This window comes from Lupinus angustifolius, unplaced genomic scaffold (genome assembly GCF_001865875.1).
Source record: "Lupinus angustifolius cultivar Tanjil unplaced genomic scaffold, LupAngTanjil_v1.0 Scaffold_49_3, whole genome shotgun sequence".
In the NCBI taxonomy this organism is placed as follows: Eukaryota; Viridiplantae; Streptophyta; class Magnoliopsida; order Fabales; family Fabaceae; genus Lupinus; species Lupinus angustifolius.
In genome coordinates, this window is record NW_017722174.1 from 1 (window position 1) to 69007 (window position 69007).

Consider the following 69007-nt stretch of genomic DNA (forward strand, 5'->3'; position numbering starts at 1 on the left):
TAGCAAAATTCGATTTCATTCATTGCAATTTAAATGTGAATAAATTCACAATAACTCAATTTGATTCTAAGAAAGTTGCAAGTGATGATTAATATATGAGTTAAGATTTGGAACAAAGAAAAAATAATTGAGATCGTTTTGTTTATTTTTCTCACTTAACTCTTTAAATATGTTCACCTACATTTTTAACTATGCAAATACACCGGTAACATGTGCACTCTTTTATTCTATAATTTAATCTTATGTTTGTCATTTGTTGTCTTATAATTGATAATAATTTTAATTGATTAAAGACTTAAATGTTGTGATTATATTTCAGTTAAAACTTAAAATAAGTTTGATAAAAATTGTGTAATGATAGGTCAACATTAATGTCATATTTATGCGCATAATCTGATTTCATTGATTCTTCTTAACTCCTCTGTCCTCATTCTTATCAGTTGCATCTCAAATTGCCGAAAGTCTCTCATCTCATTCATTCTTCTTAAACATAAGGTACAATTTGATTTCATTCATTGCAATTTAAATGTGAATAAATGGATAATAACTCAATTTGATTCTCAAAAATTTATTAGTGAGGATTAATGCATCATTTAAAATTTGTAACAAAAAAATAATAATTAAGATCATTTTGTATTGAACAATAGGAATATGACTTTACATTTGTATTGACGTGTGTTTGTTTTGTAGATTTGTTCTTATTTTATAGACCAGATCTCATTTTCATTAAAAAAATTTGTTTATTTTTCATAGATTTATTTATTTTGTTTTATACCATAAAAAATTAACAAACTAATATATAGCAAACCCTCTTTGGGATTCCAAAATACATGAAATATTTAAATATAGACAATTGAGTATACTTGATTTATTTTGTTTTGTTTCTTACCTTTGTTATTAACATTGCATATATAACAATATTAGTTTATATATTTTGATACTTTGTAACAATAATTATGAAACTCATGATTTTTATGATCAAATATTTATTTATATCATATGAGTTCATATTACTATGATAATAATGGTTTGTACTCAATTATATATTATCATGCCTTACTATATATTTGATCATTATGTTGCATAATTTGTCAATTTATGGACGATTAATATATTATCATGTCTTACTATGCGACAAAAGTTATGAAGATATTGTGTCGTTGCATTAGAAAACATATCCAATGTAATTAATTCACAATTTTGTGTTCCTATATATTTCGCTTTATTTTATCAAATTATTACACAATATTACTAATATACATTTAATAATATTTATACTCATGTGCTTCTAAATATTCGTCAAAATCAATGTCTCATGAAAATGTTTGAGTAATATGTGATTGTTTAACCATATGAATGCAGGGGTAAAATGAATGTTCTTAACCATGTGAATACACAGATAACATGTGTTTCTTAATCATTAGAATGTACATTTAACATGTATGTTATCAATCACACGAATGCACGAGTAACATGTGTGCTCTTAACCATATGAATGCACAAGTAACATATTTTTTCTTAACCATATATGAATGAATGCACGAATAACATGTGTGTTCTTAACTATTAGAATGCACGACTAACATGTGTGTTATCAACCATTAGAATACACGGGTAATATGTATTATCAACCAAACGAATACATGAATAACATATGTATTATTAAACATACGGATACACGGATAACATGTTTATTCTTAACCACGTGCCAAAAAATTATTGCCCCGTGCAAATGCCTGAGTATCTTACTAGTTATATAGAAAATCAATGTAATGTACGTTTTTACAATTCAATATCTACCTAATTAATAAGAGAAATAATAATTTATTGTAGAGATATAAAGATCAAAGTAAAAAGTATTATATATATTTAATACAAAAGAAAATATCAATTACTTCTATACAATAATCTAAAAAAAAGACACTTAAATAGTACCATATTAGTCAAAAAGTAAATGTATTAAACCCACTTCAGGTTAAATATTAGGATTTTAGCCTTTTTATTTTAAGGATAAATACTTTTTAGTAATTAGTGTTAGCCATTTTTTAAGGATAAATATTAGGATTTTTTATTACTCTACTTCTAAAATACAATCCTTAGTTTTCAAGATTTGGAAAGTCACCTTTTCTTCAAATTTAAACTTACATTTTTAGAGAAAGAGGTCAGAAGATTACATACTGTTAAATATTGGCTTAAAAGAAAAAGAGAATGATGTGGCAAAAGAAGTGGTTATGGTGAAACCTTCTTGTGGCCAAGTAAAATGAATGGCTATAGTGGAACCTTTTTTGTAGCCAATGAGAAGAAGAGGTTGTGGTGAAGCATCTTTGTTTTTGGCCATAGGATCCTCAAGGCTTTGGCTATAAATAGGAATGCTCCAAGCCATTGTAAGACACACCAATATTCTAGCCTTAGTGCATATTCTCTCTTCTTCTCTTGTTCTAATATTGTGAGGAATATTTTAGTGTTTAAGATATACTTGAGTGAGAGTGATACTGGGTGTACTTGGGTTTTGGGAAGTGAGTGAAACACTTGAGTGAACTTGTAATTCTCTTTTATCATAGTGATAATATCATTGTTGCTCTTCAACCGTGGACGTAGGCAAATTGCTGAACCACGTTAATTTCTCGGTGTCATTTTTTCTATTATATTTTCTCCATGTGTCTTCCGCTACAACAATCTGGTATCAGAGCTCGTAGAGCTCTTGCATGCTAAGCCGTACGATCTAAAAGAAAATTCTTAGTATGCTCTGTGTTTGCAGCATTGTCTGATCTTACACACCAGAAAAGAATTGTTCTTGTTACTAGAAAGGTATAATAGTGTGAAAGTGCATGTCTAGGAAAGTTCTGTCTTTGGAAAGACCTGGTATTTAAGTATGTCTATTAAGACCCACCTCTCTTTCCTGGGAGCTTTCCTGGTGAACATTCACGGACTACGATATTGTTCCGGTATACAGTTATCATGGCGAGTACTAAATTTAATTTGGAGAAATTTAATGGAGAAAATGATTTCAACCTATGGCGATTGAAGATGAAAGCTCTACTAGTTCATCAAGGCTTGGGAAAAGCCTTGGAAGGTAGAAACAAGTTACCACAGAGTCTGATCGAGGACGAGAAGGATGAAAACATGGAAAAAGTACATAGTGCAATTTTGTTGTGCTTGGGAGATGAAGTTCTACGAGAAGTGTCAGATGAAACTACAGCTGCTTCATTATGGTTGAAGCTGGAAAGCCTGTACATGACGAAGTCACTCACTAACAAGCTGTATTTGAAGAAAAGAATATATACTCTTCAAATGCAGGAAGGAAAACCCATAAAAGATCATCTGGATGAATTTAACAAAATTATTCTTGATCTAAAGAATATTGATGTTAAAATTGAAGATGAAGACCAAGCAATTCTTCTACTATGTTCCCTTCCAAGTTCTTATGAGCACTTCATCGACACCATGATGTATGGTCGAGAAGATCTGACCTTAGACGAAGTAAAGGCGGCGTTGCACTCAAAAGAACTGAAGAAAAGAGTATCAGATTCGAGATCTGAAGGCTCAGGTGATAATCTTTTTTCCAGAGGAAGAACAGAGAGGTGAAATCAATTTGGTGAAAGAGGGAAATCTAGGTCCAAGTCTAAAGCGAAACCTAGAAAGTATAAATGTTTTCATTGTCATAAGGAAGGTCATATAAGAAAGAATTGTCCAGAGCGCAAAGGCAAGGAAAAGATTTATGAATATGGAGATGCAGCTGTAGCAAATGACTATGATAGTGCAGATGCACTAATAGTCTCAGAGCACGATTCAAAAGATGAATGGGTACTTGATTCTGGATGCTCATATCACATGTGTCCCATTAAGGATTGGTTTTCAACTTACCAACCCTTAGATGGGGGCAAGGTCCTTTTGGGAAATAATGCTCCCTGCAAGGTCATTGGCATCAACACAATTAGAATCAAGATGTTCGATGGAATCGTAAGGACGTTGACAGATGTAAGGCATGTTCCAGAATTGAAGAAAAAACTGATTTCCTTGGGAAAACTAGATTCAAAATGTTATAGCTACAAAGGTGAAGGTGGAGCTATAAGAATATCTAAAGGTGTTGTGATTGTAATGAAAGGAAAGAAAGAGAAAAGTCTATATGTAACGCCCCGAAAAATACTTCTAAAAAACATTGCGGAAAAATGGGTAAATTTTTTCTTAATTGGTGATATAAAATTGTTTCCTTTTAAAAATCTTTCCTTTTCTGGGACATCACTTTAAGTAACTCGAATGTGGAAAATCAACTTATCGTTATCGAATGATAACTTAACCTGATTCACAATTTCCTGAATAATACGATGTATATAATCGGTTAAGTCATAGTCAGTTCATACAGACTAGATCAGCAAAGGCGGAAACTACATCGCCACTAACATATACAAAATCAAAAGAAACACAGCCCCATCAAAACAAAAGGGGACATCAGACATCGACTGGTCCACATGCTGACTCAAAAGATTCCAGGAATGTTGGACCCCTCACTCGGGTCCACCTCCTCTTCCGAGTCAGACACGAGGTCGATCACCTCCACCGAGCTATCTACATTGACGAGCTCAACGACCTCGTCTTCCTCTTCCTCCACTTCATTATGCCATAACCCAGCGGCATAATTCGGAGGGGATGACATTCTCAACACCGGAGCCTTCCTGCAGGGACCTTTTCCAAGACCACTGCTTCTCTTGGCTCTACTGAATGACGGAGCACCCAAACCATCTGGCCACGTCCTATAACCGTGGGAGGGAACAACACCATCACTCCTGACTGGCGGGTATCGAAGTCCAATCTCTAGAGGCATCAGCCTCTTTGGCGGCAAGGTGAAGGAAGTGTCAATGTAGGTGTCGGGTTGAGGGATCATCATCGATGACCCGTTGCACACCATGTGCAACGACAGACCGCAGGGGTATGTGTATGTATATATGTGCGCGTCACTAGTCCATTGTCCCATTGGAGACATCGTGAAGTGATAACCTCGAATGTGAGTGTTGCTGTTGGTCATCTGCATAGCGAATATATACAAAACAAGAACAATACAGCAGAGAGAGTAAGACATCTAATAAACATAAATTCATTGACGGCGTGGACTAACTCAGAATATCATACTCAGACATAAAATATATTTTAACATATAGTTCATAATTTATCATTGACATCATGAAGAAATACATAACTTACCATTTATTCCAACATTACCAATATATCAAGTAATATAATCAACATTCTACTCATAACCATATCGCATGCATAAACATAGGAATACACAATGCTTGTAACTCACATGTGGGAATTCACTTCCACAATGATAATGTATGCATGATATGTCATGATTATCCACCTTACACCAATATCCATTCAACGCCCTAATCGGAAATAATCAAGAGTACAGGTCTCATACCAAGCCTCTTTGTACGCACCCGAAAAAACATATCCTCGCAAGGAATTAAAAATAGATCGATCGGTTCCCTCAGGAACAGTCCTACCCGGACCTAGGTCGTACAAACGCTTTCTGGGCATCCCTCTCATCGATCTCGAATGCAATCAAGGGGTTGTCAGAGATTGCCTAGTTTGGCCTGAGAGAACTGTCCGATCCAACAGGGTACCTCCCCAGGAATACAAGGGACTCGTCTCACCCAGACTCTCCCTCAAGACCTGGTTGGCGAATCACCGTCCAATCAGTGTCATCCCTACTTACATCATGGTGCTCTAAGTCGTCCCGTTTATTTCCTCTCCACTACTTCATGGTCACAATGCAATGCATTCTTAGTCAAAGTCAAATGTAAATGTAGTAATCAAACAAATGATCGGCCCATCCTTAAGCCATCTCCCGACAAGGAATGCTTCTCGTGGGACCCAATAGTATGTCAACCGTACATGTTCAAAGTACATCTTATTCACTACAACTCATCACCGAATAATCCTGGACGGTCACATGACCAGGTCTCTTACGGTCGGTCGATAGTTGTTCCATGATATCATGTATCCTTACTAGGGTATCCCCCTAGTTCATGACCTCAAGTCGGATACTTGCCCAACAAGGCATAAACATAAACAATGCTTTCACACTTTTGTGGAGTCATGCTTCTCATCTAAGCCATGATCTCATTCCACAACTTTTATATCACAACACACCCTATCCGGGTTCATCGCATTGTTCACAACATCATCTTATTTCAATCTTTCTACACTGTCCCTCGCCAAAGCAGGGACTAGTCGCCCAAGCGACAATTTATTTTTAAATCTTAACTTAACTGAAGTCTTCCTCACCCAGGCGAAGGTACTGTCGCCCATGCGAGGTCTCTACTTGCTCAAGCGAGACATCTCTCGCCCAAGCGAGAGAGTTCCAGGGGCTCATTAAAATCATGGGCGTTCTCGCCCAAGCGAGGCCCTTACTCGCCCAGGCGAGGCTTGCTCGGCCAAGCAAGATTCTGTCGCCCAGGCGAGGGAATCCCAGAACCAAAACTTCCCCTCGCCCAGTCCTCGCCCAAGCGAGACTATGATCGCTCGGGTGAGAGTTTCTCGCCCAAGCAACAGGACTTGGACAGAATACCAAATTGTGCCCTTTTGGACAACCGAAACACATTTAAACATGGTTTTTCAAACATCTGCACACAGAAAAGTTCGCAACAACATTCATATACAATATTCAACACATTTCATCAAACAATCATATATATTCCAAGCATTCAAACATAAAAATCTTGGGTTTCTTAAAATCCAAGTTAACCCCAAAACCTTTGAGATGGTTTAGAGGATCCGGGTGTCATATTCGGACACCACTATGTCACAATGTGTTCTCTCTCACCTTATTGAAGCGTGCTTTACGAAATCACTATGGTTAGGTTGGGTTGCAAGGTTCAAATGCCGGAAATCTTCGTAACTACCATAATAAAACTCGTTAGGTTGCCGATATTTCAAAACTCATTACTATTAAATTACTTAAAACTCTTTCATCCGTCCATTTTCCAACTTGTCCAAAGCCATGGTTAAAGGCTTAAACAAGTAAAAATTCATATATTAAAACAATGTAATAACTTCTTGAAAGCAACTTGTTCATAGTTTCAAAACACATTTTTCATGAGTTCAAGAACACTCATTTTCGGTTTTGCTTCCAAAATGAGTTAGAAAGTGTTTTAGAAAATTTCAACGGTTGAATATGTTCTTGACATACTCATGAACAACATACTTCAAAACATCCATTGTTTGAATGTGAAGAGATTGAAGATTGAAAGAAGAAGAAAATGAAGAAGAAAAGATGATGAGAGTAACTTACTCTCAAATCTTCAGATTGCCAACTTTTTGCAAAGTGTTAATGCATGATGATAAATGGGTATTTATAGAGTTGTGGGGTGGGAGAAATCTGATTTCTAAACCCATTTCCCAAGGCAATCTAGCAAATCCAAGAAGGTGAGTTAATCATGGGTTAAGTGAGTGATTTAGGGGTAGTAAATCAAGGAGTGAAATCTATAAGATTTAATAGGTAGATTTTGTGAAGTGACTCATGTGACGCGATGACTTCGGCGAAACGTGCGCGATTAAAACCATGCTCGAGTATTATCGGCCAATATTGGAGTAGCCAAAAATGATCGCCCGATTTTACTTTATGGTTGGAACTTCGAATTTCGGCATTCCGAGTGAAAATATTTTAGAAAATAGTTATGAACCAACTCAGGGTCTATCTTGAATCGAAATGTGATTATGAAGCCAAAGGCGTGATCGGAATTCGATTCCGGGTTACGGAACTCAAAAACCACTTTTTGAGCCGTACCGGGTGAGATTCGGTTCCGACAGCGATCCGAAACTGACTGTCTCCGAAAATCATGAAAGTTTACCACCAAATTGGAAATAGTATTAAAAGACTAAAACTCAACTAGAGTTTCGTCTAATTCTTTACCGAAAATTCCCAGAAATTCATTTTCGAAAATATAATTAATAAAAATATTACTAAAATCTTATAATTCAAAATCGTAAAATTTGCGGTGTTACACTATATATGTTACAAGGAAACACAATCACGGGTGTTGCTGCTGTATCCTCAACATCTGATTCTAATGTCACCAAATTATGGCATCTAAGAATGGGTCATGTCAATGAAAGAGGTCTAGCCGAGATGACCAAACAAGGATTACTATGTGGTCAACAAGTCGGGAAGGTAGACTTCTGTGAACATTGCATTTTCGGAAAACAATGTCGAATAAAATTCAACAATGCAGTTCATCGAACAAAAGGCACGTAGGATTATGTACATTCTGCCTTGTGGGGTCCTTCCCAAGTACCTTCTCATGGTGGTAGCAAATATATGCTAACTTTCATTGATGATTATTCAAGGAAGGTTTGGATCTTCATTTTGAAACACAAAAGTGAAGCATTTGTCAAGTTCAAACAGTGGAAAACCTTGATCGAAAAGGAAACTGGGAGGAAGATCAAGCGAATGAGAACTGACAATGGCCTAGAGTTTTGTAACAGAGAATTTGGAAACTTTTGCAAGGATCATGGTATTGTCAGACATTATACTATGAGGCACACTCCTCAACAAAATGGACTTGCAGAACGGATGAACAAAACCTTACTTGAAAGGACAAGGTGTATGTTGTCAAATGCTGGATTGCCAAAACAATTCTGGGCGGAAGCTGTCAATACAGCTTGTTACTTGATCAACAGATGTCCATCAACGGCTATTGACTTTAAAACTCCAGAAGAGATGTGGTCGGGTGTTCCTGCAAATTATGATAATTTGAGGATATTTGGTTGCTCTGCATATGCTCATAACAAAGAAGGAAAACTTGATGCAAGAGCATTGAAATGCATTTTTCTTGGATATCCTGATGGTGCAAAAGGATATAAGTTGTGGTGGCTAGAGAAAATAAAATGTATTTTTAGTAGGGATGTTACTTTTAATGAAGCTGAAATGCTAAAGCCTCATAAAGAGTCTTCAAGTGAACACAAAGACCCTAGTATCTCGGAGAAGGTGGAGTTTGAGGTGGAGCCAACAAAGGAAAATACATTTGATCAAGAAGAAGAAGTCCATGATGCATCTACTAGTAGTGATGTATCCCAATTGCAACATTATCAGTTGGCTAGGGATAGGCAAAGGAGACATATAAAACCTCCTGAGAAATATGGTTATGCTGATCTGGTGTCTTATGCTCTAAATGTTGCTGATGATATCAGCAATTGTGAGCCACAATCATATGAAGAATCTATCAACAATAAAGAAGCTTCCAAATGGATTTATGCCATGAGGGAGGAAATTGAGTCTCTTCATAAGAATCATACTTGGGTTCTTGTGAAACGACCAAAGTCTCAAAAGGTTGTTGGATGCAAATGGGTCTTCAAGAAGAAGGAAGGAATTCCTGGAGTTGAAGATGCAAGATTCAAAGCGCGATTAGTGGCCAAAGGTTTTACACAAAGAGAAGGAATTGATTTCAATGAAGTTTTCTCCCATGTGGTAAAACATAGCTCTATTCGCATCCTACTTGCCATTGTAGCTCAATTTGATATGGAACTTGAGCAACTAGATGTCAAAACAGCATTCTTGCATGGTGAGTTGGAGGAACAAATCTATATGAAACAACCTGAAGGATTTGAAGTTCAAGGGAAGGAAGATCATGTTTGCTTACTGAAGAAATCCTTATATGGCTTAAAACAATCTCATAGACATTGGTATCGGCGGTTTGACACCTTCATGCTCGAAAATGGCTATTGTAGAAGTGAGCATGATAGTTGTGTCTACTACAAGAAGCTGGCAAATAAGTCATTTATCTATCTCCTTCTTTATGTTGATGACATGTTGATCGCATGTAAGAACATGTCAGAAATAAAAAGCTTAAAAGCTCAATTGAGCTCAGAGTTTGAAATGAAGGACTTAGGAGCTGGAAGGAAAATTCTAGGAATGGAGATTCAGAGAGATAGAAAAGAAGGGACGCTCTTTCTATCACAAACGAGAAAGTGTTGGAACGATTTGGCAGGCAAAATGCTAAACTAGTCACTACTCCATTGGCGTCTCATTTCAAACTTTCAATGGCCTTGTGTCCACAAACTGAGGGCAAAAATGAGGAGATGTCAAGTGTACCTTATACTAGTGCAGTCTGCAGTCTTATGTATGTCATGGTATGCACTAGACCAGATATTGCACAAGCAGTAAGTGTGGTAAGTAGGTATATGGCAAGTCCTAGTAAAGTTCACTGGAAGGATGTGAAGTGGATTATGCGCTACCTAAAGAGTACCCCAGATATTGGCTTATTGTATGGAAAAGTCAAAGATGTTGGAAATAAGGTCATCAGATATGTTGACTCAGATTATGCTGGAGATCTGGATAAGCGAAGATCACTCACTAGATATGTCTTTACACTGTGTGGTTGTACTATTAGTTGGAAAGCAACACTACAATCAATTGTTGCTTTGTCTACAACTGAAGTGGAGTACATCGCAGTAACAGAAGTTGTAAAGGATGCCATTTGGGAGAAAGGTCTAATTGAAGAGTTGGGTATACAACTAGAAGAAACAACCATCTACTGTGATAGTCAAAGTGCTATACATCTCACAAAAAATCCAATGTATCATGAAAGAACAAAACATATTGATGTTCGGATGCACTTTATCAGAGATATCATTGAGAAAGGAATTGTTAAAGTGGAGAAAATACCCAGTGCAAATAATCCTGCTGACATGATGACGAAACCAGTTCCAACAACGAAGTTCAGGCATTGTCTGGACTTGATTGATGTCCAGAATCTCTAGTGGGCATGAAGAAGAGCAACATGAAAATAGTTATGATAGTCTTTTAGCCAAGGTGGAGATTTATTAAATATTGGCTTAAAAGAAAAAGAGAATGATGTGGCAAAAGAAGTGGCTATGATGAAACATTCTTGTGGCCAAGTAAAATGAGTGGCTATAGTGTAACCTCTTTTGTAGCCAATGAGAAGAAGAGGTTGTGGTGAAGCATCTTTGTTTTTGGCCATAGGATCCTCAAGGCTTTGGCTATAAATAGGAATGCTCCAAGCCATTGTAAGACACACCAATATTCTAGCCTTAGTGCATATTCTCTCTTCTTCTCTTGTTCTAATATTGTGAGGAATATTTTAGTGTTTAAGATATACTTGAGTGAGAGTGATATTGAGTGTACTTGAGTTTTGAGAAGTGAGTGAAACACTTGAGTGAACTTGTAATTCTCTTTTATCATAGTGATAATATCATTGTTACTCTTCAACCGTGGACATAGGCAAATTGCTGAACCACGTTAATTTCTCGGTGTCATTTTCTCTATTATATTTTCTCAATGTGTCTTCCGCTACAACACATACGAATTTGAAAGAAGACAGAAAGAAAAAATATAGAAAATATTGACACACTTCTCACAATCTTTGAAGACGATACAAAATGTCATGAAGTGGTTCAATCTAGACTATAGTGTACAATACTTTATTACAAAGTTTGTCAATTAGATTGACTAATTTTGTTTTGTCTAGCCTTTTTGAGCATGTCTTTAGATTTTGTTGAATGCCTAACCCATTTACTATGGAATATACCAATTAACAATTCATGCCAACTTCCCACCATAGAACACCACCATCTTCTCCACATTCTCACCTTTTAATTCGAGGGATACAATAGTATTTAGAATTCGAGTATTTGTTAACAAAAACAATAAAAAAATTGTACTATTCAGAAACTAAATCATGTGATTCTTGATCTATTACCTTCAATATTTTTTTAACACAAAATTACTTTTATCATTGTACTATTTAAAAAATAAATAAGGATATTGTACTATTTAGTTGGCAGGCACCACTTGACATTTTCCTATTATTAATATTATTTATCATTGACCTGAACTTCTACTGCCACTCTACCACTATGTTTTTATTTCCATTATTTCGGCTGAACTCAATTATGTGTATTCACTACGTTGTGGTCAAAAACACCTAAAGTCAAAGGTTGAAAAACGTGTCTTACTTTCCGGGAAACAAAGGGAATTGACTCATTATTTATGTGTATATAATGAAGGAGGTACAAGCTGTTATTTTATGTGGAGATTGCGGTGGTGCCATTCCTGGTGGTGGGAATTTGAAGTGACTAAAATGTGGTGAAAATTCTTATGTATAATGGTAGATTCACTTTGTATAAAACCTCTCGAAATAACAAAAAAAAAAAAAAAAAAAGTTGATATAGTAGAAGTGTAAAGTATCACTATGATGGTATGTTTATTTTAGGGTGTACACCCTGATTTTTTATTTAAAAAATGTATATTAGTTTTAGAAAAAAAAAACTATGTATGACAATATATGAGTACTATATATTTTTATTTCATCATTCATTATACATATTTAATCATTATTAACTCTTCAAAAAAGTAATCCAAATAAGTAGTAGACAATATAGTAACTATGTATAATATTTACATTAATAGTGTGTAAGTGGTACACTCTTATTTATAACTCTACAAGCCTAAACTTGTTTATTGTAAATTACATGATATGCTTTGTGAAAAACAAATTGTAATTATTATGTTGAATTATTTTATAATATTATGAATATGCAATTTAAGAAATTTCATGACATTTTCTCTAAGAGAAATACTCATCTACTTTTTTGAACGTATTGTTTGAGTCTAGCCAATTTCTTTTGTAGTTTTGATATGAGAAAACTAATTGAATTTGCAAACTTTTATGCATATGATTTTTGTTTAATTCTTTTGGTGATGTTTGATAATCAACTTGAGACTTACATCATTGATATGCATAACAATATTGAATTTGCTTCTTTGAAATGAATCAATAATCTTTAAGATAAGTTTGTTGAAATTGGGAGACACATTTTTACCAATTAGTTTAACTTCTTTTGAAGTTAACAATTCAACCACAAAAGAGTTTTTTCAACTATGAGAATTGTGAAAAATATATTGTGTAATTGAATGGAAGATGCATTGATGAATGTCTATCTACTATCTTATATTTAGCGAGAAATGTTCAACAACATTGACAACAAATTGGTCAATCAACCATTGCAAGATGTAAAATATGAAATATGTAATTTATTTGATTATATATATATTTAAATTTTTAACTTGACATTAATATTTTCGTTCTTTTATAATTGATAATATTTATTATTTTAATTTTATCATATGTTGCATATCCTACCTTTGGATTCTAGATCTGTTAGTGACTAAATCCCTACATAGATCAAAATGTTATAAGTTCGATTCGATAGGGAGAATCACAAATTCCAAAAGAGACACTTAATTGTATTACAAATTTTACAAAAAAAAAAACAGAGAGTCATTTGAAAATATGGAAGGCCTATTTGAATTTTGAGAATAGAATACATCTTAATATAAGGAAATAAGTTATCTCTTTCAACTATTAAAATTATGATATGTGTCATTTTTAGTCATATTCTATAAAAATATTTTTAAAACTAAAGGTACACATGTCAAAACCTATGGTATATTACACTTAAACCTTTTCTAAAATAATTATATTTGTAATATTAAAACTATGCTTACACTAGGACACGGTGTTAAATTTTGTACATAAATTAATGATGCGATGCATATATTAAGAGTGTGTTTGGTAAGTAGTTTATAAGTTAATCAATTAATTTTTATTTTATAAGAAACAAACTAAATGAGTTTATACTTTATAGGCTCGTATTTGATAAGTTATTTGGGTTACATATATCATATAGTTTATAAGTTAATCTTATAAAAAAACGGTTGGATAAGCTAATTTATCAACTTTGATTCATGATTCATAACTTAGGCAGGCTTATAAACTTCTAGGTAATTTACAAGTTTTCAATTAACTTACCAATTAGTTGTATGGAACTGTAAAAACTAAAAAGCAAAGCAAGATCTTATTTAGATCTGCCTACAACCCAGCCAAATTCTTTTTATTAAAAACTGACAAACAATATAAACTTAAATAGTAAGCACTATAGGTTATATGAAATGCACATATGTATGTCCAACCATGGTTAAGTGTAGTGGAAAATATATCCACACATGAATAATAATACCTATAAAATAAGATTTTGAATTTTTAAGAGGGCCATGCTTAATTAGATATCACTTTAACATTAGCATTAAGAGAAAAAGATATATCCACACATGAATAATACCTATAAAATAAGCTTTTGAATTTTTAAGAGGGCATGCTTAATTAGATATCACTTTAACATTAGCATTAAGAGAAAAAATGTATGTACTAACAGTATATGAGGTTTATACATATTTAATGATAATTGATTCTTAAAAAAAGTAATTCAAATAAGTAATATAATAATTGTGTATAAATCTTTATATTTATAATGCATAGATATCTATTATCTATATAACAAAAAAGCTCATTATTAACACATGTCACAATCTCCTTAACTTAAGCTCCTTGTCATGTCATCATTGACACATGTCACCATTTTCTTAACTTCCCCCTTCAAAATGACCACATATTCTTATAATGAACTCTCACACACTATATCATTCTTCTACTATCTTAATATAAATATACGTGAGAATAGATTGTCCAAAGAATAGTCTATTCTCATCAACTTAATCTTTCATCTCTCTACTCTATTTCATTTCAATTTACTTCTTAGCTTTCTTCTCTATTCTTATTTCAATTTACTTCTTAATCTTCTCTTCTTTTGAAACTCACAAATTACTTCTCCTATATTTTTGTCATTTTTATTAGACAGGTCTAATCTTTTCCATCATCAAACGAGGTATGATTTTCATCAAATTAATCTTTCATTTCTCTACTCTTATTTCATTTCAATTTACTTCTTAATTTTCTTCTCTATTCTTATTTCAATTTACTTCTTAATCTTCTCTTCTTTTGAAACTCACAAACTACTTCTCCTACATTTTTTTTATTTTGATTAGACAGATCTAATCTCTTCATCATCAAACGAGGTATAATTTTATAGTCATTTCACTTTTATTTTACTTCATCATTCATGAATTATCTACCGAGATGTTTATTGATAGATATAATTTTATTACATATTTTACCAATCAAAGAGATAAAAGCCTTAAAAAAAAGAAAAAAAAACTCATAATTTTGAACATATTTTGATTCTTACAACTATCATTCGGGTTTATCCACACTTCCTAAAGTTCTAGATCCGATCCAAAACATGTTTCAGTGTTGAGTCCATTTTCATCATCAGCGATCCTGATAAGTCATTTTGTCATTTTTGTTATGACTTTCTTCTATATTATTTGGAAGTTTCAAATTGTATAATTTTCATGTTATGTATATTCAATTTCATATTATGTATAATTGATTATGATAATTAATTGATTTGATTTATATTTTGATTAAATTATTTATGATTCGTTGATTTTAAGCAATGTTCATTATGGATATAAACTTGCATAACTGTAAATAATAAATTTGTGAAAACTTAATAATAAGGCTACAAATATATGGTTGAAACTGTCTCTCTCTTTTCAATTAGTCATATAATAAGTTATGATATTACAATTAACAAGGTAATATGTTGATATTTTAACTCCCTTAAAAAATATCTGACAATGAACTTATTTCAAAATAATGATTTTAATACTAATTATTAAAAAAAGATCTTCAAATGTTTGCAATTAATATTATCTAATTATTTTTAAAACTGAAATAGTAGTAATTCAATCTTATTAAAACATTCTCAATTACTATCATATAATTATTTTTAAATTTTAAAACGCTAAATATGATATATAGTAATTGCACATTTAAATAATAAATCTTAAAACGTTCTCAATTAATATTATTTAATCATTTTTTAATACTTAAATAAGAGGAATCCATTGTTACTAATAATATAATGAGTTATGGTATTACAATTATTAAGGAAAAATATATTGATATTCTATCTCGCTTAAAAAATAATAGACAGTGAATTTAGTTCAAAATAATCATTTGTAATACTAATTATTTAAATAGATCTTAAAACGTTTTCAATTAATATTATTTAATTATTTAATTATTTTTAAAACTTGAATGGTAGGAATTCAATCTTATTAAAACATTCTAAATTAAGATCATCTAATCATTTTTTAATTTTAAAATGCCAAATAGGTATGTCGTAATTATACATTTAGATAGTAGATCTAAAAATGTGCTCAATTAATATCATTTAATTCTTTTTTAAAACTTAAATTAGATGAATTTATTGTTACTATTAATAAAATGAGCTATGATATTAATATTAATAAGGAAATTTGTTCATAGAATGAATCTATTATTACTATTAATAGAATAAGTTATGATATTAAAATTAAATAATAAAATGATATTCTATTTCGTTTAAAAAAATTGACAATGAATTTATTTCAAAATAATCATTTTTAATACTAATTATTTAAAAAGAACTTAAAACCTTTTCAATTAATACTATTTTATTATTTTTAAAACTGAAATAGTAGGAATTCAATCTTATTAAAACATTCTCAATTAATATCATCTAATTATTTTTTAAATTTTAAAACGTTAAATAGGCTATGTCGTAATTGCACATTTAGATAGTAGATCTTAAAACGTTCTCAATTAATATCATTTTTTAAAACATAAGTAGGAGAAATCTATTGTTACTATTAGTAGAATGAGTTATGATATTACAATTAATAAGTAAATTTGTGGATATTATTTCAAAAAGATCTTAAAATATTTTCAATTAATATTATTTAATTATTTTTAAAACTGAAATAGTAGGAATTCAATCTTATCAAAACATTATCGATTAATATTATCTAATCATTTTTTAAATTTTAAAACACTTAATAGGATATGTAATAATTACACATTTAAATAATAGACAATGAATTTATTTCAAAATAATCATTTTAATACTAATTATTTAAATATATTTTAAAACGTTCTCAAATAATATTTTTAATTATTTTTATAACTTAACTAGTAGGAATTCAATCTTATTAAAATATTCTCACTAAATATCATCTAATCATTTTTTAAATTTGAAAATGTTACAAGGAATAGTAGGAATTACACATTTAAATGGTAGATGTTAAAACTTTCTCAATTAATAGCATTTAATCATTTTTAAAACTTAAATAGTAGGAATCCATTATTATTATTAATAGAATGAGATATGATATTACAATTAATAAAGAATTTTTTTGGTATTCTATTTCACTTGAAAAATAATAGTTTAATAATAATTATTTTAATACATCTTAAAGTTTTCTCAATTAATATTAATTAATTATTCAATTTTATTAAAATATTCTCAATTAATATCATATGTCTTTTTTTAAAATTTAAAATGCTAAATATAACGCATTTAATTAGTTGATCTTAAAACATTCTCAAATAATATCATTTTTTAAAACTTAAGTAGTAGGAATTCCTTGTTATTATTAGTAGAATGAGATATGATATCACAATTAATAATGAATTATGTTGATATTCTACGTTGCTGCTTGAAAAATGATAAATAATAAATTTATTTCTAAAAAATCATTTGTAATATTGATAATTATTTAAATAGATCTTAAAATGTTCTCGATTAAAATCATTTAATTATTTTTAAAACTTAAATAGTAGGAATTGAATCCTATTACTAATAAATGAGCTATGATGTTACAATTTATAAAGAAATATGTTGATATTCTGTCTAACTTAAAAATAAAATTATTGAATAGAGCTAATAATAATAATATTATATCCATTATATGATTATTTTCTATTATTATTGCAACTATGTATATTAATACTTTTTTATATTTTTATTTATGAATTTGTTCATATCACAAAGAAAAGAGAGAATTGCCTAAATGAGTAATATTTTTTAGAATTAATTTTATTGTGATAATAAAAGAGTTACATTTGTCTAAAATTTATTTATGGCTTAAAAATAATATATTTGATTATGATAATGAATGGATTTATTTTATATTTATTTCTTGATTTATTTTCGATTACTTTATTTCACGTCATACTCAGTATGGATATAAATTGGAGACAATGCTTATCATGTATACATTTTTTTGATAATGAATTGTGTTTAATTTCTTTCAAAGCAGGTTGAAAAGTTCACTAAAATATAACATAATAGAGGTTGATAATGAATTGTGTTTAAACTTATATATTTTTATTTTCTCATTTTGGTATGTTTCAAAATGTTATCTTTTATTTTGTCTGAGAAATATAATTAACGTCGTTCATTGAAGTTAGTACTTTTATTGATAAAATGTAATCATTTTATAAAATTGGACTTGCATCAGTAATATGGGTGAAACATGTGATTTTAATAATGCGAATGTACAAGTAACATGTGTGTTTTAACTATACAAATGTGCAATTAATATATGTATTCTTAGCAATGTGAATGTACGACTAACATATGTGTTTGAACCATTAAAATATGAGTCACATGTTTGTTCTTAACAATATAAATGCACAAATAACATGTATGTTCTTAATCATGTGAATGCACATGTAATATGTATATTCTTAACCATGCGACAAAAGTTATGGTCCGTGCAAATGCACAGGTAACGTATATATGATTAGTTAGTCTTAAAATAATCTATATGGATTACTCATAAAAGATAAGAATTAGATATGTCTATGCCGTCTAAAGAATAGGTTGACTGGTTTTTAATATTATTATAAGTTACGCATTCATCTTCTAACAAATGATAATATGTTAATTTAGTATTCTATTTTTTTTAATGTTTGACAATTCTAACTTTCATTATAATAACTATATTTTCATTAAAATATACAATTTTTTTGTCGAATATTCTTTTTCTATTCGAATATGGATTTCAAGCTAATATTATCTTCTCTACTTTCCTTCAACCCTTTATCTTTATCTCCTTCAACCTAACATCCTATGGTTTATAAAACTTTCTCATTCCAATTATAACAATTTTGAAATCTTCTAAGGAGTTATTTCCTATTGATTTTTTTATTCCCAATTTTTGTTGGTGTAAAATTTCCTTATTATTTGAACTTCCACCAAAAATTTCCTTTGGTTGCATCTTAGTATATTTCTATTATGTGAAAGTTAGAAAAAAATTGAAGGCATATAGAATACTAAAATAAATTTTAATTATATCAATAAAACACACAAATGCAAAATTTTAATCATTGACTTTTTTGCTAAAATAATTTTTCTCTTATTTATCATTCTTTATTAAAAAAATAAAGCTCCTATCACTTTACATAATCTCGTTGTACACAACAAAAACAAATATTTATTCCTTTAATTTTATGAATACAATAGTAATTAATTCGTGAATATTTTGTTTTATATTCAATAGTTGTAATGTAACAGCAGCATCAAAATACAAAGAAAGTGGTTTGAGGTGTTGCAAAGACAAAAACAAAAATCAAAGTGAAAGATGTCAGAGAAAAAAGTGATAGAAGAAGAAGAAGAAAGGAAACAAAATCAAATAAGCTTGGAAGATCTAAGCAAAAACCTAAAAGAAGGAGAAAGGATTGTGGGTCCAACAAGAAGACCTGATGGAACACTCAGAAAACCATTTCGGATCAGAGCTGGTCACGTTCCTCAAGATGAAATCGCCATTTATCAATCCAAAGGGGCTCTTGTTAGTACCCTTTTTCTTGTTCTTCATTTTTACTATATGATTTCACCTTTCATAGTTGTTATTGATGCACCCTTTTTAGTTCATTAACTCTTAACCCCTTTTACTTTATCAAGTTTTGATTTTTAGCAGTGGTGCATTATAATGGCTTTATTTTCTAGATTTGAGGGAGTGAGTGGGGGTCACACTGTGTATATTGCTAGGTTTTTCTTTGAAAATGGTTGAGGGTGTTGCATAATGTTGCATGGTGATACTGCATTTTGGGATTTTTTTGTCATAGTTATATATTCTTCAAGTGGGTGTATGTTGTCTAAAGCATAGGGAATTGTTAACTGGCATAGCTTTTTGAGGCACAATTTTTTGTTTTCCTCCGGATTTTTTTTGCAATTTGTTTGTCAATGGCACATTTTGATAAATAGCTCAATTAAGCACTTGATTAGCTTTTTTGAAATGAGCTAAAAAGAACTTGTTTTTATAAGCTTTCTCGAACAAGCTAAAAGTCTTATTCATAAGTTTTCTCGCAGGCCGAAGTAAGCTCTATATATTCTTCCAAACGTCCCTAAATATATACAAAGAATGGTTTAATGAAAGCTAGTTTTACAATTTTCTTTACTTTTGAAGTTGACAAATAAATAACCCGGTTTAGCCTAACTATGCTACATTGTTTTCTTGTGTGTTTTTGTTCCACACATTTTTATTTCTCCATGTTGGATTATGCAGTGGAAAAAGGAGATGGCCTCACAGGTTGGACCTCCGGGTTATGGCGGTGATGGCCCAGCATTGGATGCAAAGCCTAAGACTAAATCGGTTAAAAGAAATGAAAGAAAGAAGGAAAAGCGGATTCAGGTTTGTTATGTTCTGTCATGTCTAGTTTGAGTGGCTTCTTCGGCTAGCTAAGTTTTTGAATTGCTTCTTGCTTCACTTTCAATTCTCCTCAAGGTGAAACTCATGATAGGCTACGATGTAACTGAGAACCTAGACTCTTTCCTGAGTTAATCTGAGTTACATTTTAGCATGAATTTATTGTAATGAATGTTATAGCATGAAGTGCAAAGATGATTGGTCTCCTTAATGTTTTAATTATTAGTTTTTACACTCCTCTTTCCACTGTTCTATCTACGAGTCACCTTTATGAAATCATTTTATTACATTTTCACTTTTGTAACTTGATTTATGATATAACATAATATCGTCGTTCTACCCATGTAGCCGACCCCATCTAGTGAGACTAAGGCTTGGTTGTCGTAACTTTTGTAACATGACAATATAAGAAAATAACCTAATGCTGGCACTTAAGCTTTACTATCTGGTACGCTTTAGTTATTATTCAATGTATATGTAAATTCTATTCTATTATCATGAGAATTATAAATATGTAGCCAAAATCGTTTAAATTCAAGCTTCTCTTTCCTTTTATTTTGTTCCTGCAGGCTGCTCTTGAAAAAGATAAGGACTTAGAACCAACTGCAGCTGAAGATAGTGCAAAACAAGTAGTGTCAATCATCAATTCAGGTCACACATCAGAATCTGTCAAGTCATTGACCACCCAGATTAGTGAGATAGCTGTTTCTGGAAATTCTTCCATTGTTACTCCTACTTCAGACTCTGTGGATGGTTCTTCACAAATTGACCCCATTCAAGATATAGATAAAAGAATTCGAGCTCTAAAGAAGAAGGTACACCAACTAAGCTTTATGACTTTCTGTATTAGGGGACATTAGCATGATGCCTTTCTCCAACATGCATTAAGTAAAGTTTAAAATACAACCATCACTTCTGAGTTAATATAGTAACGTTACTTTCAGTATCAGACTAGTAGTCCAAATCTATAAACAAAGGATTAGTTTTAGTAAATATGATAAGTCATTTGTTCTGGGATGTCCTAGAGAAGGATGTCAAATCGCGATTCAAAATGTGAATCACTAGGCTAATTCTTGAATCATAAATCATATTGGCGTAAGATTCATGAACATAATGAAAAATAGCTTGAAATACATATAGAAATGATGTATTACTTATATATGCTTGTAAAAGATAAAAAAACATAAATCATAAATCTCAAGAGACTTATTGCGAAAATAACGCGGAAGCATAAAATGAATACAGTGAATATTCATTGATTGATCAAAGAATTACAAGTCATGTGCTTATATACACAATACAAAGATAACTTGTGATATAAGTAACAATTTAACAAACCCTTAACAAACAAACTAAGATATTAATCACATGTGTAAAATGTTCAAAATGTATCATGGTAGCTTTTGATCTCCAATAGCCCCCATCAAGCTGGAGGATAAGTGTTAATGACTCCAGCTTGATAATTTGATTTGATAACAGTGTGATTGATCAGAATCTTGATCATTATGTGATTGGATTTTCTCAACCACTTGATTATTTTCCTGGTCAGAAATCTTGACCATATTCCCATGGTTTTTCCATGGTTTTACAATGTTGGAGGATTCTGAGTATGCAAAAGAACCCAAGAAAATGCATCTCTTGTTCTTGGGACAAGATTGATATTGAGATGATTAGAGTGTGTATGTTGTTGATCTTGTTGTTGATCTTATTGTTGTTGTTGTTTGATTTATTGATCTTGATGTTGATCTTGTTGTTGTTGTTGATGTTGTTGTTGTTGATAATGATCTTGTTGTTGATCTTGATGGTATTTGTGATTCTTTGCTTGACTTCTCTTTGGACTGATATTGCTGCATCGTTTTCTTTCTATCTTTCTTTCTTTTGAAAACAATTTGTTGTGAATGGCCTCCTTGGCTTTGAATTTGATGATGGTTCCTTCTATTGGATTTGCTGTGAATGGCAGTGAAGGTGGTGGAGAAAGAAAGAATGATGATAATTTCTGTTGAACCTTGGAAGGTAAGAATAATCGTAGAAAATATGCACTGATGGTGACCACAACCTTCATAACTAATTATCCTAACTAAACTAATTAACCAACTAACCAATGCACAACTATTTTAACATTCCCCCGCAAACTGGAATATATTAAGCATTCCAAGCTTGAAATAATTGTGTTGAACACAATGATATACTTTATTACCTCCTCTTGCTGGTGAGCGAATCTTCGTCTCCCAGTCTTGAAATCTGAATGTGAAGCAATCTGACACCTAACCACCATAGGGCAGAAGCAACTTTATCGAAAGCTTAACCATATATTTCGATAGAAGCTTAACCAACCAAACCAACCATAATGGATGAAAGAGAGAAAATGGATCTGAATTTCGATCCTAATATACTGCTTCAATGATGTAAAATACACACCAAAGTATTGTGTGTTTAATGAGAGAGGTGTAAAGAAAATAGGGTAGCAAAGAAAAAAATATAATATGAGGTAAATGATAAAAAATATGAAAAAAACGTATATGCACCAAAGCCAAGACTTTCCTGACAAATCAAAACCATTAGCCGGGTCAAAGGACTCGATGAACAACGGGTGCACGAAGCAAATGCTAAGATTTTCACTTTTGGATCATATATGCATGGCCCCGGAACAGATATAGACACTTTACGTAAACATGATTCTAGAGATGAAGACTTCTTTATTAAGCTGCAATGGATGCTATCCAAGATGCTAGAAGTAATAAAAGAGTTGCACTTTATTTCATGATGAAGTTCTTGAATGAGTCTTGATAGTCCTCTTCCTTATTAATTCTTGATGATATAAACTTGATTGAGCATTCTTCAATATATGATGAGAATTTTTCCTCGAATGGATCAAGGAAGAAGAAAACATAAAGGAAGAAAGAATGAAGGAGTTCTTTGTTTGAGGGTTCTGAATATGATGATGAATTTCCCTTGATCAAACTCCAACTTCTTCTCACTTTGATGATTGATGAATGATGATGATTCTATCTTAAATCTTGGAACGGTAAAAGCATAAGCGAAAGTGATCAAAACAATAATTATTGCTTTGATACCATATGTGAAAATAACGCGGAAGCATAAAATGAATATAGTGAATCTTCATTGATTGATTAAAGAATTACAAGTCATGTGCTTATATACACAATACAAAGATAACTTGTGATACAAGTAACAATTTAACAAACCCTTAACAAACAAACTAATATATTAATCACATGTGTAAAATGTTCAAAATGTATCATGGTAGCTTTTGATCTCCAATAAGACTTGCAATACTCCCAAGTAATGACTTTCTTTAGTTTCTTTTTGGGAGTCACGGTTAAGATGGAGTATGCTGATGGAAATCAGAAGGTGGGTAGGAGAGGAAAAGGAATAAATAAGCATTTTAGTTGTGATATAGTAATACTGTAATTCTCAGTAACCAAGAATAAAGGTTAACTTTTTTACTTTTAAAACTGAGATAGACAAAAGGTCATCTGCTGCACCGACTCTACCAATTAAAATAAAGTAACAGTACTGTAATAGATAGAATGGACAAAAGTCACCACTTACAACAAAAAGCGCCAAACGATGACATGTGAATTTTGAAAACGTAAAAGAGAGACCCTTCGGTCTCACACGCGTTACTCGACTTTGAATTTACGTCCTCACATTGAGAACATGTGGAAAATGCAGAAGTGCAATTTATCCGGTGATTCACGATTCGCTCACCGAGTTTCACAATTCTGCCGATTTGTGATGCGATCCTGGCAACTAAGCGATTCACCTGACCGAGTCATGTCGTGTTTGTGGTGACTCAAATTAAATCGTGAATCATACTATTTCAACAACGTTGGTCCTGACACCTTAAAAAATCCTCTTTTATGTGTTCTCTGTACAAAAATTTAGGAACTTACTGCAACATATAATTTGATGTAAGCATGAAGTTTAAGGCATCAATTGAATTCTTTTGATTCTGAGTAGGTTATTGAAGTGGTTATTTAAATAGTACGATTCACAATCCAAATCACAGGAATCGATATGAGTCATCATGGAAACAATACATTTCGGTGGAGCGAATCGGTTAGTCACTAGATCCAACCATGGATTGCCAGAATTGTGCAAGTCAGTGGTGACTTATGAATCACTGCCTTGTTGGACAGAAGTGATTCATGGCCACTGCATTTTCACGGTTTTGCATTCGGGTTATGCAGATCCCAATTTGGGTCACGCAGGTGAAAATAGAGAGCCCTTCTTTTAAAAAATAATTATATTTTGTCAGTGGACTTGGTCAATCTCAGCTTTAAATATGAAAAGAAAAATCTTGGTTACTGAGACTCAACATTATTTGCATTTAAGTGGGCTTAGACACCCAATAAGTGCCATTGCCCTTTTAATCGGCAAGTTACAAAATGTAAGACTCACACAAACCTTCTATATTTCTTATTTTCTCTCTTTTCCACCTTCCAATTTCCATCACCATACTATGTTTGTTTAACCATGTCCTGTTGATGGCTACACAATTATGAACATGATTTATGAATTTATGGTTTTTTATTTATGTATTGAACATTTATACATAATACCTTATTTGATTGATATGATATAAGCTATTTTCATGATGCTTATGAATCTTATGATACCTGCAAAACAATTCATGATTTACTATTAAAAAATCAGCCTAACTGTTCACAATTTGAATTGTGATTGGACAACCTTGGTCTCTACACCTTGTATAGTTGTATTTGCTATGGGATACAGGGATAGGATTTTGTTTATAGCTTCTCTCTGGTATTCTGCTCACTATTGTTTGACTGGAATTTATTACTATGATATGCAACAAGATTGAACAACTTTTTTCTCTCTTGGGGATGAAAAAAGAGCTTTGTTGGGTTGTTTAAGATTATGTGGCTTGATATTTTCTCTTTGGAATACTTCTTATCTATCCTTTTTTCTTCTAATTTTCTTTTATCCATTAAAAAAAAATATTTGAGTAATGTTTGGCCGTGAACTTTCAGATCTTACGCTAGCCTTAATGCAATGGTTTTACCACTTCCATCTAAGTAGCATTCTGTTTAGACCGTAGGGGTGGAACCATGCTATTATCTCCTCACATGTATAATTTATAAGTTGTGATCAATATACCTATAGGATTGTTTATATTTTATGTTGCTGGTGACTCAACCGAAAAAATTGTCGAAGGTAGATGGTTGGAGGACTGATTGTTGTATATACTTTTCCTAATGAGTTCTTTGAATCTGTTCTTTTGGTACATTGGATATGTTCCTATCACTGGTTAATTTGAGAGAAGCATGTAGGTTTATGTGGCTACTGGCTCGTCAACTGAGTTTTGTAGACTTCGGAATTATAGCTCTGATCTACTTGGAGAATCCTTTTATTTCTCAGAAGGTGTTCTGAAGTGACTTTTATTGACCCCCTTTTCTTATTGTTGGTTGACATGTTTTATTATGGGAAAGTTAGAAAGAAGATTGTGTCTTAGTAAACACTTCTCAAGGGTTCAAATAGTGATTTCACTTTTTCCTAGATTAACATTTTCATTGGTTGATGCAGATTAGACTTAAAGAAGAGGCGCAACAGAAAACTGCAGCGAAAGATTTGAAGGCAGAACAGTTAGACAAGCTAACAAAACTGGAAGATTGGCGCAAGGAGTTAAAGCTATTGGAGGATAAAAGGGCAGAAACAGCAGCGGCATCATGAAGAAAGTATTAGAAGTAGCATGACAAAATGTGTAATTTATATCAATGTTTGAGATGTGGATGCTTTTATGGGAAACAGGTTAATCTATCAGGTTTTCCTTTAATAGGCTTGGTTTGCATGGTTCTTGCCAGATAAAATTAATCTTTATATTAGTTCTAAAACACATACTACTGTGTATTGGATGTGTATTTTGTACCCTGAGATTTATTTGAACATCTCAAACAGATTTATTAGAGCATTTCAAAGAGGGTTGCATGCAGTTTTTCAGAGCTGTGTTATTGAAGAATTGCATGGTTGTAGAGCTAAAAAGTAGGTTGAGGTGTATGCAACAGGTGTATAGCCAATCAATCATAGCATAGATAGAGTTTATTTGGACCCCCCACAAGTTGAATTATATGCCCCAAATTTGAGATGAAAATAAATATTAATGAAATATAAAAATGTAGGGCCTCAGAAATCTGAACTTGATCAATTTGATATTTTAATGATTTGGAGTTCTATGACAGTTAAGAACAAGGGATTCCTGTGACATATGCTTCATGAATAATTGAAGTTGAAATCTCAGAGTTGTAAAATGTTTCTGCACATATACGATGTTCTTACCTTTTTTTGGGTGATTATTATTTCCAAACACAATATAGAATATCATAACCATGAATACACTCAAGAAAAGTAATAACACAGAACTGCTCACAATAAAAGAAAATTCAACATTTGAAATTTTGCTATTTTCTTTTCTACACAATTCTCTTCTACACTAACTCATTTGGGTGGTTTACTCCCTCCAAAAGCAGAGAAACCACCACTTCCGTGGCTGCTAAATGCCCCAAATTCACCACCACCTGAAGAAAGTGCACAAAACAACCACATATATCAATATCTAAATCATTTAAGTCACAACTCTACTATATTTTTATTGTAGGAGCTAGTTCAACTTTTTTTTCCGAACACATTCATTTCTAATTATATATTGTTTACTATGTTAACACTATCAAAATAGCTACCAATAATTTTTTTCTTCCTAATTCAGTTTTGAGATTGTAATTTTGATATGAAAATTCAGTGCTATTCCATAAGACGTGAAAATAATACATTACATAATACACATTTATCTCAATTTCTCAGTTTTTTATTTATTTGGTGTACAATGCATGAAGAAGCATTGTACACCAAATTGATATGATGTCCACGTTTTTGTTTTCATAAAGCATTTCACATTGGTCTAAATTGCAAGCTGTTTGTCATGACAGATGGACTTGCATGATAATGATCTCCTTTCTCATGTCTTAAACCATATTTTGTACCAATAAAAATATGATATGTCAATTAAAAACTTTAAATATCATTTATTTTTTCTGTTTTTATCCTTGTCATATTGCATTAAGTTGTGTATGTATTTCTTCAGATCGGGAAGAAAAAAACACCCAAAACCAAAATCAACCACCCTCTAAGGTCGGAGACGTGAAAATAGTACGTAGCTCCTGCACCATGGCGCCCTCTGATCCCCACAACTTGATAACTCAAGCTGAAAATTTGTGTGTTCATTCATCTCTTCTCTCTTTTCTCTCATTCACACTAATCCCTTTATCTCATTCACACTAATCCCTTTATATATCACCCGAAAATGGGACTCGATCATTATCATCCCATTCAATTTGCAAATAGTTTTCATGTTGGTTTCCATATTTTGATAGTAGATAAATATAGAATAGATATATGCATCACATGCATTTTAACAAACAAAAACAAACAAACATGCACCAGATACATGTTTTTTTTGTTTCTAAAAAGATGACGAGACTCAACTCAATGGTAGTTATTGTGGCTTCAAATCCTGAAAAATGTCTATCCACTTCATACCCCACTTGTAATTTTTTTTACTATTCAATTACATTTCATGCTCTTAAGGATTGCATTTAATTTGTCTACAATGTGCATTGTGTCTGTACTATGCTTCACCTTCAACTAAAAGTAACCATTTTTTTTAAAAACATCATTTAAATTTTAGAGCTTTAAGGGAAGTATGAGTGGTATGGTTTAAGATTTTGATCAATTGTATGACATATAGAATAGTTTTATTGTTTCTCTTATGAAATATATCTACCTTCAGAACAACACTCAGTCTCACAAGGTGGAGTGCAGATTGGAGAAGTGCTACTCTCCTTTATGAGCAGGCTGGTAAAACATTCTGAAATCTTAATTTTTGATTGCATATACAAATAAACAGTAGCAACTCTATTCAAAATCATTATTTTTTGATAAATAAGGCATGTGGGTATATAAATATACAAAACTCTTATTTTCTGTAGCTAATGGGTTTAGACTTGCCAAGGACTATGATAGTGCAAAAGCAGCATTTGAGAAAGCTTCAAAAGGGCAAGAGATGCTATCTTCGTATCCTTATTCTTCCACTAAAGAGAATAAGCTAATGATCAATGTGAGTTAAGTGTTAAAGTGGACATCATGAAGAATGAACCATTTATTATGATTTGAACAACCTTTTCTAATTAGTTCTCGCAGTGGATGATGAATGATGTACTAACTATATACAGCTTTACACAAATAATGCATAAATATTACACTCATTTGTATAACCTTCTATGTTGTTATTATGTTTATTGTGTCAAACCATATCTCTTTATCTTTCCTTGACAAGTAAACCAGGCCTTTGGAAGCAGCTAAGCACATGGAATCTGCTGGTGCCATGTCAAAGGAACTAAGCAAATGGAGAGAAGTTAAGGACTTCTATAAAAGGGCATCTGAATTGTACATTGAGTGTGGGAGATCACAACCTGCATCAGATGCTCTTGCAAAGGGAGCCCGGTAAACAATTTGTTAATTTGCCCTATTGCTTTGGAGCTGCATATTCCATGTCTTCTACTATTGGTGCATTATTAATTTTTAATCAACTTTATCTTGGAGTGGCCTTCCAGACATTAACATATATCGAAATTCTTAATGTGAAAGCTCCAATATGCTTTATGTCTTGTGTTCATTTCATTTACAAATACTTCAGTAACTCCATGATGCTCTAGTTCACATCTGTTCTTCAGTAAACAATAAGGAAGCTGAAACCTTTATGTAGTGTGTAGTTTTTTTTTTCTCGTACAACCAAGGGTATCCCTTTATCTTTTTTTGGGTAAGGAACTAATCATTTTTGGGGTGGCTGCCCCTTCCAACAAATGTGCTCCCAGGAATCGAACCCTCGATCTTGGGATCCAGTAGGACCTTGCATCACTAGACCAACGCATTGTAGTGTGTAGTTTGTGTAGTCCTTAGTATATTTGGTTGGAGGGGAATGCTTGCTTCCATATTAATTAAATAGTAAATAGTAAATATCCATTTTAGTCCCTCGTATTTTTCGATCTTGCCAGTTTAGTCTTTCATATTTTTTGATCTTGCCAGTTTAGTCATTCAAAAAAGAAAAGACCTAATATGATCCAAAAAAAGTTTCAAAATGTGGGTCAAATTATTTTTTTTGTGTGATCAAATTAGTCACTACCAAGTGTTGTATAATATGCTAAAAAGGACTAATTTGACCCACATTTGAAATTTTTGGGACCATTTTATGTCTTTTTTTTTGAAGGACTGAACTAGTAAGGTCGAAAAATATGAGGGACTAAAATGAGTATTTACTTTTAATTAAAAGTCACATAAAGTCTGCTTTGTGTCTAATAAATAATGAAGAGAGAATTGTCACATTTGGGCCTCACACCTCTCAGTTTGGGCCTCCTACATCACAATCTCTTCTTGAACCTGGTCCTCACTCTCCTGTCCCTTATGGTGTTACTTCTTCTCTACGACTTTCCTATCCTCCTTCCTCTTCCAAGCCACATGCAATGATAGCAAATGTTGAAGCTTTGAAATCTTCTACCTTGTATCCAGATTTGGGAGCCATGAATCATTTCACCTCAGATGCAGGTCTTATGCATACTCCTACTGAACGGTTTGGCACAGATCATATATTCATGGGTAATTGTCATGGTATACTTATTTACTACATAAGAATTTCTCAGTTTACTTCTCCTACTTCCTTTTCTTTACATAATATCTTACATGTTCCTCAAATTACGAAAAATCTTCTTAGTGTTTCGCAATTTGCCAAAGATAATCACTGTTACTTTGAGTTTCATGCTGAGAAATGTTTTGTGAAATCTCAGGTTTCTATTTAGCTACTTCTTCAAGGTTCTATAACCAAAGATGACTTGCATGCGTTTCATGATCTTATACCCAGCTATATCTCTCGTCCTAATTGTTCTCTTATTTCTGGTTTGAATAAATCTGTTGATACAGTGAATAATTCTGTTGATACTTGTAATAAGACTTCTTCTATGTTTAGGTCTTTTCATTTGTGGCATTGTAGACTTGGTCATCCTCATGAGGTCATTGTCTATAATGTCTTAAAACATTGTAATGTTCCCTATTGCAATAAAAGCTTTATTGATTTTTATAATGAATGTTGTATGGGGAAAGCTCACAAATTAAATGCTCTTTTGTCTTCTACTGTTTACCATAAACCTTTTGAACTTGTGTGATAGGGCTGAAGACACACAAAGACCCATTTGCATAAAACATAGACCCAACTGGTTATCTGATTTTGTGGTTGAAAAGTAATTAGTGTCATTTTATGTTTGTATGTCAATTCGGGCCTTATGTATTTAGCCCATCACTAATAGTTGAAACCCTAAACTCTCTAGCTCATGTATTTAACTTTGTTCCGATGCATGAAGGCTATGACTGATTATGAATTATCTTTTTCTGCACTTACTTTCTTATTATTTCTTACTTTAGCTCACTGTTTTCTTCTTCCTTAATCAAGACCCTATCAATTTGGTGCTTTCATTCTTGTACTATGCTTCCTAAAACTACTACCAAGGATATTGATGAGTCCTTGTTACAAATCTTTGCTGATAAACTTAAAGAACAACAAGAACAGCAAGATTCCAGACATGAGACTATTACAAAAGCTCTTCCCACCATCACTGAAAAATTGACAAATATCTCTACCTTACCACCTCAACCACCAAACCCCCCACAAATATCCCCAAACCAACCTGGATCCTCAAATGTTTCAAACCCTAACCCAAAAGCCCATATACCCCCCATTCCACCTCAACAACCCCTATACCCCCATTCCACCTCAATAGCCACCACCTACCCACTTTCCTAACTATACACACTCCCCTTGCTGACTGAATCTCCACCGTCCACGCATCCCCCCTCTTTTGGCGCCAAACGCAATCTCACCATCCATTCCAACCAGCTGTCATCCACAAACAAATTCTAGCCGTTTGAGTGTAGTCCCACGTGGCTCAGATGATGACTCTTCATCACACCTTGATGACAAGGTGTCTCTACAAGGGTTGGGCAATGATAGGGCTGAAGACACACAAAGGCTCATTCGCATAAAATATAGATCCAAATGATTATCTGATTTTGTGGTTGAAAAGTAATTAGTGTCATTTTATGTTTGTATGTCAATTCATGCCTTATGTATTTAGCCCATTACTAATAGTTGAAACCCTAAATTCTCTAGCTCATGTATTTAACTTTGTTCCAGCTGGTGCATGGAGGCTATGAATGATTATGAATTATCTTTTTTTGCACTTACTTTCTTATTATTTCTTACTCTAGCTCATTGTTTTCTTCTTCCTTAATCAAGACTCTATCATTGTGTTTGTTGACTTATGGTGACCTGCACCTCAATTTTCATACTCTAATTTTAGGTATTACTTCACTATAGTTGATGCTCACTCTAAATTGACTTGGATGTTCCTTATGAAGCAAAAATCTGATACATTGTCTCTGTTTCAAATGTTTATGCAATTAGTCAAAACTCAGTTTGGTACAACAATTAGGACTGTCCAAAGTTCTATGGTGGTGATTTTAGACCTTTCACCACCTATCTTCAATCCTTAGGCATACAACACAAATTATCTTGTCCTCCCACTCACCATCAACAAGGTACTGTGGAAAGGAAGCATATGCATATAGTTGAGACAAGATTAACACTCTTGTCTCATGCTAAGCTTCCTATGGACTATTGGGAGTTTGCCTTTACTGTTGTTGTCTATCTGATTAATAGGAATCCTACACCTACTTTGCAAAATCAGTCTCCGTACCAAAAACTGTTTGGCATTGTCCCCGATTACAAGTTTCTCAAAGTCTTTGGGTGTTCTTGATTTTCTCTTCTTAGACCCTACAACAAACACAAACTTGAACCTAGGAGTACCGAGTGTGTTTTCTTGGGCTACTCTCTTAATCACAAGGGTTATAAATGTTTATCCCAAGATGGTAGACTTTATATTCAAAGGATATTATTTTTAATGAACATTCCTTTCCCTTCCATGGTAATTCTTTCTTTGTCCAAAATGATCTTCCTGTCTTGTCATCCTCTCTCAACTCTCCTATTTCTTCTCCTCAATTTTCTTACCCTATACCCCTGTTTCACCTCCTAATATTCCTACAAATTCCACTGCTTCATTGTCTTCTTCTCCTTCTCCTCATCTCATCACTTCTCCTATAAATGTGTCTGATTCTAGGGATACCTCCTCTACTACTGGTCTTTTTTGCCTTCTTCTTCAACTCATCCAATGCAAACAAGGTCTAAGTCTGAGATTTTTAAAACCATTGTTCCCAGGGTTCTCCTCATTCAATGTGAACCTGTTAGTGCTAAATCTGCCCTTGGTGATCCTGTTTGGAAGCAGGCTATGCAGGAAGAGTACAATGCTCTTCTTGCTTTGGGAACATGGTCTCTTGTCCCTTTACCTCATGGCAAACAAGCCATTGGCTGTAAATGGCTTTTTCGAATCAAAGAAAACCCAGATGGATCTATCCACAAAAATCAAGATTAGTTGCCAATGATTTTCATGAAAAATTTGACATTGACTACATTGATACTTTTTCACCTGTAGTTAAACCCGTTACTATTAGAATTCTCTTTACCCATGTTGTTACTTATTAGTGGCATAATTAACAACTTGATATTAATAATATCTTCTTAAATGGAGTTCTCAATGAAGAGGTTTACATGCAACAACCTTATGGTTTTCAACATAGTGACAAATACTTAATGTGCAAACTTTATAAAGCAATTTATGGTTTCAAACAGACTCCAAGATAATGGTTTCTGAACCTGAAGTCTACTCTCCTCACTCTGGGGTTTATGGTCAGCAAATGTGACAATTCTCTTTTCATACATACTTTAACTTCATCTCAGCTCTTTGTTCTAGTGCATGTAGATAATATTATTGTCACTGACTATTCTTCTTCTCAAGTGCACAAGGTCATTCAAGATCTTAGTTCTTCCTTTGCTCTCAAGCAACTTGGTAAACTAGATTACTTTCTAGGAATTGAGATCAAGCATCTCACTGATGGATCTCTTCTCATCTTTCAATCAAAGTACAACAGAGATCTCCTTGATAGAGCAAATGTGGGTACTGCTAAACTTGTGATAACTCCTATGACAAACAGCTGCAGACTCACTAAAGAAGAGGATGATTTCTATGTTGATCCCACCTTTTATAGGTCCATTGTTGGTACCTTCAGTATGCAACAATCACTAGACTTGACATTACTTACAGTGTCAATAAAGTTTGTCAATTTCTTAGTCAGCCTCTCAACTCTCATTGGGCTTATGTCAAAAGGATCCGTAGATACCTTCGAGGTACTGTTTCTTGTGGTTTGTTTCTTCAGAAAGCTGCTATCTCTGCTCCTCTTTCTATCACAGTGTTAGGGCTTAAGCACATGAGGAGAGCCTAACCCAAAAGACTAGTCTATTAGAAGGGAGAACCTCATAGCTTAAGTACCACACTGAGTTTGATATTCTACTCAATGTGGGACTCCTAACACACAACCTTTTGTGATGCTGATTGGACTTCTAATGTGGATGATAGAAAATCAATTTCAGGGGCTTGCATTTTTCTTGGTCCTTACCTAATTACATGGTGATCCAAAAAGCAGAACACAATCTCCAGATCAAGCACAAAAGCTAAATATAGGAGTTTAGCCTTGGCTACTCAAGAGCTAATGTGGGTTGAGTCTCTTTTACAAGAGATCAAGTTTTTATATTCAACTCCTACCATATTGTGTGACAATTTGAGTACTGTTACCATGTCTCATAATCCTGTTCTAGTTATATTAAAGTGAGGTAAAGGTTGTGCCAAGCTTCACTATACTGAGCTGTCAAACCTTATATAAATACCTCCTTCCCTCCTTTTATAACTAACTTTAGAATCAATAACAAATTCAGTTTTCATTCTCTCTCTCTTTTCTCTCTGAATTCGGTTACTCTTATACTTCAGTAACTCCATGATGCTCTAGTTCACATCTGTTCTTCAGTAAACAATAAGGAAGCTGAAACCTTTATGTAGTGTGTAGTTTTTTTGCTGGTACTATCAAGGGTATCCTTTCACCTTTTTGGGTAAGGAACAAATTCCTTTTGGTGTTCGTGGTTGCCCCTCCTACCCTCCTAACAAGTGTTGCTCTCAGAAATCGAACCCTCGACCTTGGAGATCCAGTGGAGCCTTACCACTAGACCAGCGCCTTGTAGTGTGTAGTTTGTGCAGTCCTTAGTATATTTGGTTGGAGGGGAATGCTTGCTTCTGTATTAATTAAAAGTCACCTAAAGTCTGCTTTGTGTCTAATAAATAATGAATTACAAGTCATCCATAAGTCTGCTAATATTAATACATCATGATTTGTGGATGCTACATTAAACAAAGAATAATGAATTTATGTTGGATCTTGATAATATTGTCTATTAGGAATTTAATAATATGTCTCTCACTCATACATTAATTTCCTCTAAGCAGTGCTTTGGAAGCTGCTATGCCTGAAGAAGCTATTCAGCTATATGCTGATGCTTGTACTATCCTTGAAGATGATGGAGGAGATCAAATGGCCATTGATCTATATCGTGCTGCCACTTCTGTTTATATAAAAATTGGGAAGTAAGTTTTGAAGAAAAAATAAGCTAATATACATTTTCATAGAGTGTAGAGTATGAGACATTATGTTTGTGTATGTGCATGCAGTTGAATATCTATTAATGCTTCATCATAAATCTCATTTTTATAAGTTTGATTGTAGACATATCTGACACAAAATAAGTTCAATATTACAATTGCATGAATCCTGAAAAGTGTAATATTTTATTTTTCCTCCTTGAAGCTTACATCTGCTTTATCTTTTTGCATCTTGTGCCAATCTTTTAGGCAAGAACTGCTTCTTTGGGAAATGCAACTGGTATTATTACCGAAATATTATTAATACCCTACTTACTTGCACAACTGTAATTTTTTTATACCTGAACAATTCATTTCTTGAATGCTGATTCACACATTTCCTTTGTCATGGTACCATAAATAATACAATTACACAGGTATACAGATGCTGCATCTTTCCTGCTGAAATTGGGATTAGCAGCTGACAAATGTAATGCTGCCTATAGCCAGTGCAAGGTTTGGAATATTTTAATTTTGCATTCTGTCTCTAAGGTATAGAAGAAGAAAAATGAAGGATGGAATATCTTCAGTTAGTTCAAATTTGTCGCATCGTCGTTATAATGTTAATCTAACTAACCCTGCTGCTAGTTGAGGAAATGTTTTCATTTCTGTTATGTTGGATGTTCATGTGCATCCATTTACTATAATGCAGGCATATCTTGGTGCAATCATTGTCTACCTTTATGCTCATGATTTCAAGCAAGCAGAAAAGTGCTATAATGGCTGCTCTCAGTAAGCTTCTGCCTCCTCCATTATTTGCTATTATGTTGCTGCAAAGTGCAAACTCAACCAACATGTGACTTGGATCATTATGGCACTTCTATGTGAATTGAACTCTGTTACTTATCATTATTGTTGTTGTTATTGATCATAGTAAGCTTTTGCCTACTTGTTTTTAGGCCTTAATTCTTTTTCTGTAAAAGGAAATTCTTCTTTCATTAAAAAAGATACTGTTGTTCTTCTAATTATTGCTCTTGCTTCTTTAATTAGAACATCATAGCATAAATCTTAAGGCTTCACTATTTTATTTTAACTTATACTCCACACAATTTATCGTTGGAACTGATGAATCGATGGCATAACTGCCTGTTGTGTCTCTAGGATTGATGCTTTTCTTAGAAGTGACGAGAATCATTGTGCTAGCAAGCTTCTTGCTGCGTACACGGATGGAGACATTGAAGAAATCAAAAAAATTGCTCAATCCAGCACCATTTCAAATCTTGACCACATGGTAAGTGATTTAGTTATATATGTGCTGCTTTAATTTTGGAGTGTGTTGCAAATGACTATAATGAGTACAAGCTAGCTGTATTTTGGAAACCTTACAATTACTATGAGATGACTTCTAGCAGAAAACCTTACTATGACAAACTTATTTCATACCAGGTGGTTTCAGAAGTTGTTTCTTATGCTCTACCAGCCCCTTTTTCAACTGACAGTTTCACATGTTCTCACTGGAAAACATACCTACTCTACAAGCACCTAATAAACAATACCTAAGTTTTCTTCGTTGCGAAAATGTGATTTAAAGAATACTTTGACAACTTTTCTCTGATAATTTTTTAACATTGATCCAATACTTGTGCATAAAACTATCAAGTATTGTGAAATCTTGTCCAAATAATTTTGCTGCAATATCAAGGCTAACCTTCTGTGAGCTTAAACTCCTAACATACAAAGGCCCCTGAATTACTGACCTGAAACTTGCTTACCACTTAAGCCAACACAACACCCCTTTGGGTATGTTGTGAGTTATTCATGGACTATGACTGTCACCCTTCTAAAATTTTACACTAATCATCTCTACTAAGTAGTGAGTACTTATTAGTTATTACATTAATTAATGTGGACTCAACTTTGTGATGAATATTTCTACCAAATTTTTTGAAGGTCATTAGGCTTGCAAGGAAACTGCCTACGGGTGATGTGAATGCATCGAAAGCTAACACTGCCAATGAGGACGAGAAGCCACTCGATGAAAATGATCTCACTTAACCTCTAACTGTCCTTAGCATTTTTTACCCAGTTTTCCCTCCCTTTGCTTTCTATACAAAGGTTAGAGATAGATTGACTATCCCATTTCAATTTTATGAATTGTGATTGATCAGTATAGAGTATTGATTAGTTTTTGTCTAAGAACATTTTTTTTTGTTACTTATGATGTTGCAATTTATTGGGTGAAGACATTTCCCATTTCGCTATATACACGTAAATTACCCTTTGCTAAGTATGTTTTGATTTTCTCTTCAATTTTAGGGTAAATGATTAGTATCAGTATGCATGAACTGAGTACAGAGAACATATTTAAATGAGTGGAATACTAAAGAAAAGTAAAAATAAAGAAGATCACATGCTAAGCATAAGAAACTGTCTTTTTAAGCTATCATCATCTGCATCAGCCACTATATCTCATGGGGTAACTCACAATTAAGCTTACTCAATAACATGTTTATATTTAGAGGCAAGTTTACATTCTATATTTTGAAAACACTTCCCTACAACTTTAGTCCTGATCAAGAATAAATAACTGATCCTAGTTTCAAAACAATTATTCTCATTAATGGAAAAACAATCTGCCAATTGAACACACTTTCATGGTACTTGGTACCTAAGAAGAATGTTTGTTGAATCATGCTACTATTATACTGAGTAAATGACTTTTTGAGAGGAAAGTAGGGACAATATTTCCTCAACAAATTCCCATCCTTCCAAAATCCACAGACAAAACCTTGTTACTTGGTCCCCACATAATCCAATTCCACCAACTCACTTAAAACTGATTTTTTTTGGGAAATTGTACTTTCCTCTGAGGAGTTATGATGGACATAAGTTACCCAAATTAAAGTTGAGATTTATGCATTTGTAACTGAAATTAGAAATATCATATATTATACATTCAAAATTCTGAGCAGCAGCACAAAGTATTCTGAATTTCAAATTCTCCATGTATTATTCCAACTGTTACCATCAATTATAATAGCAACATTATATTCATAAGTTTCTCTCTCTTTCTTACCCTTATGGGTCTCCTTGATCAGCTCTACTAATGCTACTCTCGACCAGTAAATTGTTCAAACTAAAAAGCTGAAGTATGCTGAAACTTTGCAGTGAGTAATTAACTGTTACTGCGGTGCTACCAATTGTAGCACACTAGCAAAAACCAAGCTTTTGGTGTGTTTGTCAAGTACCATGACAAGTGTAGCAAAAAGAATGAAAAAAATGCAAACACCCTAAGGGACAAAAGGAGCCACTCCTTCTTTGTTTAGTAGAGTAAAAAAATGGTTGGTGATGATGCAAATGGCTTCAAGGAGAGGGACGCTTATATTATAGATAGGATAAAGCAAAATTGATCAACCATATCATTTGGTAAGTCTATGAAGCAAAGCGTAAGTTAAGTCTATGATTTCCTTACTTCTCTCTCGGCATAAATTTTTGTCACATGAAGATTTAGACCTTGAAAAATGAAAATTACAAATGGGTTAATGGCTATATTAACATGCATATAAATATTTGAAAAACACAATGATATTTTTTTCATTTTTAGGAACTAAATTGATACTATAAAAAATTTACTGGAAAAATGAGTCTTAACTCCCACTTTTTTATTTGAGCAACAAAGTTAAAATTACTAAATTTTATAACTACTTAAATACATTTATTCCATAAACAAAATAAATTAATATGTTGACTACATTACTCATGAAAATTGAGTGAAGACCTAAATTAGTTTATGAACTTTTTGCATAGATAATTTTAATTTATAAAAAAAGTAAGTCTCGTTTATTCTCCTAAAATCATCAATTGAGACAAATTAGTTCATTGGTCTAATTTTTTACTCCACATGTGTTTTATGTGTGACAATTAATAAACATTAGGTGAAAGTACTTCCTTTTCTAACGTGGCAAAAAATATTTACAAAAACTTTTGCAAAACCTAAAACTACACCGTTTTGATTGCTTTTGGGAAGAAAAATTGACAAAAATTAAATGATCATTTGTCACAAGCTCTCTCACTCCTTAAATAGTCAATGATCGCTAACTAACTCTCACTTCCGAGTTGTTGTTTCTCAATGGCCTCGTTCAATGATCGTCTTGCCGAAATCAATATCTGGTTAGGTAATAAAGCAATTACTTTCTTTTATTCTTCATTCATCCTATATTTATCACCCTACTTAGTAATTTTTACACATGACATAGCTGTCTTTTTTTTTTCTTGAAGCACTATAGTCTTTAATCATGTGGATAAACTATATGCATGTATGCCTTATAGATTCACTTGAAATTTTTTATGGATTTGAATACTTTGATAAAAATTATTCTATTTTTTTTCCTTTTAAGGCTTGTTCTATATAATTACCATTGATTACATTGTACTTATTTATTTGAGAAAGCTCATACTATAGCTTCAACTTTCAATTGATAATGATAATTCCAAAGAAAAATTTGGGTAAACTAATGGAAGTAAAGAACAGAAATTTGCTTCAATACATATTTTAACTTCAAGAACAACATTGATATGCATCAAAATTCCTCTGAGAAAGATTCAGAGAACCTTGAATATTATTCTTCACACAACAAATATGGCGAACATTGATATGCATTAATTTGTCTTTCCTTTGCTTCTTCTGAATTCCTAACTTCTTCACAAAAAGTAATCTCAATTATCAAACAAAGCAAAACCAAAGATCATCATTTACCCTTTTTGATTCTTTGCCAATTTTTTCCTACCTGATGATATGACCTTCAATCTATTCATGTTTTTTTTAATCTTAGAATCATGGTTTACTCGAAGGAAAAAAATGTTTTTTCTATGAACATGGGTGTATGAATCGGTTGTTGCAAGGTCTAAGACCGTCAACTATTTCTTTTATTTGTTTGTAATTTTTGTTTTAATACGAGTTTTTGGGTAACCTTTATTTAAATTTTAGAGCTTATGTATTTCTAGTTGTGGATGTGTTTGGCATTTGAAGTATACAAAACAAAATTTATATTTGCCTGCATAACACATACTAATTGTTAATGAATTGGAATAAGCATTGTAAAATTATAATGCCTAGTTCTAGTTCCAATTCCAGTTCATATTTTCTCTATTTGCAAGACAAAGTAGGCATTTTCTACAAATTTGATGTTTTTGTTTCATTGTTTGAATACTGTATCATACAAATTAAGCTTCTTTGGATTAAGATTATGTTATTGACTTAACTTCATATGATATATGGATGGTTGTACTGTTTCCTATTGGTTGAGTTTGTAAGTGAATTGAATGGTCTTCAACTTGCAGCTACGTGGAGGCAACTTGTGTGTAGTGGTTGCCGGAGCATTTTGTTTTACCTTAGAGGGTCACCCACTGTTTGTTGTACACTGTGCAACGCAATTACCCATGTTCCTCCACCGGGTAAACCTGTTCTGTTTCAGTTACTAAAATTTTATAATTAGAAAACTTATATGCTACATAGCTCTGTATATTATGTCCTTTCATTTTCGGTATATGAAATTTATTTACTTTGGAATGAATGTGGGAGTTTAAGATTCAAACAAAATATGCAGCCTAATGGACTAAATGTTTACCTGTAGTTAGACTCTAATTGAGTGCTTATATATGTTTCATTAGATTTGGAAATTTGTCAACTTTTATGTGGAGGGTGTAGGAGAATGCTAATATACGTATGTGGAGCTGCACGTGTGAGTTGTTCCTCTTGTGGGACTGTAAACCGTGTGCCAGGTATTATACTTGTTCATTGCCAAGCATATGATCCCAGTGGTTTAATATTGATTTCGATGAACTGCATATTGATTTGCTAGAAATATTTGTTTTCTATTCTGTAACTGTGATGATGCTTTGTTAGTTTGCTTGATCATTGATATTGGATACGGTTAATCATAAATGGTGTTACCAATTCTTGATGTAAGAGTCAGCAGAAGTGCTTTAAGGTGATATTTCGTATTTTATTTCTACCCGTATAGTGTATGTTTTAAGATGTGTGTTGATAAGAGGATGTGAATAGGGTTGTTGGATTGAACTTGCTCACTTTGTTGCTGGTTTTTTAAGTCCTATCCTGCCTTCCTACTAAATGTGAACTTTAAATACCAGAAAATATATTTTTATGTCATTTCTTCCTAAAGAAACCAATTATTTCCCAACTAACAGAACCTTAATAACTTTTGCCTTCATGCAAAATATCATTGAGTACACCAAAGCAGCAAATATGTTTGTGTATTGTTTTTATCCTTACTTCTTTCCATTTGTTTAGAATTAAAAGAAAAATGATATTAGAACATGAAGATATAGAAACATTCTTGGATTCCTTCCGGAAAGTTTTTGGATTTCTCATTGATCACTTGCATTTTGTCCAAGGTTTGGTGGTGCTATTAGTTTTATTGTCTATTTTTTATCTTGGTGGTACTTGTGTTATGAATGCTATTTATCGTGCTCTTTGGAGCTCTACCATGAAGACCTTATGCATAAGATGTTTTTGTTTACTACAAGATTTTGGGTGTTTAAGCAGTGTGATTTGATTGCTTCTTTTTTCTTCACCTTAATTCATTCCAATTATAAATTCCTTGTCATATTGTAATAACTGATTGTTATTATTCTACTATATGTTGTTTACTAACTTACCATTGATGGGTTTTGTGTTTGCTTTATAAAGCATCTAATCAATTCACCTACATTATTTGTGGGAATTGTCGAACAATATTCATGTATCCTAATGGAGCTTCTTATGCTAAATGTGCAATCTGTAACTATATTACTGTTGTCAGTGTAAGTATACTTTGATTCAATTAGATTAATTTGTACATTGACTTTGTTCCCAAAAATCTATTACTCATTTTAAATTTAGGTAACTTTCTGCAGATGTCTAATGGAATGACCAACTCTGCAACAATGTCTTCTACTTCAACAGTATGCTTTTATTTTATTTTTTAAGGAAGGGTGATTATTTCTGGTAAAAATTATTGGTGGTTTTTTGTTCTGATATCCACTGCTTATGTATATGCTTCTATTTTATGACCTGCAGCTAATGCCCCAATCTCAGAATCAAACTATCATTGTAGAAAATCCAATGTCTGTTGATTCAAATGGAAATTTGGTAAAATTATATTTTCACTTCTTTTTTGTCACTTTGGATATGTATTTATCTATTTACTGCATTTGAGTAATCCTGTTATAGCTTTTGAGCTTAGCAAAATTTACTAACAATAATTTGACATATAACAGGTGAGCCATGTTGTTCTTGGCACTATAACAGACAAAAAATAATAGTATCATGTTTAAGGGATTCAAAATATGATGTGTTATTGCGTTTGTTGTGCAATGATGATATTGTTTATATGTATATGATATTACAAACTTCAATGTTTAGAGTTTAAATGGCTCTTATTCCAATACAAAGTGATAGATGGATATCATGTCGAATTGTGTATGAAAAAGACATGTGAAAATGGCTTCAGACATTGTTATCTCCTACTTTGTTGTTGCCTTTGTATCCATTGCCCGTTAATTGGCTTTTTGAAATTGGTAAGCTTATGCTTTCCTTGATGAATATCTATGAGAACATGTGTTGACATTTGATAATGTTTTACAAGCTTTGCATAATGAAGTAACTGATATGTAGATTTTACCAATATTTTAATAAACTTGGATAATATCAAGAAAATGGGATAAACATTTGAAAGGGTGCCATTTATTATGTCACTCCTAATTGATTAAGAAAATATTAGCACTCCATGAAGATACTTTGACAACTTCTTTTTTGCTCCAATATTGTACACATTGACGATTCGGAATTTCGGATCTTGAGCTTTGATGGCCTGGAAAAAATGTCAGAATGGATTAAAACATCATAAGTTAGAACAATTCCAGGGCTGCATATTAAAAGAAGCATCTAAGTTTTATCACATCACATCCAAATTAATCCAGCAGTTATTGAATAAACTTTTCCTCATACCATGTCTAATGCTATAAAAAATAATCTAGTGCTATCACAACCAAGTTATGGAGACTAGAAATTCCATTGGCTAAACAAAGAGTCTGTATTGAAAATGAAAATGTATAATATAGCATATTCCAATGTTTAATTAAAAAGTTAGCAAGAAAAAAACAAGGAAAATGAATCATAATAATTACAACTAACACAAAAGTGGGAACAAGGATCCTCTATACGAAGAAAATTTTGTACTCATATCTCTAGTCAATCAAACTACATAAAATAATATAAAAATATTTAATTTATATTTTTATAATTTTCTTTTTAATTAAATGAGACTTTCTAATTAGCTTGATATATATGAGTGAGGAAATCTGATCCCCATTCCAAAAGGTGAACTATGCTGGAGTGAGTAATTAACAACTATTGGGGTGTTATCAATGGTAGCATACTAGAAATATCCAAGCTTTTGGTTTTTTTCAAGCTATGAAGCACCAGTATCTATTTGAGTATTGGATACAATCTGTATCCAATACGTTGATATGTATTTTCTTGAATATATAGGATACACTATGTTTAGGATATGCATATAAAATATGTACATAAAATTCAAGAAACATAATAAACATATAATTATATATTGTTATGAATTTTCAAATTAAGAACATACTTTTTAGACATCGCTAAATACAAAATGAAATTCATGTTATCATATCAATTTGGTTCAATCGAAGATCAACATTACGCAACATTTCCTATTAATTCCCTTTGGAAATGATTGGTGATGATGCAAATGGCTTTAAGGAGAGGGATGCTTATTATAGATAGGATAAAGCTCGATCAACCATATCATTTGGTAAGTCTAAGAAGCCAAGTGTAGGTAAAGTCTATGATTTCTTTACTTTTCTCTCGACATAAATTTTTGTCCCATTAAGGTTTAGACCTTGAAAAATGAAATTTTGAAAAAATGTAATATTTATGCATCAATAATGTAACGATTATACATAGTCAGTGTATCATTCATCATTCATTTGTATTACTTTTTTTGAAAAATCAACGATATTTGAAAATGAATGGTGGATGATGCATTGACAGTATAAAAAACTCTTACACTGTTAGTTTAATATTTTTTTCTCATTTTCAAATGGGTTAATGACTATATTAACATGCCTATAAATATTTGAGTCACAATAATATTTTTATTTTTAGGAACTAAATTGTTACAATACAAAAACTAATGGGATAATGAGTCTTAACTCCCACATTTTATTTGTGCACCAAAGTTAAAATTACTAAATTTTATAACTACCTAAAAACATATTTATTCCATAAATAAAATATATGTTGACTACAACAATACTCATGAAAATTGAGTGAAGACCTAGATTAGTTTATGATCTTTTTTGCATAGATGATTTTAGTTTATAAAAAGACAAGTCTAGCTTATTCTCCAAAAATCATCAACTTCAGACAAAGTTGTTCATTTATCTAATTTATTTTCTGAACATGTATTTTATCTCACATTTAATGTGTGTGACAATTAATAAACATTAGGTGACATTACTTACTTTTTTGGAAAAAATATTTAAAAACTTTTGCATAAAACTACATCGTTTTGAATGCTTATGAGAAGGGAAATTGACAAAAATTAAATGATCATTTCATCATGAGCTTTCTCACTCCTTAAATAGTCAACGGCCACTACTAACTCTCAGTTCTGAGTTGTTGTATCTCAATGGCGTCGTTGAATGATCGTCTTGCTGATATCGATCTCTGGTTATGTAATAAAGCAATTACTTTCTTTTATTCTTCATTCATCCTATATTTATAGTAACTTTTATATATGACATAGACATAGCTGTTTTTTTTCCTTCGTGAAGCACTCATTGTCTTCACCCTGATTTTGCATTTTGTACAACACAAAAAAAGACTATTGTCTTCAATCATGTGGATAAACTATATGCTTGGATTCCTTATAGATTCCCATGAAATTTGTTATGTTTTTGAATACTTGGATAAAAATTAATCTACTTTTTTTTTTCTTTTAGGGCTTGTTCTATATAATTACCATTGATTGCGTTGTACTTGTTTATTTCAGAAAGCTCATCCTATAGTTTCAACTTTAGTTTTTTTGTACAAGAGTATTTTCATCTTTTTTTGTGAGAAACTAATCTCCTTTCGAGTTGGTGGTTGCTCTCTCAATAAGTATAGCTCCCAAGAATGGGAGATACAGTGGGCCCTTTAACCACAACACCAACGCAATTCAATTAATAATGATAATTCCAAAAAAAATATTGGAAAGTACAGAAATTTGCTTCAATACATATTTCAACTTCAATAACAACATTGACATGCATCGAAATTCCTCTGAGAAATATATAGAGAACCTTGGATGCTATTCCTGGCAGAACTAATATGGTCAACCTTGATATGCATTAATTTGTCTTTCCTTTGCTTCTTCTGATTCATAAATTCTTCACAAAAACTAATCTCAATTATCAAACAAACAAAACCAAAGATCATCATTTGCCATTTCTGATTCTTTGCCAACTTTTCCCTACTTGATGATATGACCTACAATCTATTTGTGTTTTTTCTTAACATCATGGTTTACTCGAAGAAGAAAAAAATGTATTTTCTATGAACATGGTTGTATGAATCGGTTGTTGCAGGGTCTAAGACCCTCTGCTGTATCTTTTATTTGTTTGTAATTTTTGTTTTGATCTGGGTTTCTGGGTAACCTTATTTAAATTTTAGACCATATATGATTCTAGTTTTGGATGTGTTTGGCATTTGAAGTATACAAATATTTGTTCCTTTATTTATATTTGCCTGCATAACTCCTACCAACTGTTTTTTAATTCAAAATATGTATTGTGAAATTATAATGCCTAGTTCTAATTCCAGTTCTTATTCTCTACTTGCAAGACAAAGTGGGGATTTTGCTGCAAATTTGATGTTTTTGTTTCAGTATTTGAATATTGTGTCACACAGATTAAACTTCTTTGGATTAAGATTATGTTATTGACTCAATTTCATGATATTGATATATGGGTGGTTGTACTGTTTCATGTTTGTTGAGTTTCTAAGTGAATTGAATGGTCTTCAACTTGCAGCTACGCAGAGGCAACTTGTGTGTAGTGGTTGTCAGGGCATTTTGTTTTACCCTAGAGGGTCAGCAAATGTTTGTTGTGCAGTGTGCAACACAATTACCCTTGTTCCTCCACCGAGTAAGGCTGTTCTGTTTTAGTTACTAAAATTTTAAGATTAGAAAACTTACATGCTACATAGCTTTGTATATCATGTCCTTATCTTTCTGGTATATGAAATTTATTTACTTTGGAATTAATATGGGAGCTGAAGATTCAAACAAAATATGCAGCCTAATGGATTAAATGTTTACTTGTAGTTAGACTCTAATTGAGTGCTTATATATGTCTCCTCAGATTTGGAAGTATGTCAACTTTTATGTGGAGAATGTAGGAGAATGCTAACATACGTATGTGGAGCTGCAAGTGTGAGTTGTTCCTCTTGCGGCACTGTAAACCGTGTGCCAGGTACTATACTTGTTCATTGCCAAACATATTATCCTAGTGGTTTAGTATTGATTTCGACGAACTACATATTGATTTGCTAGAAAACATTTGTTTTCTATTATGTAAATGTCGTGATGCTTTGTTGATTTGCTTGGTCATTGATATTGAATATGATTAATCATAAATGGGGTTACCAATTCTTAATGTGGGAGCAAGCAGGGTTGCTTTAAGGTGATATTTCATGTTTCGTTTCTACCCTTGTAGTGTATGTTTTAAGATGTATGTTGATGAGAGACTGTGAATGGGGTTGTTGGGTTGAATTTGCTCATGGTGTTGCTGGTGTTTGAGGTCCTTTCTAGCCTTCATACTAATTGTGAACTTTATTTACGAAGAAAATATGTTTTTATGTCATTTCTTCCTAAAGAAACTAATTCTTTGCAAACAAATAGAACCTTAACTTTTGCATTCATGCAAAATATCATCGAGTATACCAAATCAATGAAGATGTTTGTCAGTTGTTTCTATCCTTACTTCTTTCCCTTTTTTTAGAATCTGGAGAAAAATGATCCGAGATCATGAAAATATAGAAACATTTTGGATTCATTGTTGAAAAATCTCATTGATTCCTTGCATTTTGTCCAAGGTTTGGTGGTGCTATTAGTTCATTGTCTATTTTATCTTTGTGGTAATTGTGTTGATGAATGTTATTTATCGTGCTCTTTGGAGCTCTACCATGAAGACCTTATGCATAAGATGTTGTTGCTTACTCTGCAAGATGTTGGGTGCTTAGGCAGTATGATTTGATTGCTTCTATTCTCTTCATCTTAACTCATTCCAATTATGAATTCCTTGTTATATTATAATAACTCATGGTTATTAGTCTACTATATGTTGTTTACTAACTTCCCGTTGATGGGTTTTCTATTTGTCTTATAAAGCATCTAATCAATTCACCTACATTGATTGTGGGAATTGTCGAACAACACTCATGTATTCTAATGGAGCTTCCTCTGTTAAATGCGCAATCTGTCACTATGTTACTGTTGTCAGTGTAAGTATACATTGGTTCAATTATGTTAATTTATACATTTGACTTTGTTCCCAAAAGTTTATTAGTCATTTTAAACTTAAGTAACTTTTTGCAGATGCCGAATGAAATGTTTCTATTTCCTGACTATAGTCCTAATGGAATGACCAACTCTGCAACAGTTTCTTCTACTTCAACAGTAAGATTTGTATTTATTTTTTAGGGAGGGGTGATTATTTATGATTCAAATTATTTGTGGTTTTTTATTCTGGTATCCACTGCTTATGCATATAATTCTATTTTATGACCTGCAGTCAATGCCCCAATCTCCTAATCAAACTGTCATAGTAGAAAATCCAATGTCTATCGATTCAAATGGAAATTTGGTACAATTACCTTTTCACTTCTTTTTTGTAACTTCGCATATGTATTTATCTATTTATTGCATTTGACTAAACCTTCTGTTTCTTTTGAGCTTACCAAGATTTACTAACAATAATGTGACATGTGACAGGTGAGCAATGTTGTTCTTGGAACTATAACCGACAAAAAATAATACCATCATGTTTAAATGATTCCAGATATGATGTGTTATTATGTTTGGTGCACTGAGGATATTACTTATATATATGTGATAATGCTGACTGAAATTGTTTAGTTTAAATATATCTTTTTCCAATACAATGGGAAGATGGGTATCATGTCTGAATTGTGTATGAGGAAGCCATGTGAAAAAGGGCTTCAAACATGTTTGTGTGATTGGTATCTCCTACTTTGTTGTTGCCTTTGTATCCATAGCCTATCAATTGGCTCTTTGAAATTGCTAAGCTTATCCTTTCCTTGATAAATATCTATGATAACATGTCTTGACATTTGATAATGTTTTACAAGCATTGCATGAAGTGACTGATATGTAGATTTTACCAATATTTTAACAAACTTGGATAATATCAACAAAATGGGATAAACATTTGAAGGGTGTCATTTAATATGTCATTCCTAATTGATTAAGAAAATATGAAATCACTGCATATTGCTGAAGTTTGTTTTTGCATAATAGTTTATGCACCTTTCATTGAGAGAGGGAAATGTAATTTAGTAGGAGAATTGAACTTTCACATCAATATATCACACAAATTTAAAGATGTTGGCACAGTGTCATTTGAGATAAAGTTCTTAGCCATTTATGCACAAATAATTTGTCATCACAGATTCACAAACTTGTAAAGAAACTATCTGCAGAAACTTATTGGTGTTGGATCAAGTGGAAACTGGTACTTTAGAAACTTCCCCATCAACAAATCCATCTTCCACCTTGTCCCACACCTTGTCAACCTCGACTGTGTTATTTTTCCTCTGATCAAACTCTTTTGCTGTGTCATAGGAAGCATGTAACCCCAAGAAAAGATAGTAAATCAAGAGAAACCCTGTCCATACCCCAAATCGGATAAATGATTTTTTATCAATAGACCCAAGAAGGAATATGTTAATGGCAATAGATAAAGAAGGTAGCCATGGAACCATAGGCACCCCCCAAAGTTTTGGTTCCTTTGCCTTTGGAACACTAATACACAGAAAAGCAGTGCCTAAGAACCACAATGGAACAGCTATTGCAAAACCAATCCAACCATCACTTGTTGCCCAATAAGCCGAAATCGCAGCTGAAGACCCGAGAATTAGCACAAGGGATACAATGAGCTTGATTTGATTCACTTTTGTAGTTACTCCAGTAGCATAGTAACGTCTCACCAAGAGTGCTAGTGCCACAAGCATGAAGATAAAGAGAGTTGAAATTGACAGGAGGTTTGAGAGAATACCAAGATCTGTGAAGAAAGCGATCACAGCTGTAGCTGCAAGCATTGAGATTGTAGCGTTTATTGGTGTTCCAGTTCGCTCGTCAACGTGAGCGAACCAAGGTGGCATCATGTGAGTACGTGCAATGTGAGTTAGATAACGCGCTTGTCCGACAGCACTCACCAACAACACAGTGCTCATTCCCTTCAATGCACCTAATGCCACAATGTACTTAGCCCAATCCATTCCTACCGCACTAAACGCGACAGAAAATGGCGCATTTATGTCAATGTTTTGGTATGGTTGCATAAGGCAAAGTGTCACTGCCATCAAACAATATGCAAAAGTTGTAACAACCATTGATCCAACAAGGCCAATAGGAATGTCCCTAGCAGGGTTCTTTGTCTCCTCTGCCATAGTTGACACTGCATCAAAGCCAACATATGCAAAAAACAGAACAGCTGAAGCATGAAACACGCCGCGAACTTTGAATGGTGCGAAGGGAGAGTAGTTTTCGGTGTTGGCCTTGGTGAGGCCAGCAATTATGATGAATGCAATGACGATTAAGTGGAAGACTGAGGCAATGTAGTTGAAGATGGAAGAGCCTTTTGTGCTATACACTGCAAGGATGGTTATGGCAATGAGGATACCAATGGCAATAGGATCTAGATGGTTATAGTCTGAGCTCATTTTATGGACTATTATACGGAAGTCGTCCGGGTTTTTGTTGCATAGGGTGGCAAAGTAAGAGGTCCATGACCGAGCTACGGCAGCACCACCTATGACATACTCAAGTAGGATGTTTCCGGCGGCTATGAAGGCCACAAAGTCTCCTAACTCTACTCTTAAGTAGGCAAATGACCCGCCTGATGAAGAGGCAAAATAGATTTCAATGTGAAAAATGAGCTTTTATCAAGAATAAGAAACAAACAATAACAACAATCACACATTTATCTTATTAGGTGGAGCCTGTTATGGATTGAACGATGTCATAATAGTCTATTATAAATCATATTCATTATTGTATCCTTAATCTCTAAATCTTTTATCATTTATCATGTGACTTTTATTGATTTCTCTCTTCTAAGACCAAAATTATTTATAAGACCCATCTTTAAATAAAAAAAATGTGGCTCAAGCACTGTACTAGTGGAATATGTGGATATAGATCTATATAACATTACTTCATTTAAGTATGTAACAATTTTAAAAAATACAAATAACAAAACAACTTTGTTCACTAAGTGACAAAAATAAGCTTTTGTTAAGATATACTTCTATAGTCCTATTTCATGTGTATGTGAGAAGTCTAACTTTGAAGATTAAATTGTGTTCTTTTCTCTAGTGAGCTAGCACGAATCTGAGTACCACATTCTTATATGCACATTAGATATTTTTATGTTACAGGTCAAATATCAAGTTTTAGTTAATTCATTAGATTAAATAATTGTATGAATTTTAGCCAAGAAAACTAGTAGTTATTATTAAATAATACCCAAACCTCTGCCAAAGTAAGCGGCCACAGCTCATAAGGATGATGATAAGGTATGTTGACTTTTCATACAATACAATCGGTCACAGCTGTATTTTTTGGGCCACAATATTTGACTACATGCACAAGTTGACTCTTCAATTACGGTCTGTATCTCAGAATTTTTTAGCTTGTTTTATTAGGTAATAACATTTGGCTACATTTATTTAAAGGGTTAAAGAAATAAAAAGATTCCAGCTATAATTTTTCGTTAGGAATATACCAAATTCGTTTTTTAATGTATTTTTGTTCTTAAACTTAGACAAGTATGCAGATAGTGAAATACACTTTAGGAGTTAAGCTTATGAGCTAATAGGGTATAAAATACTAGTCACAGTAAATATATTATAATAACAACTCAGAATTCAAGGACCCTCTTGTGTACCAAACACGCAATAAAACGAATTAATATCCAGCTTGTTTGAATTTTGTACCCACGGGACACTTTTAGATCCACACCTAAAACTATAGCAACCGGAAATTAAAAGGATGCAAGTATAACCATAGGATAAGAATTACATAAATACAAGAAAATACTGTAATATCTATTAGTATATATACAAAGATTTATATATAATCAATATATTATTTACTATTTATATATAGATTATTTTGTCTGGAGAATCATTAAACTAAATGGTAGATAATATATTAATAGTGTCTAAAATTCTTAAAAGTATATATTTTTTCTCTCAAAATATAAATACAATTAGAAAAAAATAGTCGTGTAAGAGTTTAATAATACTGCAAGAGTTTAATAATACTCTTAAGTGAAAGCAATGTGTTCTTAGGTCAAAGTTCCCGTATGAATGGATTTACATGGAAGATATATTAAACTCAATTGTTGACAATTTTAAGTAACTGTTGATATAAAATGCTAAAAGAATGTTAGAACCACTTAAATTTTTTAACGACGTGACTTTGAAATTTAGCAACTTTTTAAAGGTCCCTTCTTTTTCGTTTTCGTTACTGACTTTCCCCTACTTGGAAGAAATTTTTTTAATTTTTTAATAAAAAACTTAAAATCATAGTCACTAAATAGCAATAATCCCAATTTGGACTCTCCACCAGAAGATTCCTATCCAAAGATTCCACGTTGAACTTGTTAATTCACTAAATTTAGATAAATAAATGGATTTTATATCTGTGGGATTGTTCATTTATAGTTTCCTGTTCTGGGGTGGATCTAAAAAGTACGTTTATCATTATGATTAATATATTAACAATAAAATGTAATTTCAATTCATTTATATTAGGAGTGAGAATTTATTTACTCTATGATTACTCACTGATAAAAATAATTAGATTTTCTAAAGTAATTTCAAAAACTTATTCGTAAAATAAGTGGATCTCTTCTCTTTTATTAAATCATAAATAAACTGATATGTGAACAAAATTAGAAATATGTGAAAAACAAAAGCAAAAGATGGAGTGAAAGTTTAAGCCAGAACCTGCGACGGGAATTTCAACGGCGAACTCAGTGTAGCAAAATACAGAAAGCAACGCAGAGATACCAGAAACAACGTAAGACAACACCACCGCCGGTCCAGCCTGCTCCCTGGCCTCAAGGCCAGTGAGAACAAATATACCGGAGCCAATGACGGCGCCGATACCGAACCACATAAGGTCCCACCAATTCAGCGTTTTCTTCATCTCATGGTTGCTCCGTGATTTCACCTCCACTAACTCCGTCTGGTCGGAGGATCGAGTCAAAACCCGATCCTTCAACCTAAACGGCGTTTCCAAGAACGCTCGACTGTAGTTGTTCCAGTTCTTAAACGACTCTTCAGGGAAGAAGTCGTTTCTCTGAAACGTGCATCCCCTTCGCCGTGCTCCTCCGTTGTGAACGGCGCCGTTTGGTGTTTCCATCCTGCTCATGGTGTATAAAGATTACTAAGTAACGTGTTAGATATGGTTTATCGAAGATAGAAACAGAAAAACGAAAAAAGTGGGTGTGTTTGTTATGAAGGAACTAAACAAAACAAGCTATTATACGATACCTTAAACAAGATCATACAGAGATGTTGTTCTTGCTATGGCAAGGGATGCAGCTTCTTATGTTCCTAATACTTAAGATGCATATATTTTTCCTATATTTATAAACACTTACAATTTTCTAATATAAATCTTCTATATACAACTATTTTATGCTATTATCTCTTACGGGTGAATAAAGTATATTTTAATACTATAAATTTATTTCTTTCGGTAAATAAAAATTATTATACATGTATTATTTTATTTTGGAAATATTTTTGTAGAAAATAATTAATTATAATATATGTCATTTTTATAAATTGAATGAACTAAATTATCTCTTTATATAATGAAATATATTATTCTTTTCAAATAGTCATATCATTAAAAATTGTGATAACTTATTTTTTTTAATTAATATTTCTTATTGGTACTGGAGATAGTAGTATATAATGGTGGATATAGAATATTTCTTTTCATGATTTGCATAATGTGAAACGTTTGACAAAAATTATTAGGCAAATATTAAACAGCTTACTGGCTTAGTAAGAGCAATTTTAAATAAAAACTTTTAAATGGTATAACTTGTATGTGGTGGATAAAGACTTTCAAATTTTAAGTTGTGTAACTTTCAGTTTACATTTTTTTTTTGTTTCTGTATTCCTCCGTGATTATCTTTATGATCATCTTAGTGGTTATAATATTTGAAACTTGAGTCATATTAGGTTTAAACAGTTAAATCGTTGATTTTATATGTAATTTATCATTTTTATCTCTAAATATATAGTTATATATAAAATACAAAATTTTATACAATTAATAATTATGTATAATTATATTGAAATAATATCTCTCCATCTTTTTTTGGACCGAAGTAAAATAAAAAATTAGAGAAATGTTATATTTTTTAAAATTTTAAGTGAATCATCTGGTTCACTTCCCGAGTTATTCCGGTTCAACCGGTTTAACACGGTTGGATCTGAATGTCTCCGGATCAAAGCGATTCAATCCCACATTCGGTCAAGACTATAAATCAGAGCTATTTTCAGTTTGTTCAGCGGTCGGACCGCCCGGTCCAGTCCAGTTATCACAACACCGGTTATAACCATTATAATTAATTACTCTCTACATTCCATGTTATTTGTCTTTCATGACATGAATACAAAACCAAACTAGCTAATTAATATAGTTAGGTTGAAAAAAAAATTTATTTTCAGATTTATTTTTTATGTCTCCATTAAATCATTATTAATATTATTCTAGTGATTGTCTCTCTTATTTAAAAGTAGCTATTAATCTCAAATGCCTACTTGAAAAGGTAGTTATTAGTACTTTTTCAACTTCTAAATAAACAATTAAAAATAAATATTTTTTCTCTCAAGAGGAAAGATAATAGAAAACAAAGAAGGTAACATTACAGGCAATTGCATGCATAGTTTGCTATTTATTGAAGATTATTGAGGAAAAACTCATTTTCATCTCTTAATTTTTTTTAGCATACCATTATAATTCCTAAAAATATGGGAAGTACAATATAGTTTCCAAAAAATTTAAATGTGATTCGTTAGTAAGACTAATAAAATTAAAGGGTGGTACAGTCTAGTGCTTCAATGCATCAAGAACTGCAAATAAACCTTTTTTACAACTTCTAAACTCAGGAAACCTTGTTGTGAAAGAATACAGAGACAACATTTTGTGAGAAGGCTTTTGATTACCATGGTAACACTTTCCCTTGCAGGAATGAAAATTGGTAACAATTTGGTAACAGGGTCCATATAGGTATCTCACATTAGCTGCACAAGCAATATACCATGCATGAACTTTTGTTAACTTTAACATAATTTCCCTAACTAAAGGACTAAAGTGGATCATGTTTAAAATCTTTGGGACTAAATTATATTTTCTATGTTATTAATGACTATAATAATAGAACCAAAAATCTTGACTACAATAAGTTAGTCTTTTACTCTTATTTATTTAATATATTTTGTTCCATAACTTCTAAAATTACTAGCCGCGTTCTACTTCATCTTTCCCTATTATTTCTTCATTCTTAGATAAAAGTTGTCCACAAATTTGAATTAATAAAAGAGAACAAATATATATTGTTATTGTAAGAATTTTTATACAGACAATGCATCAATTATTTTTAATTATCATTAATTTTTTAAATAATAATATAAATGAATTATGAATAATGTACTGGTTGTGTATAAATCTTTATACTATCATTGTATATATATTAAACTCTTAATAAAATAATAATTACTTTGACCCTTAGTGTGTTTGGGAGGGTGGAAGTCAAAGCAAGAGAAACATGTGACTATTTTATAGATTTGGAGCTTCGCATGATCTTATATAATGGGTAATAACTATTGATTTGATAAGATGCATTCTTTTGTTGATGAGCTTTTAACAGACTTATAAAGATAATAAAAGTAGTCATTTGTTTTTAACTTTTCTGATATTATGAAAAAAATACAACCTTATAAATTTAAGTTCTTTTAGGAGTAACTATTAGTTTATAGTTTTGAAGAAAACAAATATTTAATTTAACCTGAATATGTATGATTCATTGACTTATCCTTAAAAGGAGAGAGATAAAACCTTTAAAAAGAGTAAATGATGAAAAAATAATCACAAAAATTGTAAAAGTGAAAATAGCTTGTATAGGTTCAGCAACCTCCACCATAATTATTATTACTTTTAAATAAAATTAATATATTGTTTATCTATAAAAAAAATTAATGATAATTTATAAATATTAAAACAATTGTAAAACACCATATAAATGAACCATCAAAACTTTCTAAAATTGTGTATTATTATAACTTTTAAATGGTGTCTTATTATAATAAGTATATTGGATGAATAAGGGAAATATGTCCTTACCAATTACAACTTATGATTTGTGGGATGAACAAAAATTCAAAAGTTTGATTTTTATGAACGATATTTATTGGGATGAGAATTTATAAATATTAGATGAAATTAGTTCTTTAATTATAAGGTGAGTGAATATTATTGATAAAAAAAATTAAAATCTGCAAAAACAACAATATAAAAAAATAAAAAAACAAATTCAACAAGCCACGAGTTTGTCAAAGAGAGAAGAGAAACTTCTGCAATCCGGAGTCTGGAGTGGAGACGAGTAGATTCCCATAAAAGTGGGTCCGACACAAGAATTCGGATACTTTTCAATAAAAATACTTATTTTACAATCATAAAAAATATCTCACAAAATTCATTCATTCGTTATATATTAAATAAATCAGGACATCAGTGGAAAACTTCTTATATTTATTTTAAAAATAAATTAGAGAGAGATGTATGAATGATTGGTTATTGTAGACCATTAATACTTTTGTTTTTTTGTTGAAAATACCATAAATTTCTATGGTTGACTTGGTGGATATAAGAGTATAAGACAATTAGATAGGATGGGTCATCTGGGATCGAGTAGAGTTTATTTCTTATCTGACCCTAGACCCGAGTAATCCTAAATGTCGATCCGGTCAGCTTATGAATCTGACCCTAGACCCGAGTAAATATAATATATACATCTTTTAGATAAAGTTTTCTCAATCTTATTTATTATTATGAAGTCAAGTCCAACTCTAAATATTGATTGACCATAAATATGAAGTCAAGTTAGGTGAACGAATAGGGTTGGATATTAGAGTTAAAGTTTGGAAGGGATATATAGTTTTTTCGTTCGTTACAATTCATAATAGATTTATATGTTTGAATCCATAGAATTAAGGGCATTACTGCATGTTTTAGGTTAAAGAACCTGATTTTGTTTCAACAATAATTCTATAATTATGAAAAATCGTTATTTTCCAACCTAAACAATGTATAGATACATTTTCACTTCTTTTTTGTAACTTCGCATATGTATTTATTTATTTATTGCATTTGACTAAACCTTCTGTTTCTTTTTAGCTTACCAAGATTTACTAACAATAATGTGACATGTGACAGGTGAGCAATGTTGTTCTTGGAACTATAACCGACAAAAAATAATACCATCATGTTTAAATGATTCCAGATATGATGTGTTATTATGTTTGGTGCACTGAGGATATTACTTATATATATGTGATAATGCTGACTGAAATTGTTTAGTTTAAATATATCTTTTTCCAATACAATGGGAAGATGGGTATCATGTCTGAATTGTGTATGAGGAAGCCATGTGAAAAAGGGCTTCAAACATGTTTGTGTGATTGGTATCTCCTACTTTGTTGTTGCCTTTGTATCCATAGCCTATCAATTGGCTCTTTGAAATTGCTAAGCTTATCCTTTCCTTGATAAATATCTATGATAACATGTCTTGACATTTGATAATGTTTTACAAGCATTGCATGAAGTGACTGATATGTAGATTTTACCAATATTTTAACAAACTTGGATAATATCAACAAAATGGGATAAACATTTGAAGGGTGTCATTTAATATGTCATTCCTAATTGATTAAGAAAATATGAAATCACTGCATATTGCTGAAGTTTGTTTTTGCATAATAGTTTATGCACCTTTCATTGAGAGAGGGAAATGTAATTTAGTAGGAGAATTGAACTTTCACATCAATATATCACACAAATTTAAAGATGTTGGCACAGTGTCATTTGAGATAAAGTTCTTAGCCATTTATGCACAAATAATTTGTCATCACAGATTCACAAACTTGTAAAGAAACTATCTGCAGAAACTTATTGGTGTTGGATCAAGTGGAAACTGGTACTTTAGAAACTTCCCCATCAACAAATCCATCTTCCACCTTGTCCCACACCTTGTCAACCTCGACTGTGTTATTTTTCCTCTGATCAAACTCTTTTGCTGTGTCATAGGAAGCATGTAACCCCAAGAAAAGATAGTAAATCAAGAGAAACCCTGTCCATACCCCAAATCGGATAAATGATTTTTTATCAATAGACCCAAGAAGGAATATGTTAATGGCAATAGATAAAGAAGGTAGCCATGGAACCATAGGCACCCCCCAAAGTTTTGGTTCCTTTGCCTTTGGAACACTAATACACAGAAAAGCAGTGCCTAAGAACCACAATGGAACAGCTATTGCAAAACCAATCCAACCATCACTTGTTGCCCAATAAGCCGAAATCGCAGCTGAAGACCCGAGAATTAGCACAAGGGATACAATGAGCTTGATTTGATTCACTTTTGTAGTTACTCCAGTAGCATAGTAACGTCTCACCAAGAGTGCTAGTGCCACAAGCATGAAGATAAAGAGAGTTGAAATTGACAGGAGGTTTGAGAGAATACCAAGATCTGTGAAGAAAGCGATCACAGCTGTAGCTGCAAGCATTGAGATTGTAGCGTTTATTGGTGTTCCAGTTCGCTCGTCAACGTGAGCGAACCAAGGTGGCATCATGTGAGTACGTGCAATGTGAGTTAGATAACGCGCTTGTCCGACAGCACTCACCAACAACACAGTGCTCATTCCCTTCAATGCACCTAATGCCACAATGTACTTAGCCCAATCCATTCCTACCGCACTAAACGCGACAGAAAATGGCGCATTTATGTCAATGTTTTGGTATGGTTGCATAAGGCAAAGTGTCACTGCCATCAAACAATATGCAAAAGTTGTAACAACCATTGATCCAACAAGGCCAATAGGAATGTCCCTAGCAGGGTTCTTTGTCTCCTCTGCCATAGTTGACACTGCATCAAAGCCAACATATGCAAAAAACAGAACAGCTGAAGCATGAAACACGCCGCGAACTTTGAATGGTGCGAAGGGAGAGTAGTTTTCGGTGTTGGCCTTGGTGAGGCCAGCAATTATGATGAATGCAATGACGATTAAGTGGAAGACTGAGGCAATGTAGTTGAAGATGGAAGAGCCTTTTGTGCTATACACTGCAAGGATGGTTATGGCAATGAGGATACCAATGGCAATAGGATCTAGATGGTTATAGTCTGAGCTCATTTTATGGACTATTATACGGAAGTCGTCCGGGTTTTTGTTGCATAGGGTGGCAAAGTAAGAGGTCCATGACCGAGCTACGGCAGCACCACCTATGACATACTCAAGTAGGATGTTTCCGGCGGCTATGAAGGCCACAAAGTCTCCTAACTCTACTCTTAAGTAGGCAAATGACCCGCCTGATGAAGAGGCAAAATAGATTTCAATGTGAAAAATGAGCTTTTATCAAGAATAAGAAACAAACAATAACAACAATCACACATTTATCTTATTAGGTGGAGCCTGTTATGGATTGAACGATGTCATAATAGTCTATTATAAATCATATTCATTATTGTATCCTTAATCTCTAAATCTTTTATCATTTATCATGTGACTTTTATTGATTTCTCTCTTCTAAGACCAAAATTATTTATAAGACCCATCTTTAAATAAAAAAAATGTGGCTCAAGCACTGTACTAGTGGAATATGTGGATATAGATCTATATAACATTACTTCATTTAAGTATGTAACAATTTTAAAAAATACAAATAACAAAACAACTTTGTTCACTAAGTGACAAAAATAAGCTTTTGTTAAGATATACTTCTATAGTCCTATTTCATGTGTATGTGAGAAGTCTAACTTTGAAGATTAAATTGTGTTCTTTTCTCTAGTGAGCTAGCACGAATCTGAGTACCACATTCTTATATGCACATTAGATATTTTTATGTTACAGGTCAAATATCAAGTTTTAGTTAATTCATTAGATTAAATAATTGTATGAATTTTAGCCAAGAAAACTAGTAGTTATTATTAAATAATACCCAAACCTCTGCCAAAGTAAGCGGCCACAGCTCATAAGGATGATGATAAGGTATGTTGACTTTTCATACAATACAATCGGTCACAGCTGTATTTTTTGGGCCACAATATTTGACTACATGCACAAGTTGACTCTTCAATTACGGTCTGTATCTCAGAATTTTTTAGCTTGTTTTATTAGGTAATAACATTTGGCTACATTTATTTAAAGGGTTAAAGAAATAAAAAGATTCCAGCTATAATTTTTCGTTAGGAATATACCAAATTCGTTTTTTAATGTATTTTTGTTCTTAAACTTAGACAAGTATGCAGATAGTGAAATACACTTTAGGAGTTAAGCTTATGAGCTAATAGGGTATAAAATACTAGTCACAGTAAATATATTATAATAACAACTCAGAATTCAAGGACCCTCTTGTGTACCAAACACGCAATAAAACGAATTAATATCCAGCTTGTTTGAATTTTGTACCCACGGGACACTTTTAGATCCACACCTAAAACTATAGCAACCGGAAATTAAAAGGATGCAAGTATAACCATAGGATAAGAATTACATAAATACAAGAAAATACTGTAATATCTATTAGTATATATACAAAGATTTATATATAATCAATATATTATTTACTATTTATATATAGATTATTTTGTCTGGAGAATCATTAAACTAAATGGTAGATAATATATTAATAGTGTCTAAAATTCTTAAAAGTATATATTTTTTCTCTCAAAATATAAATACAATTAGAAAAAAATAGTCGTGTAAGAGTTTAATAATACTGCAAGAGTTTAATAATACTCTTAAGTGAAAGCAATGTGTTCTTAGGTCAAAGTTCCCGTATGAATGGATTTACATGGAAGATATATTAAACTCAATTGTTGACAATTTTAAGTAACTGTTGATATAAAATGCTAAAAGAATGTTAGAACCACTTAAATTTTTTAACGACGTGACTTTGAAATTTAGCAACTTTTTAAAGGTCCCTTCTTTTTCGTTTTCGTTACTGACTTTCCCCTACTTGGAAGAAATTTTTTTAATTTTTTAATAAAAAACTTAAAATCATAGTCACTAAATAGCAATAATCCCAATTTGGACTCTCCACCAGAAGATTCCTATCCAAAGATTCCACGTTGAACTTGTTAATTCACTAAATTTAGATAAATAAATGGATTTTATATCTGTGGGATTGTTCATTTATAGTTTCCTGTTCTGGGGTGGATCTAAAAAGTACGTTTATCATTATGATTAATATATTAACAATAAAATGTAATTTCAATTCATTTATATTAGGAGTGAGAATTTATTTACTCTATGATTACTCACTGATAAAAATAATTAGATTTTCTAAAGTAATTTCAAAAACTTATTCGTAAAATAAGTGGATCTCTTCTCTTTTATTAAATCATAAATAAACTGATATGTGAACAAAATTAGAAATATGTGAAAAACAAAAGCAAAAGATGGAGTGAAAGTTTAAGCCAGAACCTGCGACGGGAATTTCAACGGCGAACTCAGTGTAGCAAAATACAGAAAGCAACGCAGAGATACCAGAAACAACGTAAGACAACACCACCGCCGGTCCAGCCTGCTCCCTGGCCTCAAGGCCAGTGAGAACAAATATACCGGAGCCAATGACGGCGCCGATACCGAACCACATAAGGTCCCACCAATTCAGCGTTTTCTTCATCTCATGGTTGCTCCGTGATTTCACCTCCACTAACTCCGTCTGGTCGGAGGATCGAGTCAAAACCCGATCCTTCAACCTAAACGGCGTTTCCAAGAACGCTCGACTGTAGTTGTTCCAGTTCTTAAACGACTCTTCAGGGAAGAAGTCGTTTCTCTGAAACGTGCATCCCCTTCGCCGTGCTCCTCCGTTGTGAACGGCGCCGTTTGGTGTTTCCATCCTGCTCATGGTGTATAAAGATTACTAAGTAACGTGTTAGATATGGTTTATCGAAGATAGAAACAGAAAAACGAAAAAAGTGGGTGTGTTTGTTATGAAGGAACTAAACAAAACAAGCTATTATACGATACCTTAAACAAGATCATACAGAGATGTTGTTCTTGCTATGGCAAGGGATGCAGCTTCTTATGTTCCTAATACTTAAGATGCATATATTTTTCCTATATTTATAAACACTTACAATTTTCTAATATAAATCTTCTATATACAACTATTTTATGCTATTATCTCTTACGGGTGAATAAAGTATATTTTAATACTATAAATTTATTTCTTTCGGTAAATAAAAATTATTATACATGTATTATTTTATTTTGGAAATATTTTTGTAGAAAATAATTAATTATAATATATGTCATTTTTATAAATTGAATGAACTAAATTATCTCTTTATATAATGAAATATATTATTCTTTTCAAATAGTCATATCATTAAAAATTGTGATAACTTATTTTTTTTAATTAATATTTCTTATTGGTACTGGAGATAGTAGTATATAATGGTGGATATAGAATATTTCTTTTCATGATTTGCATAATGTGAAACGTTTGACAAAAATTATTAGGCAAATATTAAACAGCTTACTGGCTTAGTAAGAGCAATTTTAAATAAAAACTTTTAAATGGTATAACTTGTATGTGGTGGATAAAGACTTTCAAATTTTAAGTTGTGTAACTTTCAGTTTACATTTTTTTTTTGTTTCTGTATTCCTCCGTGATTATCTTTATGATCATCTTAGTGGTTATAATATTTGAAACTTGAGTCATATTAGGTTTAAACAGTTAAATCGTTGATTTTATATGTAATTTATCATTTTTATCTCTAAATATATAGTTATATATAAAATACAAAATTTTATACAATTAATAATTATGTATAATTATATTGAAATAATATCTCTCCATCTTTTTTTGGACCGAAGTAAAATAAAAAATTAGAGAAATGTTATATTTTTTAAAATTTTAAGTGAATCATCTGGTTCACTTCCCGAGTTATTCCGGTTCAACCGGTTTAACACGGTTGGATCTGAATGTCTCCGGATCAAAGCGATTCAATCCCACATTCGGTCAAGACTATAAATCAGAGCTATTTTCAGTTTGTTCAGCGGTCGGACCGCCCGGTCCAGTCCAGTTATCACAACACCGGTTATAACCATTATAATTAATTACTCTCTACATTCCATGTTATTTGTCTTTCATGACATGAATACAAAACCAAACTAGCTAATTAATATAGTTAGGTTGAAAAAAAAATTTATTTTCAGATTTATTTTTTATGTCTCCATTAAATCATTATTAATATTATTCTAGTGATTGTCTCTCTTATTTAAAAGTAGCTATTAATCTCAAATGCCTACTTGAAAAGGTAGTTATTAGTACTTTTTCAACTTCTAAATAAACAATTAAAAATAAATATTTTTTCTCTCAAGAGGAAAGATAATAGAAAACAAAGAAGGTAACATTACAGGCAATTGCATGCATAGTTTGCTATTTATTGAAGATTATTGAGGAAAAACTCATTTTCATCTCTTAATTTTTTTTAGCATACCATTATAATTCCTAAAAATATGGGAAGTACAATATAGTTTCCAAAAAATTTAAATGTGATTCGTTAGTAAGACTAATAAAATTAAAGGGTGGTACAGTCTAGTGCTTCAATGCATCAAGAACTGCAAATAAACCTTTTTTACAACTTCTAAACTCAGGAAACCTTGTTGTGAAAGAATACAGAGACAACATTTTGTGAGAAGGCTTTTGATTACCATGGTAACACTTTCCCTTGCAGGAATGAAAATTGGTAACAATTTGGTAACAGGGTCCATATAGGTATCTCACATTAGCTGCACAAGCAATATACCATGCATGAACTTTTGTTAACTTTAACATAATTTCCCTAACTAAAGGACTAAAGTGGATCATGTTTAAAATCTTTGGGACTAAATTATATTTTCTATGTTATTAATGACTATAATAATAGAACCAAAAATCTTGACTACAATAAGTTAGTCTTTTACTCTTATTTATTTAATATATTTTGTTCCATAACTTCTAAAATTACTAGCCGCGTTCTACTTCATCTTTCCCTATTATTTCTTCATTCTTAGATAAAAGTTGTCCACAAATTTGAATTAATAAAAGAGAACAAATATATATTGTTATTGTAAGAATTTTTATACAGACAATGCATCAATTATTTTTAATTATCATTAATTTTTTAAATAATAATATAAATGAATTATGAATAATGTACTGGTTGTGTATAAATCTTTATACTATCATTGTATATATATTAAACTCTTAATAAAATAATAATTACTTTGACCCTTAGTGTGTTTGGGAGGGTGGAAGTCAAAGCAAGAGAAACATGTGACTATTTTATAGATTTGGAGCTTCGCATGATCTTATATAATGGGTAATAACTATTGATTTGATAAGATGCATTCTTTTGTTGATGAGCTTTTAACAGACTTATAAAGATAATAAAAGTAGTCATTTGTTTTTAACTTTTCTGATATTATGAAAAAAATACAACCTTATAAATTTAAGTTCTTTTAGGAGTAACTATTAGTTTATAGTTTTGAAGAAAACAAATATTTAATTTAACCTGAATATGTATGATTCATTGACTTATCCTTAAAAGGAGAGAGATAAAACCTTTAAAAAGAGTAAATGATGAAAAAATAATCACAAAAATTGTAAAAGTGAAAATAGCTTGTATAGGTTCAGCAACCTCCACCATAATTATTATTACTTTTAAATAAAATTAATATATTGTTTATCTATAAAAAAAATTAATGATAATTTATAAATATTAAAACAATTGTAAAACACCATATAAATGAACCATCAAAACTTTCTAAAATTGTGTATTATTATAACTTTTAAATGGTGTCTTATTATAATAAGTATATTGGATGAATAAGGGAAATATGTCCTTACCAATTACAACTTATGATTTGTGGGATGAACAAAAATTCAAAAGTTTGATTTTTATGAACGATATTTATTGGGATGAGAATTTATAAATATTAGATGAAATTAGTTCTTTAATTATAAGGTGAGTGAATATTATTGATAAAAAAAATTAAAATCTGCAAAAACAACAATATAAAAAAATAAAAAAACAAATTCAACAAGCCACGAGTTTGTCAAAGAGAGAAGAGAAACTTCTGCAATCCGGAGTCTGGAGTGGAGACGAGTAGATTCCCATAAAAGTGGGTCCGACACAAGAATTCGGATACTTTTCAATAAAAATACTTATTTTACAATCATAAAAAATATCTCACAAAATTCATTCATTCGTTATATATTAAATAAATCAGGACATCAGTGGAAAACTTCTTATATTTATTTTAAAAATAAATTAGAGAGAGATGTATGAATGATTGGTTATTGTAGACCATTAATACTTTTGTTTTTTTGTTGAAAATACCATAAATTTCTATGGTTGACTTGGTGGATATAAGAGTATAAGACAATTAGATAGGATGGGTCATCTGGGATCGAGTAGAGTTTATTTCTTATCTGACCCTAGACCCGAGTAATCCTAAATGTCGATCCGGTCAGCTTATGAATCTGACCCTAGACCCGAGTAAATATAATATATACATCTTTTAGATAAAGTTTTCTCAATCTTATTTATTATTATGAAGTCAAGTCCAACTCTAAATATTGATTGACCATAAATATGAAGTCAAGTTAGGTGAACGAATAGGGTTGGATATTAGAGTTAAAGTTTGGAAGGGATATATAGTTTTTTCGTTCGTTACAATTCATAATAGATTTATATGTTTGAATCCATAGAATTAAGGGCATTACTGCATGTTTTAGGTTAAAGAACCTGATTTTGTTTCAACAATAATTCTATAATTATGAAAAATCGTTATTTTCCAACCTAAACAATGTATAGATACTGAAGTAATATAACTCTCTTATTATCCATTCTTGCCGTAGCTATTGCGGAGACAATGACCTTACCACGTCATATTTTGTTGAATGGAATAATTTTCATATTTTTGTTGAATGGAATATTCTGATTAGATGTCACTGGGAATAGGAATAGAAATTGAATAAACGGAATATTCATTTTTTTGAGTACTTTCATTTTTATATTTTTGTTTGGTATTAGTTAGCTTTCATATACGATCATTTCGAATTAATCAAAATTGATTAATGCAGTTTTTAGGTTGCTTGACCTTTTTTAAAATCAACACAGGTTAGTGGGTTACGCATGCTTGACTTGTTATACTTGGGGGAAAAATCACGGCCTCGTGGGACCCGAGTTTATTTAGAATTTCTAGGTCAAAAAATAAACAAAAAGGTTTAGGACTTCACAAATCAAGATTCTCTAATATACTAAGGTCTAATGGGTTGAACAAAAGTAAAATAATTGTTAAGGATAGTTTTCTCGTTCATAATAAATTAATAATCACCTTTCAAATATGATTGTTTCTACCCCAAAAAAAATTACTGCAAAGTCATTGGACTTGTTATAATTATAATTAGTATTATATTGCAAAGTATATTTATTAACAAAATATTAATCTAATAGTGTAAAATCTCACTAAATCCTTAAAATAACCAAAATGTATAGGATCTTATTCACGAGAGTGATACTTATTGAAATGGGCAGTCACACCTCCTTTAATATTAGAGTGCACATTTTCTTCTTCCCCTTACTTCTAAGTTTTAACCCTTCCCACGTCCTTTTTTCTCTCTATTTTGCTGCTCATGCTGTTGAGTTTTCCATACACAGGGTCACAGGGATATGATCATCCTTATCTATACCCTTTTTTCCTCTACTTTCACTCCAATAGTTTTGGCATGTTCTTCTTCATATTAGTTTATACGTAACTTATTTAATAGTCTTCCCGTATATTACATACAAAAGTATAGGTTCAGTTTTTTCTGCATTTCCTTGGTTCACAATAATAATGTTCTTTTATTTCTTATACATGTCCAAATGTTTCTACTTCATGCAAATTAGAAGACATTTTGCTAATTTTGTTGGTTATTCTCAATATATAAACTAGTTACATCTTTTAATCTTTCTTCTTATATCTAATATGAATGACCTCAAATAGTTTTAAAATCATTTTAAGGGTATCTTAATGTCAAGGATCATATAGATATCAAAAGATCACAAGGAATTGCGCGTGTATTCATTATCCCATGAATTTACATTATTATACAATTTAGTGCATCATCATGCTCATTAAAATTATTAGTATTTCATTCATAAGATTTTAATCATTTAAATTTTCATTGGATAATTCAAGATTACATACACTCTATCTAGAAGAACCAGTTTTCTTAAAAACAGCTTGAGGAGGGATCATGAATACAAAATCACATATTTGGCATCTGCAAAAATCAGAATTTCCCACATTAATTCAACATCAAGCCATAAATCATCTAATATTCTAAATTTCTAATACACATTGTTTTCCAAAATTATTGAACATCAATCCCTAACTTTAATCAAACAAGCTATAATGTAGGATTTTAGTATAAAAAATACCTAGGTCATAGAACCCCTTACTGGTGATGAACATTAATGTATTCTTTCATATACCATTATGTTAATGCTGTTTGGCTTAGTGACATAAGATTAGTGAAATCTGATGTTGATGAAATGCATGTATGCATCATAGATTTAATCTTCTGGAATAAGGGTGCCAGCTCAATCTCGCCTAAAGATGAGTGGCATTGGAAAGATAGGTTCAGCTACAGTCACATATAATTCACTGTAAGGAAAATTTATTCTGAAATCTCTTTAATGTCATTAGGAAAAGTGAATGTTTGGTTTAAAAACCATGTCTAGATGTTCTATTACAACACATCTCCAAAGAATAGAAAGAGCAATGAGTTAATAGCATTATTTGTACTACTGGATTTGACATTCCAGATTGAACACCTCTTATGGAATACATTCATGTTCATTCACACTCGCAAAAATATACAATATTTATACTAGATGTTTAATTTAGCTGTACAGAAAATAGGGTAGGGTAATGTTAACAATTATAACACGCATAGTTAGAAATGATGTTTTCTTTTGATTGGTGGAGCTTATCAGGTTAGTTTATATTTTAAACGAAAATGCATTAGTAAGCATGAGTTGGGTTAAATGTCATTTTTTTATCACAAGGAATTAGAACCCTGCCCTTTCCATACAAAATTTGCTTGGAGGCGCTATTTTCTTACAATTCCAACTAACCACTTTTGGGTTACATCACATTCCAATAAAACTCATTCCTCTTTTATTTCTTAAGGCTGGTTAAAAAACCTTTTTACCAAATATAGTAACTCCCCCCAATCTTCTATTCTCTTTGATTAAAACATGAAAGAGAAAATGACACTTGAATGAAGGATTTAATATATATATATATATATATATACTAATAGTGTAAGTATTTTTTTACACTGTCAGCAAATCATCTACCATTCATATGTTAATTATTGTTGACTTCAAACAAAAGTAATATAAATAAGTGATAAATGGTGTGCCGACAGTGTAGAAAAACTTTATGGTGCACTATTTTAATGGTGAAGGTGAATGGTTTTAACCATATGGGTGGGAACATGCTTAGAACTAAGGAAGCCAGTGTCAGAAAGGAGATCCAATGCAAACTTCCTTTGACACAAAGATATGCCTTGCTTGGATCTTGAAACCTCAAGGCTAGGCAAATATTTCAGGTTCCCTAAGTCTTTAATTTTGAACAGATTATGCAAGTATTGTTTCACATGAGAGATTTCCTGGGTATCATGGTGGGATTGTTTGTAACCTATAAAATAGTGAGTGGTCATGGTGGGATTGTGTGTAACCTATAAAATATAAGGTTGTGGATAATTTGGCAAACCACTGCATTTTACTTGTTTCAAGTCATACAAGGATTTTTTGAGTTTGCACACAAGGTTAGGTGTAGTGGTAGTGAGACTTGGAGGACGATTCATGTAAACATCTACATCAAGGTAGCCATATTGGAATACATTATTCACATCAAGTTGTTGTAATATCCACCCTTGTGTAGCACCAAGTGCCAAGAGTAGCCTCATTGTGGTTAGTTTGACGATTGTTGCAAATGTGTCATAGTAATTTAATCATTATGTTTCAGTGTAACCTTTGACAACAAGTCTAGCCTTGTGCCTTTCAATACTTCCATCAGAATGGAATTTCAGTTTATAAACTCGTTTAGAGCCGATGGCTCTTTTATCATGTGGGAAAGGAACAAGGGTCCAGGTGTTGTTCAGGTTTAAGGCTTCTATTTCTTCATTCATGGCCTTGATCCACGAAGGTGATTGAATAACTT

The 69007-nt window shown here is 32.0% G+C and overlaps 5 protein-coding genes and 1 long non-coding RNA gene across 6 annotated transcripts; 4 read left to right on the plus strand and 2 right to left on the minus strand.

Annotated features, from left to right (window-relative positions):
• The first annotated feature begins 19292 nt into the window (after positions 1 to 19292).
• On the plus strand, positions 19293 to 26440 carry LOC109338922 (partner of Y14 and mago-like). Its single transcript, XM_019576275.1, has 4 exons — positions 19293 to 19597; positions 20315 to 20440; positions 21025 to 21270; positions 26027 to 26440. The coding sequence occupies exons 1-4, from the start codon at positions 19391 to 19393 to the stop codon at positions 26171 to 26173; spliced, it is 726 nt and encodes a 241-aa protein (XP_019431820.1). The 5' UTR covers positions 19293 to 19390; the 3' UTR covers positions 26174 to 26440.
• Positions 26441 to 27612: 1172 nt separating this feature from the next.
• Positions 27613 to 37267, plus strand: LOC109338923 (gamma-soluble NSF attachment protein-like). The gene is made up of 9 exons (XM_019576276.1): positions 27613 to 27708; positions 28284 to 28351; positions 28483 to 28567; positions 28838 to 28996; positions 34987 to 35124; positions 35556 to 35634; positions 35831 to 35910; positions 36280 to 36409; positions 37069 to 37267. Exons 1-9 carry the CDS (start codon positions 27662 to 27664, stop codon positions 37171 to 37173), a joined length of 891 nt encoding a protein of 296 aa, XP_019431821.1. The 5' UTR covers positions 27613 to 27661; the 3' UTR covers positions 37174 to 37267.
• Positions 37268 to 42043: 4776 nt separating this feature from the next.
• On the plus strand, positions 42044 to 42535 carry LOC109338926. Its single transcript, XR_002106606.1, has 3 exons — positions 42044 to 42081; positions 42197 to 42268; positions 42397 to 42535. It is a non-coding gene; the product is annotated as an uncharacterized LOC109338926 (long non-coding RNA).
• Positions 42536 to 44792: 2257 nt separating this feature from the next.
• Positions 44793 to 48896, plus strand: LOC109338925 (protein LSD1-like). The gene is made up of 7 exons (XM_019576278.1): positions 44793 to 44886; positions 46222 to 46335; positions 46552 to 46662; positions 47580 to 47692; positions 47787 to 47867; positions 47983 to 48054; positions 48183 to 48896. Exons 1-7 carry the CDS (start codon positions 44841 to 44843, stop codon positions 48222 to 48224), a joined length of 579 nt encoding a protein of 192 aa, XP_019431823.1. The 5' UTR covers positions 44793 to 44840; the 3' UTR covers positions 48225 to 48896.
• On the minus strand, positions 48770 to 53072 carry LOC109338924 (cationic amino acid transporter 1-like). The gene is made up of 3 exons (XM_019576277.1): positions 52994 to 53072; positions 52445 to 52863; positions 48770 to 50328 (listed from the first exon to the last, which is right to left on the minus strand). Exons 2-3 carry the CDS (start codon positions 52860 to 52862, stop codon positions 48929 to 48931), a joined length of 1818 nt encoding a protein of 605 aa, XP_019431822.1. The 5' UTR covers position 52863; positions 52994 to 53072; the 3' UTR covers positions 48770 to 48928.
• Positions 53073 to 57534: 4462 nt separating this feature from the next.
• On the minus strand, positions 57535 to 61844 carry LOC109338927 (cationic amino acid transporter 1-like). The gene is made up of 3 exons (XM_019576280.1): positions 61766 to 61844; positions 61217 to 61635; positions 57535 to 59100 (listed from the first exon to the last, which is right to left on the minus strand). Exons 2-3 carry the CDS (start codon positions 61632 to 61634, stop codon positions 57701 to 57703), a joined length of 1818 nt encoding a protein of 605 aa, XP_019431825.1. The 5' UTR covers position 61635; positions 61766 to 61844; the 3' UTR covers positions 57535 to 57700.
• Positions 61845 to 69007: the final 7163 nt, after the last annotated feature.

Excerpts from the sequence above, each read along its gene's own strand:
- LOC109338922 (XM_019576275.1), top strand. The coding sequence starts at position 19,391 with ATGTCAGAGAAAAAAGTGATAGAAGAAGAAGAAGAAAGGAAACAAAAT. Across the intron at positions 20,441-21,024 it reads AGAAGGAAAAGCGGATTCAG|GCTGCTCTTGAAAAAGATAA; the intron begins GTTTGTTATGTT and ends TTGTTCCTGCAG. Across the intron at positions 21,271-26,026 it reads TTCGAGCTCTAAAGAAGAAG|ATTAGACTTAAAGAAGAGGC; the intron begins GTACACCAACTA and ends TGGTTGATGCAG.
- LOC109338923 (XM_019576276.1), top strand. The coding sequence starts at position 27,662 with ATGGCGCCCTCTGATCCCCACAACTTGATAACTCAAGCTGAAAATTT. Across the intron at positions 27,709-28,283 it reads ATAACTCAAGCTGAAAATTT|AACAACACTCAGTCTCACAA; the intron begins GTGTGTTCATTC and ends ATCTACCTTCAG. Across the intron at positions 28,352-28,482 it reads TCTCCTTTATGAGCAGGCTG|CTAATGGGTTTAGACTTGCC; the intron begins GTAAAACATTCT and ends TATTTTCTGTAG.
- LOC109338925 (XM_019576278.1), top strand. The coding sequence starts at position 44,841 with ATGGCGTCGTTGAATGATCGTCTTGCTGATATCGATCTCTGGTTAT. Across the intron at positions 46,336-46,551 it reads TACCCTTGTTCCTCCACCGA|ATTTGGAAGTATGTCAACTT; the intron begins GTAAGGCTGTTC and ends ATGTCTCCTCAG. Across the intron at positions 46,663-47,579 it reads CACTGTAAACCGTGTGCCAG|CATCTAATCAATTCACCTAC; the intron begins GTACTATACTTG and ends TGTCTTATAAAG.
- LOC109338924 (XM_019576277.1), bottom strand. The coding sequence starts at position 52,862 with ATGGAAACACCAAACGGCGCCGTTCACAACGGAGGAGCACGGCGAAGG. Across the intron at positions 50,329-52,444 it reads CGTTGAAATTCCCGTCGCAG|GCGGGTCATTTGCCTACTTA; the intron begins GTTCTGGCTTAA and ends CCTCTTCATCAG.
- LOC109338927 (XM_019576280.1), bottom strand. The coding sequence starts at position 61,634 with ATGGAAACACCAAACGGCGCCGTTCACAACGGAGGAGCACGGCGAAGG. Across the intron at positions 59,101-61,216 it reads CGTTGAAATTCCCGTCGCAG|GCGGGTCATTTGCCTACTTA; the intron begins GTTCTGGCTTAA and ends CCTCTTCATCAG.